At 39.2% G+C, this 72,089-nt stretch overlaps 2 long non-coding RNA genes and 1 pseudogene across 2 annotated transcripts; 2 read left to right on the plus strand and 1 right to left on the minus strand.

The window, feature by feature from the left end:
- The first annotated feature begins 18,417 nt into the window (after positions 1-18,417).
- LOC105612545 (phosphatidylinositol N-acetylglucosaminyltransferase subunit P-like) lies at positions 18,418-18,842 on the plus strand (annotated as a pseudogene).
- Positions 18,843-27,178: 8,336 nt separating this feature from the next.
- On the minus strand, positions 27,179-31,162 carry LOC132659958 (uncharacterized). The gene is made up of 2 exons (XR_009601051.1): positions 30,752-31,162; positions 27,179-27,632 (listed from the first exon to the last, which is right to left on the minus strand). It is a non-coding gene; the product is annotated as an uncharacterized LOC132659958 (long non-coding RNA).
- On the plus strand, positions 27,192-32,863 carry LOC105612547 (uncharacterized). Its single transcript, XR_001044879.4, has 2 exons — positions 27,192-27,568; positions 31,538-32,863. It is a non-coding gene; the product is annotated as an uncharacterized LOC105612547 (long non-coding RNA).
- Positions 32,864-72,089: the final 39,226 nt, after the last annotated feature.

The raw sequence follows: 72,089 nt of genomic DNA on the forward strand, positions 1-72,089 counted from the left end.
GAAGGAAAGTTATGACCAACCTAGATAGCATATTCGAAGCAGAGATATTACTTTGCCAACAATGGTCCATCTAGTCAAGGCTATGGTTTTTCCAGTGGTCATGTATGATGTGAGAGTTGGACTGTGAAGAAAGCTGAGCGCCAAAGAATTGATGCTTTTGGACTGTGATGTTGGAGAAGACTCTTGAGAGTCTTGGACTGCAAGGCGATCCAATCAGTCCATCCTAAAGGAGATCAGTCCTGGGTGTTCACTGGAAGGACTGATGCTAAAGCTGAAGCTCCAATACTTTGGCCACCTGCTGCAAAGAGCTGACTCATTGGAAAAGACTCTGATGCTGGGAGGGATTGAGGGCGGGAGGAGAAGGGGACAACAGAGGATGAGATGGCTGAATAGCATCACCGACTCGATGGACATGAGTTTGATTGAACTCTGGGAGTTTGGTGATGGACATGGAGGCCTGGCATGCTGTGATACATGGAGTCGCAAAGAGTTGGACACGACTAAGTGACTGAACTGACTGATCCAAAAAGAAAGTCAAAATATGCAAATCACGTGACATTTACCATTGCTTATAATAAAATGAACTGATTAAATTAAGCATGATATCAAAGCAGTAAAATTTTGTTAAAAAGGTAAATCTGTATCTGACATGATTAAGAAAAATAACTCAATTTCTCACTGATTTTGACTGTCTATTAATTGGCTGTGAATCATCATTATTACACAGGAACAGGGCAAAGGAATGAGGTTGAGAAATGATATCCTGGGGCTGGGTCCACATAGCACATTCATCAGAATACTTGGAAGTTTTTGTTACATCAAAGCTGTAAGACCTGCAGGAGAACTTCCTGACCCACCTAGTGTAGCACACTGGGACGGTCTACAATTGATACAACTATGACAAGATTTTGTTCCCCTCAGTGTGGCCAGGCAAGGACCTGCTGCCACCAGCAGAGAGCAGCTTCTTCCATTCACTCCAGAGTGCTGCACAAATAGCCACTGTTCCATGTGTGCACAGAAGTTTGGGAAATTGTGAATTTGGGGAACTGCAGAAGTTACCTGGTACTTGTATCATTGCATGTCTCAAAGACTAAGTTCCAAAGAAAAGGAAAGAAAATATTGATTGCAACTAGAGCATCCTATGTAAAAGAATGAAGATTCCTGGGGCTATTTGAACCCTTTCTTCATCTTTTACCTTAAAGTCACTTTGAAATGCTTAGTGAAAGAAGGCAGACACAAAAGATCATATAATATATGATTCCATTTATGTGAAATGTCCAGAAAAGACAAATCTATACAAACAGAAAGTAGATTAGTGGTTGCCTAGGGCTGGGGGTAGGAACAGACTGACTGCAAATGGGCATCAGGAATCTTTGGGGGATGATGAAATGTTCTCAAATTGGACTGTGCTGATGGCTGAGGGCTGAACAGCTCTGCAAATTTACTAAAAATCATTGAATGGTACACTTAAAATGAGTGAATTTCACAATACTTAAACCATATATCAATGAAGCTCTTAAGGAATACTCTGAAGTAATATTAAACAATTTATAATTTTATCCATATTACTTAGATTTCTCAACAGAAATGCACATGTTATAAAAAAGAGGTTGCAACATTGATATCCTTTTTTTCATTAAAAAAAGAAGTTATATTTTAAAGGAGAAAAAAAGTTTTTAATCTTGAATATGCACAGAAAATGACTCAGAGGAAATACAAGGAATGTGGTTTTTAGTGGATGAGATTAAAGTTTCCTTGCAGGGAAATTTTTACTTCAAACTTTATGTATTTTTGTATCATTGTATATTTTTATAGGAAAATATTCCCTTTATTTAAAATATACAAATTATCCTTAATGTCTATGTCTTTCTTTGAGTCTTAAGCAGATTTGTCACCAAGGTTCTCAGAACATGAGTTATATATAATTAAATACATCAGTTCCAGAATAAAATGGTAAAGTATTTGCTGATTCTGGAAAAAATGTGATTAAAGATTTAATGTGTATTTTTTTGGCAAAACTGCCCTGTAATAATGTTTACAGAGTGTGCTATGTGTTATATTCATGATATGCAGACAATTTTAGGTCAGAGTTTGGCAAGTTTTTCTGAAAGAGTCAAATAATAAATATGCTAGTCATTGTGGGCCAATCTGTCTTTGTCTCAACTGCTCTGCTGTTACAGGTAAAAGCAGCCAATAGACAATTCATAAATGAATAGACTTGACTGTGTCTATTGATTCCTATATTAGGTGGCAGGTTTGATTACTTTTAACAGTTCTTTGAATATGTATTAGAAAATTAAAACTAGCTTCAAGTCCATGAATTAATAAGTATTATTGCTTAGAATGAGGCTAAATTCATGCAGGTTTTTTTAAAGGTTGGAAATTTAAAACAAATATTGAATAAATAACAGCACAGAAGATATCTGAGCATGACAAAAATTCATGAAAGATGTTTGCAAGTGACAAACATTTGGAAAAACACATTTGAGTACAAACATCAATTTCTTATTAACAATAAATGGTAGAATGAATAAAATCTTTCCAGATGAAGTAACTCTTGTCAGAACACAACCCAATAATTGAAGCAAAGCTCCCTGAAAGAAATATCAAATGTAGACCAAAAATCCTCAAAAGCAGTGATCCTTACCCATTAAAAAAAAAAAAATGCATAGGTAAAAGTAGCTCCCTGTAATACATCCAAATTCAGAGACTTCAAAATGGTGAAAGAAATGAGAGTATACAGAACAGTGTCGTTCCCAGGTTTTTCCCAAGCGCCCCAGTGCACATGACCTGTGCTCAGTGATGAACTCAGCAAATCAAACAAACAGACCAAGAATACAGTGCTCTTTGGGAACTAGTGCCCTCCTCGCATACCAATTGTGATGACACAGGAAACTGCAGTGTCAGAACAAAGTATTGTTGCTGCCAGCGACTGTCCCCATTCAATTCGACAGGCTGCAATCCAGGTCAGAAAAAGAACAGAGTTTTAAACCCCTTGACTCTTCCTCCACTTTCCTAAACATAGCCATAATTTTCCAAACTGATAACCATCATTAGGGCTTTTTTCCACTTAGGAAAATCAGAAGTGTGAAAAGGCGGGGGAGGCTGTATGGTGGAGGAAGAAAGGAGAGAAGGGTTTCTAACATCTGCATGCTACATTCTCTACACATCCTAGTTTACCGAGTACTTACACCAAATCCACATGATAGATATAATTATTTTCATTTTGGAGAAAAGGAAATGGAAACATTAGTCTAGACGTTATCTCCTTTTTCTCCTCAAAATGACACTTTCATATCAGTAACACTGAACAGTAAATACTGATCTGTAAATATGTCTTATTACTGTAGCTCATGTTTCCCCGTGAGCTTTGCTCAGGCCGCTGGAATGTTCTTTGTATATCTAAATTCAACTGAATTGCACATGGCTTTAAGACTCAGCTTAAGCAAGACTTTCCCTAAGAAACCCTCCTGAACACCCTCCTCCACTCCCAGTTCACACCGGCCTTGGGTTTAATCCCACACGGCACTAGCATTCTACATAGCTCCATGGTATACTCACGAAATCACTGATTTACCTGCAAACCTCTCCCAGTAGCTAAAATCTCCGAAGTTACACAGATTATTTCTATATGACTTCTCAAGTTTTTCTCAGAGCTTTAATACTGTGTCTGGTACAAAGCAAGAACTCCAGAATTTGCTGAATAAATAAATGAAGGAAGGAACTGCATTGCCCAATGTCCTACAGTATGTTCATTGTAGACCCAGAATTTGAAACTAATTTCTCTTTCCATTATACCACAATGTGAGTACAAAAAAAAAAAAAAATCAATTAATTATTTAGTACTTTAGCCTGAGGATATTAAAGAAGAATTCATCAATGACTCAATTGCTCTTAATTACCTTGGGAAACCTTCAGGAAGTACTGTAAACTTCTAAGGGGAAAAAAGCTTATAAGGGGAAAAAAAATTTAATACCTGAAATCCAGTAAAAATTAAAATTTTGTTATGTACAAAAGCTGAGATTTTCCCAGAATTAAAGTGCCCAAAGTGGGAAATGGCAGTGTGATACTCAAATATCCATCAATCAGATGACTCTATCTTTGTTGTGAGGTCCCTCTAAACTCACACCAGGACAAAGAATTTCTGTCATCCTATTTAAAAAAAAAACCCTCAATAAGGTCCCGAGGTGGAAGCTGTTTCATATCAAACTGCCTCTCCGAGATGTCCCGAGAGTAGTTCACGATACCTGAGCACCCAGGAATCTACATATACCCACTATCTGACTAGGAAACAAGCCGAGCTCACACTGAATACCAAGTTGTTATTCTTACTTCTCTTCAATATTTTTCAGACAGTTCTGTAGTATGGAATGTGGTTGGGGACTGGAGGCCTTTACCAAAGTGAATCTGCATTCTTTAGGGGCACGAGAACCCAGATTCTGCTGATACTACCACCATGCTGAGCCCTGAGTCTCAAACAAGTTTAGGGACTGACACTGGGCAACAAGAAGCTATAGCCAGGTTATAAACAAAGCAGTGACCAGACTGATGTTTGAAGTATTCTAGTTGTATCATCATCATTACTGTTACTGTTATTATAACCTCCACATGACTGCATTCTCACACATACTCCATAAGCTTCAGGAGAAAGTGCAGCTGCAGCTAGTATACATGAAGCCACTTTCAACAGACACGGAGAGATGCATTAGAAGATAGAAGCAACATCAATCATGTACGCCATGAAGGGAAAATGATAGACAAGTGTTTCTCTAGACTAATGTATTCCACTGAACTGACAAAATTAAAAAGTATTTGTTGCAGGTTTCCAGTGTGCAAAGCATTGTACCAGGTGCTGCTGTATTATCTGTGGGGTGAGATGAAGAGCTCTGATGGCTTCTCAGGCAAGAACTCTGGGGAAACTTTTTTTAGTAACAGCACCATTGTCTAAGTCAGGTCCTATGCTTTTCCACTTCAATTTTTTAAAGACACAGTTAGCTGACTCATAAATAATTAAATATAAAGAATCATCTGCTATTTTGTGGGCAATGTATTTTTTCCAGTGACCAAAATATTAATGTCTACTCTCTATGGCATTGGTTTTTGAGTTTCACAGTATTTGAGAAATTCAATTATTGATCAGAAGGTTGTGTGTACATCACACATCCAGAAATAAAATAGAACTTGCTAATTTTAAAGAACATTTTATGAAACACTGAACCATGTCTGCTCCCAAATTACCTAAGGATCAAAATATACCCATTCCTTTAAAACTCAAGATCATTCTTCTTTGAATAAAGATGTTAACTCCTTACAATCAAGAGCCTTTGTTAAAAGTAACCATAAATACCACTATACCATGTAATGAAAGCTACAGTGCAATTAAATAAATAAAAGTTTTAATTTATATTCCCATTACACTTCCTTAAGGATATACCCTTTTCAACTTTATTGGACTTAGGTATTACTCAACTCTGTAACAGCAACACATTTAGAAACCAACTCTTCAGATGGATACTAGCCACATATGCAGTTAATTCATTTAATAAGCATTTACTGTGCATATGTGCTGGATATTATTCTAGATACTAGGAATTCAAGCAAAGATGTTGTGGAGGAGACAAGCAGGTAACAGTTAAATACAGTCAATGTGCTCTATTGAAGTTCCTCAGGAGGGTACCTGATCAGATGCGAGCAATCAGGAAGCCTTCCTAGTCTTGAAAAAACAGCAGAAACTAAACGGTTTCAAAAATCATGCTAAACTAATCCACAGTGAGCTAACTATAAAGAAAAAAATTCCATTCAACAGTCTTTTTTTGACTTTGACCCCCATAGGCAGTCCCTATGGAAGATACCATTAACAGCAAATACCCTATTCATCTACAGGCCTATAATCTAATTAAGCTAGTAAACATACATTTTAGATGATGCTTTATCAGCAGAAAACTTGTGATCAAGCCCTCAATTGCCACTTGCTAACTGCATGATTTGGGACATTAGTGTCTCATCATCTGTATAATGTACATTAATAGCATATATGTCACATATTACAGCAAAGATGAAATAATGCTACGAAAGCACTTAGGCCAACCCGGAGAACTCAGAAAAAATGAGCTATCACAAAAGCCTCATTAGTGTGATTAATCTTACAGTTAAGTGTGCAAATATTCAAAAGAGCAAGCAACCATTTTCAAAATTGGTTATTTTTTTAAAAGATTTAGCAGAGACAGTGAGGTTTGAGCTCACACTTAAAGGCAAAATGAAAAAGGTTTTACATGGTAGAATGAATAGCAAAAGTCAAAATAACAGTGATTTGTCCAGAGGATAATGAGAAGACTCAATTTTGACTCTGAGTAAAGTTTGTTTAAGGAAATAGAAGTAGGACTTGGAAGGTAAGCTGGTGCCGGGTTACAAAACTCCTTCAAACAAGCTTGAGCTTTGTCCTATACATGATGGGGACTGAAAGTTTTTGTTCAGTAAAGTCTGATGACCAAAAGCAGGAATTTATAAGAAAAACTGGAAAGGGGGAGACAAGTTAGACAAACTAATTAGGATGTGACTACAGTACTGTTGCATGGCAATGAGTCAATTAAAACACACACTGGAGCAGTGACAAGCAGAAAGATGGAGACAAGAAGCATTCTGAAGAATAAATAAACAAAGCATAGTCACTGAATGCAAATACTGGCCATGGTCTTAATCTAAAAAGATGTTGTCAGGCCACATTTTTCTAAGAGTACTTAAGTCTCTGAGTTCAACCTGTGAAATTCCAGAGACATGTTGATTCTTCCAGATAGTTTAACAGCTGATAAGGGTATTTTGCTCACCAAAAGCATTAAATCAGTGTTGGTGATCATAACACTGTGATCTGTACTTGTACATTTATGCTCATGCCAGCATTATTCACACTAGCCAAAAGGTGGAAGCTACCCAGATGTTTCCCAAGGATGAATGGATAAACAAATGTGATATATACATAAATTATGATACTATTCAATCCTAAAAAGAAATAGAATTCTGATTCATGCTACAATATGGATGAAACTTAAAGATATCATGGTAAGTGAAGTAAGCTAAGCACAAATAAACAAATAACACTATGATTCCACTCACAAGAGGTCCTTGCGTGTGTGTGTGGTAAGCCGCTTTAGTCGTGTTTGACTTTTTGCAATGCTATTGACCACCAGCATCCTCTGTCCACGGGATTGTTCAGGCAAGAATATTGGGTTGCCGTGCCCTCCTCCATGGGATCTTCCCGATCCAGGGATCAAACCCACATCTCCTGTGGCTCCTGCACTGAAGGCAGATTCTTTACTGCTGAGCCAAGAGGTCCCTAGAGTTATCAAATTCATAGAGACAGAAAGTATAAGAGTAGTTGCTAGGGGCTTAGGGAAAGGAAAACAAGGGGTTATTGTTCAATGGGTACAGAGTTTCAATTTTACCTGATGAAAAAGACCTAGAGATAGATATTAGTGATAGTTGCACAACAATGTGAATACACTTAACACCACTTATCCATATATTTAAGAATGTTTAAAATGAGTATTACTCAGTCATGAAAAACAATGAAACAACGCCATCTGCAGCAATGTGGATGGACCTAGAAATAATCATACTAAGTGAAGTAAACTAAAATGAGAAAGACACATATCATATGATATCCATTATATGTGGAATCTAAAACATGCTATAAATGAATTTATTTACAAAATAGAAGTAGACACACAGAACACAAATTTATGGTTACCAAAGGGGAGGAGGGCAGGGATAAATAAGGAATTTGGATTAAAATATACCCACTGCTACATATAAAATAGATAATCAACCATGACCTACCTTATAGCTCAGGAAACTATACTCAGTATCTTGTAATAACCTATAATGAAAAAGAATATCTCTCTCACTCTTTGTCTCTCTCTCTCTATATATATATATACACACACACACACACACACACATACATATATAGAAAGTGATTCGTGATTCATATCTACATGAAAGTGAAAGTAAAAGTGTTAGTCACCCAGTCGTATCCAACTCTTTGTGAGCCCATAGACTGTAGCTTGCCAGACTCCTCTGTCCATGGATTTCTCCAGGCAAGAATACTGGAGTTGGTTTGCCATTCCCTTCTCCAGGGAATCTTCCTGGCCCAGGAATCAAACTAAAGCCTCCTGGATTGCAGGCAGATTCTTTACTATCTGAGTCACCAGGGAAGCCTACATAAATAATAAACATATATGGCAGAAAGTGAAGCAGAACTAAAGAGCCTCTTGATGAAAGTGAAAGAGGAGAGTGAAAAAGTTGGCTTAAAGCTCAACATTCAGAAAACTAAGATCATGGCATCCAGGCCCGTCACTTCATGGTAAATAGAAGGGAAAACAGTGGAAACAGTGTCAGACTTTATTTTTCTGGGCTCCAAAATCACTGTAGATGGTGATTGCAGCCATGAAATTAAAAGACGCTTACTCCTTGGAAGGAAAGTTATGACCAACATAGATAGCATATTCAGAAGCAGAGACATTACTTTGCCAACAAAGGTCTGTCTAGCCAAGGCTGTGGTTTTTCCAGCGGTCATGTATGGATGTGAGAGTTGGATTATACAGAAAGCTGAGTGCTGAGGAATTGATGCTTTTGAACTGTGGTGTTGGAGAAGACTCTTGAGAGTCCCTTAGACTGCAAGGAGACCCAACCAGTCCATTCTGAAGGAGATCAGCCTGGGTGTTCATTGGAAGGACTGATGTTGAAGCTGAAACTCCAATACTTTGGCCACCTGCTGTGAAGAGCTGACTCATTGGAAAAGACCCTGATGCTGGGAAAGATTGAGGGCAGGAGGAGAAGGGGACAACAGAGGATGAGATGGTTGGATGGCATCACTGACTCAATGGACATGGGCTTGGGTGGACTCCAAGAGTTGGTGATGGACAGGGAGGCCTGGTGTGCTGTGTTTCATGGGGTAGCAAAGAGTTGGACATGACTGAGCGACTGAACTGAACTGAATATATATATATATATATAAACTGAATCACTTTGTAATACACCTGAAACTGATGCAACATTGCAAATCAATTATATTTTGATTTAAAAAATTTTAAAAGAATGATTAAAATGGGAAATTTTGCATTATCTGCATTTTACTACAATAAAAAATAATACTGTAGATCTAATGCCCTGAGAAACAGCATGCTCGCTCAAAACAAAAGAAGTAAAGCCTGCCAACCCACTTAGCCTAACTACTCAGCCAAAAGAGATACCCATCCTTCTCCAGGTCAGACACCATTAGTTGGCTTGTCCAGCTGAAGAAATGAAGGGGACAAAGTGTCAACCATCATCTGTATCAAAATGCTAATGGTAGTACAATGGCACATGCCTCTCTGCTTCTCAACTGCCCTGGTCTGACACTAAAGGAAAAAAGAAGAAGTCACTTCATCAGTCAAAGCAATCCTTCACCTTGGTACTTCCACTTAGTGACAAATTCCCTGGAGAAAGGAAAAGTAACTTGCCTAACTCTGTGCCCTTAACTCCAGAGCTATAACAGATGCTCCATAGACAAATTCACGAATTCTGAGGGACTATAATTACTTAATATACTTCTATCAGTTAAAATTTTCCCAAGTGAATACCATGCCCAGCACTATACTAAATGGAATGCAAACACAGAAGTATAAGATATGGTCCCTGCCTTTTAAGATCATGTAATCTACTTGTGGGAACAAGAATCATACAATGATATAACAATGAACAATACAAGACAGTATATAATTAGGTGCTAAATTGTGTAGTCCAATTATAAGTACCATAGGAGGTCATAATGGAGAAGGCAATGGCACCCCACTCCAGTAGTCTTGCCTGGAAAATCCCATGGACGGAGGAGCCTGGTGGGCTGCAGTCCACGGGGTCGCTAAGAGTTGGACAAGACTGAATGATTTCACTTTCACTTTTCACTTTCATGCATTGGAGAAGGAGATGGCAACTCACTCCAGTACTCTTGCCTTGAGAATCCCCAGGATGGGGGAGGTTGGTGGGCTGCCGTCTATGGGGTCGCACAGAGTTGGACACGACTGAAGCAACTTAGCAGCAGCAGCAGCAGCAGCAGCAGGAGGTCATAAACATGTCTAACATCCTGTTGAAATGAACAGTGGGTCAGGAAATCTTTACTCACTGCCCACTTGTAGGAGTAAGTAGAGACATCTATAAAATAAACTGAAGGCTTACAAAAATATCATATTTAATTTTGTATGTAATACACCTCCTCTACCAAATAATTCCTTTCTTGACTTTTTTCTTCCACATTTTCCTGTTTCTCAGCCTTGTTTACCAGTAATTATAAAGTACTCAAAGGAAAATAAATATGCCAAAAACCATTTGAAAGAACGTGTAAATTACTGTGAAACACAGGTACTCAATAAAAAATCAGTAGATTAGTAAATTCAGCCTTTGTAAAAATAAACTTTGCATTCAAAGCTTAATTTGTTCAGACAAAGCCAAGAAGAAATAAGTATACAGACTTCCCTCCAATTCATATGAGGGTTAATGAGATCCAAGGACAATTGTATTTATTTAGCATCAGAATTCAAACCATCTGCCTAAAGAAATAAGAATTTCACAACACTTTACACGTCACAGACCAAAACAGACTTTGTTTCTATAAAGACTCAAACTGTGAATGTATGTATCTTTTTTTCTGGCCAACTTCAAACATTAAAAGTTGCATGGCTATGTAGTTTAAGCAGTGAGCTGAAGAAGCGAGGCTTTAAATTCTGTTTCCTAGGCTGCCAGTGACTATAATCTCTCTCCATCACTTTCTTCATCCCTTCTCCCTAAGTAGCAATCAGACATATTCTGCTCCATCAGAATTGCATAAATACAAAGCTACCTGGTATTTCTCAGTCAACTACCAACCCTACATAAATCTGGCAAGACTTGAGGGTACTTTGGGTAATATACTGCTGTATAACAAACTCACTCAACATTTTGTGGCTCAGGAATTAACAAGAGCTCAACTAAGCAGTTCATCTCATCCACCTGGTGCAAACTAATAACTGAGGCCAAAGGATCAATATTCAAGACGGTTTCCTCACTTAAATGTATTGCACCTCTCTGGTACTTCATTCTGTCTCTTTTTCCTGTTCAATCTCACTACCCACTCCTTCTCTCCTCCCCCTTGCCCTTCTCCCTCTCTGTCTTTCTCTCCACTTGGTATGTCATCCTCCAGGAAGGGCAAGGACTAGGGTAAGGCAACAAGAGGTGCCTTGGGCACAAAATTTAAGGAAGCACAAATTCCCAAGTGCTGCCACCGTACTTACTGAACCTTGAGAATGAGTGCCTTCTTAAGAGTGACTCTCCCAGTGTGTAAAATTTAAGGAGGTGCTCACTCTCAGTCTTGTGCAAGTACATCTGAGAGACAGCATCTCCTTAAATTTTGCACCCGAGAAAACCCACTTGCCTCAACTCACAGTCCTCGTCTAGGGCCTCTCCATATGGATCAGAAGTACCAAACTGAGACACACCAAGCATGGTGATCTCAGGGAAGACCACCTATGTCATAACTATGGGAGTTAAAGCTGCTGGGCCAAGGAAAGTCTTTGCATATAACTGGGTGGTATCACTTTAACCCTATTCTATTGGTCAAAGCAGTCAGTAACTCTGCCCATGTTCATGGGTAAAGAAACAGACACCAACTACTGATAAGGTTTAAGGCAGTCTCATTACAGAAGAGCAAGCGGTATGAGAACAATTTTGGAGCTACTTTGGAAAATACACTCTTCTCCATCTTCCTTGATAAATTTCCCTTCATGTTATTCCTGGAACATTGCAACTAATTAATATCCTAGCTGCTAAACTTCATTTTCAATTCAGTATACTGAAGCATACTGCTTGCTACCAGACCTTCCTTTATTAACTATACTCTTGCTTAAAATTTACAGCAATTTCACTGGCTTATAAATAAAACCTAGTCTTCTATCTATCATTTAAAGTGTTCCCTGGTTTAGTGCTGTCTCACCTGTTGTGGGTTAAACTGTGTTCTCAAAAAGATACATTGAAATACTAACCCCTAGTACTAGTAAATATGACTTTATCTGGGGGGAAAAATGTCTTAACATGTAATCGAGTTAAAATGAGATTATGCTGGATTAGTTCAATTCAGTCACTCAGTTGTGTCTGACTCTTTATGACCCCATGGACTGCAGCATGCCAGGCCTCCCTGTCCATCACCAACTCCCAGAGTCTACTCAAACTCATGTCCACTGAGTCAGTGATGCCTTTCAACCATTTCATTGCCTGTTGTCCCCTTCTCATCCCTTTCTCCTCCTGCATTCAATCTTTCCCAGCATCAGGGTCTCTTCCAATGAGTCAGTTCTTCACATCAGGTGGCCAAAGTATTGGAGTATCAGCTTCAGGATCAGTCCTTCCAATGAATATTCAGGGCTAATTTCCTTTAGGATGGACTGGTTGGATCTCCTAGCTGTCCAAGGAACTCTCAAGAGTCTTCTCCAGCACCACAGTTCAAAAGCATCAATTCTTTGGCACTCAGCTTTCCTTATAGTCCAACTCTCACATCCATACACAATTACAGGAAAAACCATAGCTTTGACTAGACGGAGCTTTGTTGGCAAAGTAATGTCTCTGCTTTTTAATATGCTGTCTAGGTTGGTCATAGCTTTTCTTCCAAAGAGCAAGCGTCTTTTAATTTCATGGCTGCAGTCACCATCTGCAATGATTTTGGAGCCCCAAAAAATAGAGTCTATCACTGTTTCCATTGTTTCCTCATCTATTTGCCATGAAGTGATGAGACCAGATGCCATGATCTTAGCTTTCTGAATGTTGAGTTTTAAGCCAATTTTTTCACTCTCCTCTTTCACTTTCATCAAGAGGCTCTTTACTTCTTCTTAGATCGGGTCCTAATCCAATGACTAGTGCCTTTATTAGAAAAGGAGAGAGAGATCGGGACAGACACAAGGAGACACAGGAAAGAAAGCCACACGAAAACACAGACAGACAGGAACAATGCACCTACAAGCCAAGGAATGCCTGCTGCCAAGTCGCTTCAGTCATGTCCGACTCTGTGCGACCCCACAGACGGCAGCCCGCCAGGCTCCCCCGTCCCTGGGGTTCTCCAGGCAAGAACACTGGACTGAGTTGCCACTTCCTTCTCCAATGCATGAAAGTGAAAAGTGAAAGTGAAGTTGCTCAGGCTTAGCGACCCCATGGAATGCCTAGGAGCCATCAAAGCTGGGAGAAAGCAAGGAAGGATTCTTCCATGGAGCCTCCAGAGGGAGCATGGCCTTACCAACATCTTGATTTTGGACTTCTGGTCTCCTGGCTAGGAGGGAACAAATCTCTGTTGTTTTAAGCCACAAAGTTTGTGGTAATTTGTTATGGCAGTCCTAGGAAACTAACACACTGCCCCTCCAATTCTAATCCACACTGCTTCCAAACACTCCCCCCTTATTTAAGTAGAGCTTTCTTCCCTCTCCTCACCTTCCAAATAATTATTGCATCTCTTTGTCCTTTCCTTTCACTAACAGGACTTCCCTGTAGCTCAAACGATAAAGAATCTGCCTGCAATGCGGAAGACCTGGGTTTTTGATCCCAGGGTTGGGAAGACCCTCTGGAGAAGGGAATGGCAACCCACTCCAGTATTCTTGCCTGGAGAATCCCATGGACAGAGAAGCCTGGCAGGCTACAGCTCGTGGGGTCACAAAGAGTTGGACGTGACTGAGCAACTAACATTTTGCTTCCACTAAAATGACTAAAGCAGTGTACGCACCTATCAATTGTCACTGAGTTGTAACTGGCATCTCCTGGCATTGTGCTAGGCAAGGCTACTTGTCCCAAACACTGAGTCAGAGTACACCTGGTATAAAGAGAATTTCACTTAAATAAAAATGTTGAGAAGATACCAAATTTTTTTAGTAAAGTGCTTAGAGTTATAAGTAGTACAGTTCTTTCTCTGTCATGTTCTTTGTTCACCAAAAAATAAATAAAATAAAAAGTTTCAGTGAGAGAGTAATTTATAGAAACAGACCACACCAAAACTATAGAAATCCTTCCTCGACTGGTCAGAAATCTCTTAGCTCTCAGAAAATGTATGAACAACAGTGGCTTTAATCAACTGGACCAAAAATGCCTTCCAAATAATAATTCAATAGCCCAGAATTCAGGTTGCCTCATTATAATTCCCATTTGGAATGTCACATAAAGTATATGAGAAGTGCTTCAAGAAATTAAGAAGGTCATTTATCCTTTTCCCCAAAATACCTTACATGGCAACTTGTGCAAAATAAATACAGTACTTTCAAATAGTTACACATTGATCACTCAGGGAGATTTCAGGGACAGAATCTGGAATGCAGGAAGTAATCATACTGCTTTATCCTTCAATGGTCGGACTACATCTGGAGCCCTGAATAACCAGTGGCTACCACAACTTTGGGCTTCCCAGGTGGTGCTAGTGGTAAAGAACCTACCTGCCAATGCAAGAGACATAAGAAACACAGGTTTGACCCCTGGGTTGGAAGGATCCCCTGTAGAAGGAAACGGCAACCCACTCCAGTATTCTTGCCTGGAGAACTCCATGGACAGAGGAGCCTGGCAGGCTACAGGCCACAGGGCCCCAAAGACTTGGACATGACTGAAGCAACTTGGCACACACGCACACACCTTTAGAGGTAAGTAGATGACCTGGTAGCACTCATGGGAGTGAGAAAGATGATGAAGAAGAGGCTTGAGAAACAGCAGGATACAGTGATGTTTAATTTGAAGAACAGAAGCTCCTTGAGAAAAAAAAAAAAAGTTAATTATCTTAATAAGAAAGATATTTATATTACAGAATCTGACATTTTTTGTGACCCAAAGAGTAAAGCTAACACCAATAAATGAAAGTTACAGGAAAGTAAATTTTGAATGGTCATAAGAGAGATTCCTAAAAATCAAGCTAGTGATTGGGAATTGTCCCTGGAAATGCTCATGCAAAGAACTGTAACTACTTGACAATAATAACTCACTTATCTTTAGAGTGCTAGTGCACAGAATATATACTTTCATGTAACAACTGACTAATATATACTTGATAAAGGGAAATTCAAACAGTCCCTTCTTAAACCCAGGATTCCAGGATTTTAGGATTCCAAAAGAAACATAACTGTGAGACACTATTTTCCTTTCAATAGGTCAAATTATCATAATTTTATTTATGCTGGATGTGTACAACTCAAGAAAATACAAAAGGACACCAAGCATGTCAGTAAGGACATCCTAGGTAATACCACATAGTAGTAAGTATAAAATGTGAAACACTTAACAAGCTCAAAGATTCAAATATACACCTTTACACATACATTTAATCCCTCTAAAATTTCTCTTAATCAAAGCAAAAGTGAGCTGCAACTTATCAAAGCTTTATCACATACATTAAACTCAGTGCTTTTGTATTCATTCAAAAACATTTATTGAATGCTGACAATATGCCAGACAAGTCTAGTACTATAAACCAATTTAGTTAAGTAGATATTAATATCTTCACTTGAAGGCCAAAGGAGTTACGTAACTTGTCCAAGTTCAGGCCACCACTACCCTATACAGAGGATTTGTACAAAAAAAAAAAAAAAAAGTACCTCTTCCTCAAGGCATTTTACTTCCATTTTTCAGAAAACGTACCATAATATACTAATTCTATTAGAACAAGAAAACATATTACCTTCTGCCATGAAATTGTCTTAATAAATATTCAAATTGATAAGTCTATGCCCTGGTGGCTCAGCAGTAAAGAATCTGCCTGCAATGCAGGAGATGTAGGTTCGATCCCTGGGTCAGGAAGAGCCCCTGGAGAAGGAAACGGCAACAACTACAGTATATTCTTGCCTGGGAAAATCCACAGACAAATGAGCCTGGCAGGCTACAGGCCATAGGGTCTCAAAGAATCAAACACAACTTAAGCAACTTAGCAGCATGAAATAAAGTTTGCACCTTTCACGGGTTTCTTTGTGCAGTGAACAATTTACTTAATGGTCAATCCCATACTATATCTAATAAACGCAGCACCAGGGATTTTACTCCAGGGTACTACTATTAACTCCCACCCTAAATGGGAATCATCAGGAATCTCATGTGAATTACATAATCCTCTGGCTGCATATGATCGCTATCTCCTTTCAGCATTGTTTCATACTCAAAGCACTTATAAATATGTATTTATGGACTTAACCCCACTGAATACATAGAAAGCAACAAATGCTGGATGAATGAGCAGGGTTTCTCAGAATGTCCATCACAGCATCTCCCAAACAAGAACTGCTTCTCCAAAGCCTGGTTTTACCCACCAGGCAAATTGGAAAATATTAATAGAAAATATTTGTTCTCATAAATATCAAGCAAATATTCAGCTGGAACCTGAAGATCTTAATTATCACAAAAATGACTTTAATCAGATTCCACTAAGAGGGAATCTTAGTTCTTCAGATCAAAGTCAAGTCAAAGCACTTCAGATCAATATTCTGTCAAATTCTGGAAGATTTTTGGGAAACAAGGGATTTAACAAAAAGATTTTGCTTTTCCCTAGAGGAAGATCTCTCAGAGTGTAAAACAGTCTTAATATCCAGTAAAAATAAACATGCCTTTAGAAAGAACAATGTATGTTTATGTGGTGCTTTAATTCATCCAAATCTCCCTTGTTGGGTCTCTATCAGGTTTCAAGTTTTGTGTCAGATGCTGAGAACATGCTGATGATCAAATCCAGACCATGCACTACTCTCATTCCAGCAGGCAAAATTAATGTAAAAAAGAAAAGTGTGGTAAGTGCTACAACAGAGATCTAGACAAAAGGTAATAGACCCACTTGCTCTTGCCTTGATTTGTTCTCCATACATGACTTCTTGGAATTTAGGTAAATAAACCTCACAAAAGTTTAAGTATGCTCTAAAATGAACATGAAGGCCAATCACTGTCATCATATCTGGCACACAGTAAATATATAATAGATGTAGAATGAATAAATAAATGAATTTTCCAGATTACAAATTAGAGTTAGGCCACAAGCAAACATTCCCATCAATTATAAAATAAGTGTCCATGAATACAAAATATTTTTAAATAACCAAAGCCTAAGGCAATTTGAATTGAGAGAAGAGACCATTTAAATATACACCTCATACTACCAGCCTAAAACATAAGGTAAATTATTTCCTATGTCTCTTGGTCTATTTAACGATATATTTTCAACATCTCAGGTCAGTACATTCATTTTTATTTTCAAAGTTATGTCGACTATTTTTTTTTCCTAAATCCCAACCATATCTGTCAATCTGGCTTTAGTAAGAGTAATCAACTATGAGGAGGTCTAATAATTTCCATTGTTTTCAGTCATCCAGACAGAGAGGATCTGGGATTAAAGGCAAAAGAGAGAGAGACAGAGACGGGCAGATTCCTTGCGGTATAGAAGGGATCTATATTCAAGAATTCCAACTTTTCTGGTGGATAATTTGAGGTTTGTATCTTCAACGGTTTTAACCACTCCATCCGATACTAACCAAACGTCCCCAAAGACATTTCACTGAAATAGAAACAAAAAACACTATCTACCTTACTCACTTTTTCTTCTAATTCTGTGCTTTCGGACTACATTTAATTCGTCTCACATTCTGTTAAAAATAACTTGAGGATGGGAACACAGTCTGTGCTATCTCCTTCATCAGCACCTAGCCCGGCACCGTATGCAATGAAGCACTTACAAAAAATGCCTTGGGATGATATTACTAGACACGGAGCCACCGCAAGTATGAAACTCTGAGGTCAGCATTTTCTAACATGCTTTCAGGCAATGCCTGATGTGAAGAAGAATCACAAAATACTAAAATTAAACGAGGCCTTTAAGCTGTTTAAAATACAGTTCTTACCACCACCACCAGCACCACGAGAAAATAGTGCCAAACTTCCCACGCATAGTTTATGCTCCTCCGCTCGCACGCTCCCTCTGATGACTGTGGGCCTGCGCCCTAGCGGGTGATGCCTTTGCACCTGGTCTGCTGCTGCAGCTAAGTCGCTTCAGTTGTGTCCGACTCCTTGCGACCCCATAGACGGCAGCCCACCAGGCTCCCCCGTCTCTGGGATTCTCCAGGCAAGAATACTGGAGTGGGTTGCCATTTCCTTCTCCAATGCGTGAAAGTGGAGTCGCTCAGTCGCGTCTGACTCTTCGCGACCCCATGGACAGCAGCCTTCCAGGCTCTTCCATTTCCAGGCAAGAGTACTGGGTTGCCATTGCCTTCTCCATTGCCCCAGGCCTTACCCTCAATTTCTCTTCCCCCGCCACCTGCGGCTTCCTGATCCGCGCTTGCGCAGGGGTCTCGGGTGGCCAAGCTGTCAAGAGAAGGGCCCAAGTGGGCGCTTGAAGGGCCCAAGATTGTCCATAGCCACAGAGCGGGGGAAATGGTGGAAAATTCACCGCTGCCATTTCCAGAAAGAGCGTTCTATGGTTTTCTCCGTTAAGCTCCCAATTTTGGTGCACACTCTGTCTCAGATGGCCTTTTATTCCTGAATCTTGGCTAAGCGCCTTAGGCTTAATCTATTGGCCTTGAAATTATTCGGCAGTTCCATTACTTGTCTACCTCCTTGTTACTACAGTAATCCATTATATAGTCTTATTTGGAATAAACATGACGAGTCAGCTCCATTCATGTAATCACAGATAACGGTGCTAAAAATCAACAGCAGAAGAAATGCCAAGAGGCCATCCAGTGTTAGAAGATATACCTATTAGTGAAGTAAACTAAATATTCCTTCTTGTAACCAAAGAACTTTACACCAAAAACTCAATTGTAGGTAGACTAACACCAAGCATTTATTATTTTTGACATAGTAATAATAGCAATCATAATTTTGACTATCTCTCTTATTAACCGCTAATATTGAAATGTAAAATGGCTTCCCATGTGTCTCAGTGGTAAAGAATCCATCTACTAGTGCAGGTGACCCAGGAGACTTGGGTTCCATCCCTGAGTTGGGAAGATCCCCTGGAGGAGGAACTGGCAAACTGCTCCACTCTTCTTGCCTGGGAAATCCCATGGATGGAGGAGCCTGGTGGGCTACAGTCCATGGGGTTGCAAAGAGCTGGAAATGACCAAGTAACTGAAGGCATACACAGAGAGAGAGAGAGAGAGAAATGTAAAAAGAAAACAATGTTATTGAATTTTTCTTAGATTGAGCATGTGTGTGCCAAGTCACATCTGACTCTTTGTGATGCTATGGACATTAGCCCGCCAGGCTCCTCTGTCCATGGGGTCCTCAGGCAAGAATACTGGAGTGGATTGCCATTTCCTTCTCCAGGGGATCTTCCTGACCCAGGGATCGAACCCACGTTTCCCTGCCCTCCTCCAGGGAATTATCCCGACCCAGGGGTGGAACCTGCAATTCTTATGTCTCCTGCATTGACATGTGGGTTCTTTACCACAAGCGCCACACTTAGATTAAGTTAGAAGCCCCTCTCTTAGACTAAGTTCCATTAATAGTGTGAAAGTGAAAGTATTAGTCATTCCGTTCTGTCCAACTCTTTGCGACTCCATAGACTGTAGCCCACCAAACTTCTCTGTCCGTGGGAATTTCCAGGCAAGAATACTGGAGTGGATTGCCATTTCCTTCTCCAGGGGATCTTCCTGACCTGGGGATCGAACCCATGTTTCTTGCACTGCAGGCAGAGTCTTTGCCATCTTTGCCACCAGCAAAGCCCTTATTAGTACTGCAAATGTTCTCAAGTAGCAGACATGAATAGAATAAATTAATGTTGCATTACTATATATAGATATCTTTATATCAGTAGTTATAGAAACTATATATGCAAAACTAAATATACACTGCGTGTGTATTAGTCGCTCAGTCATGTCCGACTCTTGGCAACCCCATGGACTGTAGCCCGCCAGGCTCCTCTGACTATGGAATTCTCCAGGCAAGAATACTGGATTGGGTTGCCCCCTTCTCCAGGGTATCTTCCTGACGCAGGAATTGAACCTGGGTCCTCCACATTGCAGGCAGATTCTTTACCGTTTGAGCTACCCGGGAAGCCTCATATACTCTATAGTATAACATAGTATATTTGCAGAGAAGATCCATTTCTCAGTAACCCAAAGAAATTCGGAAACCATTTATGCTTACAGTTTTCTTAGATACTGGCATTCAATACAATTTGAGTAGAACAATTTGATAACAGCAGATAATTTGGGTTATACCATCAAGGTGGCAAAAAGCATGTTTCAATATACTATGAATTTTGTACAATGAAACACTGATAAATTAATTCTTGACCAAAAAGAAAATGTTTCAGCCTCCTTTTGAAACACATGCATCATCATTCATTGCTCTCTGTCTTTGTGTTTCTACCAGGTAGGCTGCATATAGCCAGATCTGATAAGAACTGCACAGACAGAAATATTGAAAATTCATATGCAACTTATGAAAATCATTAAAAAGAGATTCAAGTACTGACATGGTGGAATTTTGGTGTTTTAGTTTTTCTCATTTAAAAAGTTTCTAAATATACTTTAGCATTTGAATAGAAACAAATATTACTAATACTTCCTTCCAGGTCTATATAAATTCCTCCTAATTTCACTCTTCTCCTCTGTAGAAATCAAATGTGTATCTAGTTTACATAGGCACAGCATAGTACAAAGGCTCCTAGTAAGTAAGTGCTCATATTTCATTTAGCGGGTATTTACTACAAATGTGTGCAAACTTGTATAAAGCACTTGTATAAAGTGCTAGAGTACTAGGGATCATGTAAAGATACATAAAAAGGATAGCCAGCTTTCCTGATTTGTAATTTTAAAAAATAAAATGAATACAAATAAAATAAAATAGTAAAGAGAAGAAATGAAATAAAATGATAAAATAAAAAAGGGTGGGGAAATTATTTTTCTACCTCTTGGGCTCCTTCTTATATGATCATCATATTGTTGTTCTACATTTTGCTAAGTTACTATAAAAAGCTTAAAGGCAGATTCTATCATATTTTTCACCCTATCTTTAACATCTGCCATAATGAAGAAGAGGCTTTCCTGGTGGCTCAGGCAGTAAAGAATTTGCCTGCAATGCAGGAGACCTGGGTTCAATCCCCAGGTTGGAAGGTCCCCTGGAGGAGGGCATAGCAACCCACTCCAGTATTCTTGCCTGAAGAATCCCATGGACGGAGGAGCCTGGCAGGCTACAGCCCATGGGGTCACAGAGTCGGACACGACTGAGCAACTAAGCACAGCACATAATGAAGAATATAAATTTAAGTGAGTAAATAAACATTAAAATGTCACATAAGAGAGAGAAACAAAATGCTACAAGCACTAAAATCAACACTGAATGCAACTGCCTCAAGTATTAAGGAAACAGCTTATTATTATTTGAAATAAATGATTTAAATGTTTTCTCAAAATCCACCATTTGTGATTTGAGGTGGGGACTTCAGAAGTTAGAAACAGCATTCTTAGCAATATCTAGAGCCAAATCTAAATCTTTGAAGAGTAGTTCAGGCTGGATTTCTAGGTTTATCCTAACAGGATGTAATTTTGTATATAAATATACATGTGATTTTGTAAATATTAAAAGATTCTTCTCTAGTCATGTTCCTCATGGAGAAAGAGTCTGAGCAAAAATCAAACGCTGAAACAAGGCCCCTACTTTTTAAATTGCTTTTACTGAATCTGAGGGGATCCGGGCAGCACCTTATTACCTAATCCCATGGAAGAGCTGGAATACAGATAATTCTAGCAGCCCACAGTGGCTATAGTTCTGAAACAAATAACATGAACTCCCATGCTCAAACACACACGTCTGCATATGCACCGACTTCCATCCAGGAGATAGACCTGACCCTTTTAGAAATGGCAGAGTAAATCAGGAAATCAGCTCCAAGGATTCTGTCCTTCTGCTCTGCTTCAGGGACCCAAATTCACATCCTAATGGTTTTAAGTTTCCATGACCAAACCCAACAACAAGGGGCAGAAGACCTGAAGGCCCACAAATAGCCCATCCACGCTCTTCTGTGGAGACAAAACAGTTTTCTCCAACATCCTTGGAAAAATGTGAAGGATCTGTTCGCCACTGAACTGCTTCACCCCTGTTGTATGTAAATTATTCATTACCCTCTCCTTTGGCACATTTGGCACTCCATTTTCTCTGCTCACTTCATCAGCTATCTCAATTGACTTGTGCTCTGCTCTCTTCAGAAACTTAAAAGACAAACTGCATTCATTAGCCAAATAACCGAATCATACATTTCTTTTAGATATATTGGGGAGTAGGGAAAGTGCTTTGGGATTTCTTTAATAGCTTTTTAGAAAGCAACTCCTTAAATTATTCTATGTTAAATCTTTGAAATGCTTTGTCTAACTTTCTCTGATAGCATGATATTGCGCTAAAACATTGGAGTGTTAGGAAAACCTATTTCTGTTGTCAGTACTTCACTGTGAACAGCAGGGGGCAATAGCATATCAAAAATTTCGGAAACTGTCTCAGGCTCTCAGAAACGCTGTTGAATTGCGGCACTGGGTCTGTGTTTCCCAGCCCGATGATCTCAGCTCTAAGATGAAGTCTTTTGCTTTGTGTCCTATTTTACAATGCACTGTTCAGTTTTCTGTGAGTTGTGACTTATTCAGACAGCATTTCACTGTCAGCTTAGCTTAAAAAAAAAAGGTGAGAAAAAAAAGGGGGGGGGAAGGAGAAAATTAAAGTGCAGCCAAACGAAATACAAAAAGACAAATAATCCTGCCTGTATTTAAAGTTTGTCCCTTCTCTGTTCCCATCCACTGCAATCTTGAACATAGTTTTTCTGGATTACAGACTTAATTTACCCTTAAACCTTCCCACATTGATGCACGCATTTCATTTTACCTTCTCTGTCATACAATTTTCTGTTGAAACAACAGATATCTGTATAAAAAGGAAAAACTGTTTGAAGCTGAATACTTTTTAAAAGAATTTAGAAAAAAACTTCTATGTTGTGTGCTAGCCTTTGGTCAAGCATCTCTGTATAGAATTTTTGTATTTTTCTGCCTTTTAAACATTTATTAGTCAAGATACATTTCATTGTTATGTTTCAATAAAGTTATTCCCCTGTGAATTCACACCTTCAGCTAAACGGCAAAAAAGCTGAAGTTGCGAAGCTACAGCTGATGAATTTGGGGGTAGAATATAACGTAGAAACTAGACCATCAAAGATTTGAGAATATAGTCAAGGATCGTTTCCACTGCATTGGAAGGTGTTTCATAATCCAACCTTCAAAATCAGCAGAGATTAAACTATTTCACGCATAATTTGAGTTACACCTTAAAATATAAAACCGCTAAGACTGGCTTCTTCTCCCACCTAGGCTGAAATTCCCAGAGTTATTAATTTATTACCATGGGATGGCGAAGTAATATAATTTCAACATGTGGCAACAAAATTCCTCTTCAAGGGATATTTCTTCCCTCCTTGAGACTGAGGGCCCTATCTGATACTCTTGACTTTATCCCTTCTGGCCTGTCTCCTAGTATTCGGCTGCAAACAGCATTCCAGTCACACCAGCCTCCTTGCTGGTCTTTGAAAACACACCAAGTAATCATGTGTCTCTAGGCCTTGCTGTTCTCTCAGTCAGGATAAATCTTACTCCACTTATCTAAATGACTCATTCCTTCACCTACTTCAAGAGTATGTCCAGGGACCTCCCTGGTGGTCCAACAGCTAACACTCTGTGCTCCCAATATAGAGGCCCCAGGTTCAATCCCTGACCAGGGAACTAGATCTCATAAGCCTCAACTAAGAGTCTGCATGCCGCAACTGAGACCAGAGTAGCCTAATAAATAACTTTTTTTAAAAAAGAGTATGTCCAAAAGTCAGTTTCTCCATGACGCTTTCCCTGACCACTTACTTAAAATAGAAAATTTCCCGCAGCATTTCCTACACTCCTTGTCCTCCTTTATCTTCCTCATTAGTACTTATCACCAAATATGCCACATATTACATTAAAATATAATAAAAGTGAGTTATCTGAGACCAAACATATCAACTAATAGGGACTTAACCCCCCATATTACAAGGACGAACAAAGCGGTTGATCCTAAAACAAAATCCAACTTTTTGCTGCACGTAAAAGACAAACACATACCAAAAACAAAATAATTCAGAAATGTTAATAATGAAAGGAGGCAAAAAGGTATGTCAAGAAACTACAAAGAAAGAACTAATATTTTGAAATCCAATTAAACAGAATTTAGAACAAAGCCTATTACCAAGTCAAAGAGCATTTTACAAGTTTAAAGGCTACCATCACAGTGAAAATAAAATATTTATGAAAGATATGCAGCAAATAACACAGTAGCTTCTTTTACTTAGCAGAAACTACAAGAGTCAAAGAGACTAGAAATACATTAGTAGCACTTTAGTATACTTCTCTTAGTCCAAGACCAAAAATGGTACCAAAAACACTTGTAATAGTTGAGTCTGTAGTTATATTCAGAGACATCTATACCTCAATAAATTATAGTAAGAAAAATACAAATAATATTCTCCATCAATGACATGATAAAAGTATGAATCCATAACAAGCAAAGCACAAGAAAATCTTCCCACATTGAAATTTTAAGTTTTCTATTAAACTTAGCTTGGCTCAAGGAAAAACAACAACTGATAATGAAATTTTCTAGAAAAAAAATAATGAAAATATGATATCAGGGTTTGTAGGATACTGCTAAAAGGTGTTCAGAAAAAGATTCATGAATTTAAAAATTTATATCAATAAAAATGAGAGAAGATGAGTTAGATATTATACTCAAAAAGTTATAAATATTTAAGGCTTGCTTTTTTTTCCCCCCACTTTGGACTTAATTTTCTTTTTAATTAAGCAACCTAGACTTGAAAACAACCTGAAGCAAACCTAGCTGTATCAAACTGCATTTAGCACTTCTATAATTCATGATCACATTGGTACTGTTATTTTGAAACTACTATATATATATTAAGGGAAAAAGTAAATATGCAATCATTTAACATTCGGAATCATGCTTTTCAGCAGAAAAGAGATGCAACATAAAATCAAATAAGTAGAAAATTACATAATCTTTCATTAAAATTGGAATATCCACACAAATTTATGATTTATTTTTCTTTGATAAACCACGTAATTCCTACATCTTGTATTCTACTTGTCTGAGAAGTAACAATAAGCCGTTTAGTCATGAAGATCCTATATGCACAGAGTGTGATCACCAAATACCATTTTCAGTGAAAACAATGAAGACTCTTTTGAGAAATGTCTCATTCTAGGTGTGGAACAGTAAATGAGACTGTTCCAACATGAGACTGGGACTCGGGGTCTTCATATATTTAAGCAATAGAGGAAAATAGAGGAGATGACTCTATTTACATTACCAATAAACTGAAAAATTATCCTAGGAGTAAATGTCATAAGAACTGTGCAAAATCTATATGAGAAAAACTTTGACGCTTTTCTGAAAGATAGACAACTGTGACTTGAATAACAGGAAAAATAAACCTTGCTCCTCAATTGAATAATAAAAAATTATAAATGCCATTTTTCAAAGTATGTTTCATGTAGCTAGTTTCGGTAGTGTACATGGAAGAAATAAATAAGCAACATTATTTCCCCAAAAACCAGGAAATCAAAAATAAGAAAACAGCAATAATCTATTCTGTCAATAACTGGCTCTCCCAGATATTGAAATATACAGTTTCTATAACTTAAAGAATATATTATTAGCATATATTATTAATAATAATATATTATTATTAATATATTATTAATAGAAAATATAGATGTAGAGCCAAGAATGATGTGAAAATGTATGTATGTGATAAAAGTGGTACCTCAAATCACTGGGAGATAAGTGAACTTTTAAAAATTTAATGCTTTTAAAAATTAAATGCTGTTAGAACAGCTAAGTAGGTCTTTGAACTAGGAAAAAAGTGGATATAACATTACCCAAGTGGAATTCCAGCCAATAAAAGCCAAAATAGTTAACATGAATCTTACAATGAAGACCAATTTTATTATCCAAATAGAAAGACATTCTGGAAAACCACTGGTCTGAATTTTCCAAAAAAGCCAATGCCAGAAAAAAACAATAAACAAAAAAGGCTGAGGAAGCAGTCTAAATTGAAGGAAGCTAGAGACTTGATAACTAAAATCAATAGGTGATCCTTGTTAAATCATGAATTTATATTTTACAAACAAGTATAGAGGAAGCAAGGATTGGGGGTGGGGGGACAATCAAGGAAATTCTAATATGGATTATATACTAAGTTACAGAAATGTACCAATGTTTAGTGCATTCCGACTCCCTATGTTGGAAAAATCTAGTGATATACATCCTAATGACATACCACTGTGATCCTATTGGACAGTAGTCGTCAATCGGGGCGATTATGCCCTCCCCTCCCCTTTCAGACATTCACACAATGTCTGAAAACGTTTTTGGTGGTCACAAGTTGGGGAGGGGAGGGGAGGATTGCTACTGGTATCTAGCAGCCTCTAAAACCAGGAGTGCTACTAAACATTGCACATTGCACTCCCCTCACAACAAAGAAACATCATGCTAAAAATCAATAGCGCCACAGCTGACAAACCCGATGTAGGAGAATTCCTTACTCTTAAGGGATAGTAATGAGATATTGGGTTCCCTGGTGGCTCAGCCGGTAAGAATCTGGTTGCAATGCAGGAAACCCAGGTTTGATCCTTGGGTCCAGAAGATCCTCTGGAGAAGGGAAGGGCTACCCACTCCAGTATTCTTGCCGGGAGAATTCCATGGACAGAGGAGCCTGGCGGGCTACAGTGTACGAGCTTGCAAACAATTTGTCACGTCTGAGCGACTACGCAACTAAGACACACACACACACACACACACACACACACACACGAGATATTATGCTGAATTAAATGAAACTGTCTTCTGTTCAGTTCAAATATCCGTGATATTGAAGGGTGAAGGGATATGGTGTTCACAACTGTCAAACGGTTTAGCAAAAAAGACACCGTACACATCCTTCCGCCCCGCTTCCTCCCCCATGGGCTACCGAAGCACGGTCGCACTCCTCCAGGGCGTGCTGACCCGCCGAGCCTGCGCGATGGGAGGATCCTGCGAGCAACCACTGCGCAGGCGCTGGGTGGCAGCCGCACCCACGCGGCGCTTGTCCAAAAGTTACAGATGTGCACAGGGAGCTCGCAGTCCGCGCGGCTGCCTACGGCAGAGGAGGGGAGAGAGAACTCCGCAGGGCGCGCCGTTGGCTTCTGCGTGAGTGACAACGCTGCTTTCCCAGTTCGACCCCGTCTCCCCTGCGCTCGGCGGAGGGCTGCAGTGAGCATCGTTTATCCTTTGGGGCGTTTATCCTTCTCCAGGAAGAGCCAGTTGTGTTTGGTCCCTCGTACCTGGCCATCCCCAGGCTGGATTCTTCGGAGGTGGGCTTTTACACTCTCCTTAGTGGATTCTGACTTCTTGTGTCTGACGAGCCTGGGCAGTACTACCTCTCCTGACCAGGGACCGAAAGTGCCCTGGTAGGCTCATTCCACACCCGGCTTCTCGTCAGGAAGAGCTTACCCAGGTAACATTTTTAAATACCTTAAAGTTTTCAGCCTAGAGTTTCCTAAGGAGTCGGCCGACTTTTTCTGTAAAAAAGCCAGAGAGCAGACGTTTTAGGATTTGCAGGCCAGGAACAGTCGTTTTTGTCGCTTCTCTTTTCTTTTAACAATCTCATAAAAATGTAAATAAATAAAACGCTCTTAGCTTCGGACTTCACAGAAACGTGAGGATTACAGTGTTTAGACTACAGTCTTTCGATTTACCGAGCACGGAGGCTAGAGCTTTAGCCCCCAGTTCAACCACAGTTTTGCAGTAGACTCGGGTTCCTGGAGGACTACGACCCACCCCGCGAGTGTACTGGGCCCCGCCTACCGAGGCTGAGCTTACCATCTTTGGGGTCCCTACACCTGCACTTCTGCTTTTCCCTGATGAGTGTGGCCAATAGTGAGTTCCTGGCAGTCAGCAAAGCTGCTAGGAAATCCCCAGACCCACAGCCACACCCTCCTTCACTCTAAAAGGGCAGTCTCTTCCTATCTGGGAGCAAAAATCAAAATCCTTACACTGAGACTAGATGAGTATAAACAATACAAGATCTCACAATGCAGTATCAACTGTATTTGTAATTTGTATAGCATTTTTTCTATTGATAAATGTAGTGTATTTATGCCCACTATGGTAATTTGGGAAATGCTGAAAAATGGATAGAAGAAAATAAAAATTCAGCATACTCCCAAGCCGCAAAAATGAACTATCAAAATGTTTACGTATTTGTTTAGTTGGTCTTTTAAGTGTATATGAATAAGATAACTTACTGAACTGGATTTCTAAAAAATGTTTCTTAATCAACTTTTGTTGAAGTATAAAATCCAGGAAAGTGGTCAAATTGTAAATGAACAGTTCAATAAACTTTGGAAGGCTAACACAAACATATCCTTACATCTACCACCCAGATCAAGAGATAGGGCATACCTAGCTCCTCCAGCCCCATATTCAGTCAAGGGCAGCTTCTTCCGAAATATAACCATCGTCTTATCCTCAAATTCATAGATTAGTTTAATTTCTTCAAATTCACGTGAACTGAATTAATCAGTAAATTTTCTTTAATTTCATGTGAATTAGTAAATATCCTGTAATATTTTATTTCTTTCCCTCCGTATTACATTTGAGATTCATTTAGTGTTGATTGTAATGTCTGTGTATTTTGTTTTATGCTGTACAGCATTTAATTGTGTGAATATACTGCAATTTATCATTTATAATGTTTTTTAAATTTAAGCTACATTGAGATATAGTTCCCATACCCTACAATTTTCATCCATTTAAAATGTACAGTTTAATATTTCTATAGTATATTTACAGATAAGTGCAACCACTGGCAGGCACAGTCAATTTCAGAACATTTTCATCACCTCAAAACAGCTCCATACTCTTTAGCTATCACTCCCCTACCCTGCATCCTCTCCAGCCCGAAGGAACTACTTTTTGCCTCTATAGATTTGCCTATTCTAGACAGTTAATAAAACTGGTCCCTTATACTGATACTAAATATTGTGATTGGTTCCTTATACTGATAGTGAATATTCATGTTATTTCCAGGTTTGGAGCTAGAAATACAAATAATACTTCTGTGAACATCATTATACTTAATCAGCATATTATATGTATCTAAAGCTATATATGTATCGAATAGATACATATTTCTATGGGATATATATCTAAAAGTAGAATAGCTCCAACATAGGTTATATACATGGTTAGCTATATAGTTGATGGTGCCAAACAGTTTTCAAATTTACACTCCACCAGCAGCAGATGAGACTTTTCATTGCTCCAAACCCTCACCAACATTTGGTGGTTGTGTGGTTTCAATTTACACTCCTCGGATGACTAATGGGAAAAGGGTGTCTTTTCATGTAATTATTAGTTGTTTGAAGATCCTCTTAAGTAAAATGCCTTTAAGGTCTTCATTTCTTTTTAGAGGGGTTGTCTTTTTCTGTTTGATTTATATATTCTAGATGTGAGTCCATTTTCATTTATGAGTACTGCAATCAAACAAATACTTTTTCCTATCTGACTTACATTTTAACCTTCTCATTGTTAAATTTTAATGACTGTAAATTTTAAACTTTTACTGAAGTCTTAATTTCTAAGTTTTCTTCTATGGTTAGTGCCTTTGCTATCCTAAGAAACCATCACCTAAAAGAACCTTCTCCTATTTTACAATCTAAACACATGTTTTTCTTTGCATCTTTAAATCCACTAACCACGAATCGATTTTAGAGTATGGCGTGCAGTAAGTGTTAATTTTTTTTTTTCTCATATAGCTGTCCAGCTGATCCAGATGCTTTTCTTGAGACTTCTTTTCTCATTGCCCTGCAGTGTTACCTTTCTCATAAATCAATAGAAACATACATCAGTACAGATATTGGAATTAATAGGCAAGGTCTTTAACCATGACAAATATATTAAGGAATCTTAACAAAAATAAGATGTAGTATATGAAGAAGTAGAGAATTTCAAGAGAGAAATCTTATTTTGTGAGATGGAAGTCCTACAACTGAAAAATACAATATCTGAAATTATTTGATAAGTTATCAGTAGGTCAGACACAATGATGAAAGCATCATTAAACTTGAAGTCAGGTTGCTAGAAATCATCCAAATATAACTGCACTGAGACAAAACTATTGTCAATAAACAAAGCAGCAGTGACTGATAAGAATAGTATTAAGTGGCCCAAAATATATGAAATTTAACTCCTAAAAAAGCAAAGGGAGAGAACCTGGGACAGAAATATATTTGAAAAAATATTGGCCAAAGCTTTCCAAAATTGATCAACTCTATATTACCCAGGACATTTGCTTGTTTCCAAGGAAGAGAGTAGATCCCAGCACCCTAGCTTGCCATGAATGGAATTTGGAAGTGAGCGTAATAAACTTCTACATCTACATGAATGAGCAGAACATTTTAAAGGCACACAAAATTGGGGGATATACCTTGTTTGGTGGAACTGTCCCAAACATTACTATACTTTTAACATAGATTTTGCTTACCCACCAAAGCCCAGAGTAATAGTAATACCAAAATGTCCTCCTAGGTTTTCAGATTATCCCCTCAGTGCATAGTATGGCCCTACATCCACTGAGAGCCCCTCTCTCCTGTGATCTGCCACTTCCTTCTTTTCCACCTCATCTTCTAACGTTCACCTCTCTCAAACCACTCTGGCATCTTTCCATCTGAGGGCTTTGGGGACGGCTTTTCTTGCTTCCTGAATGGTCCTCTCCCAAACATCCATATGACTGACACTTTTCTCCTCCTCAGGTCTTTGTCCAAACATCACTCTCTCAGTAAGACCTAGAAATTAAACAAAACAAAACAGAAAACTTGCATGTTCATTCCTATATCCCCAGTTTATTTTTATCTGTAGCCTTTATTTGAAATGCTATATATTTTAATTATTTAATTTCCTTACTGTCTCACCTTCCCCACTCATAAAATACAAGTTTCAGTGAGGAGGCAGAAGAATTTACCAATTTTGTTCTCTTAGTGTCTTCAGTACCTTAAATGAGTAAAAAATTTTAACGATAACATTTTTCTCAGAGATGGCATGTGGGCAATCTTCGTGTATTCCTAATAACCCCTAAATCTTTCAAGATATTCTTTCAGTGTTTCATAAATAAGAAAGTCCTGACAGTACTCCAGTAATTTTTACATTTTTAAAGTATGTTTGAGTGTCTTAGAAAAAAGGATTACAGCGCTAAAAGATCCAGCTTTTTACCAAAGAGAATAAGAAATGTGATATGGTTGTTTCCAAAGCAACAAAAAGCTTTACCTCATTAAGTAGACTGAGGGCTTCTCCTTATTAGATTGAAAAATCCAATCGAATAGCTGAGGGCTGCCTCACAAAGAAAAAATACTTAGAGCTATCATCAAAAAGAAATTTGCCTATTCAATTCTAAGCTAATTTGTACCAACTTTTTTTTTTTCTTCAGGCATTCAGGCATCAGGATCAATGATGAACTTTCAAAAAGGAAAAAGATGGAAAATCATCGAAATTATCATAATCTGTGCTCCCAACTAAATGAGTGTTTCCTTGTAGCATGAGCAGTCAAAGGAAATTATATTCCTGTGTTAGTCTACCAACAGCCTATCTGCACACTGTCTTCATCTAGACTATTCTTGAAAGCAGAGCCTGAGACAAAGGTAGAGACATATTCTGTTTGGAAATGTGGTCCCAGGGAACAAGGATGAGACAAGGGAGGAAACAGGTGGAAAAGGAAAGAATGTCCAAGCAAAAAAGGTAGTGTTAGTGAGTGGTCCACTAGTGTTCTTGGATACTTAGTGCAGAACCTTCCCAGTATCCTAATTAAACTGTGTCTCAGAATTGTCTGCCTGAGGGATGAAAAGAAGAAGCATTTATCTGTCAGCTGATATCACCTGTGTGCTGAGGGCTGCTCCCATGGGGCAGCAACACCCCCACGAGGAGAGACTCACTGGGCTACAGCATCACACGGGCTGCAGCAGAGATGCTTCAGGACAAGAAGCTAGATTCTTGATACAAGCCTGAGATGAGGCACTGTGAAACCTGCCCAGAGCTGTTCACCGAAGCCACAGCTGGAATTGGAGGTGGAAGAGATGGGAGGCAGTGCACAGGAGGCATCTCTGAAGCCTGGAGAGTGTGCTGTTAGCCTTGTCTAAATCCTCTCTCCTTTCCATCATCACAATTTCATTGTCCAGAACAGAGGTTGGCACAGGGCTAAATAGGAAGGCTAAATGTATTTCCTAGAAGCTGTATGTTAATAACAGTTTTAACCTTGAGTAATGTGCATAAGAAACAGAAAATGACATTAGAACTTGAAAAAACTTAAGTTACTCTATTGGATAGCAGTATTAGATATCCTCTAAATTCGTGTAATCTGAGAAGTAATCATAAATTGGAGAAATAAAATCAACCATTTCTTATATTTCTATCAGCTTTATAAATCAGTGTCATTAGTTTTTCCTAAGATAGTGTCTTTTATTGTTACATAGCACTAGTGATATGGAAATTACAACCAATGAAGGGAACACTGGTAGGAACACAGGAATGAAAAATGTTGGAATAATTTCCATCACTTAAAGGGTTGGTATTAATATAGGTTGGAATCAAGGCAGGGGATGGGGGATAACTGCACATTTTGACTTGGGGTTCTTCTTTGAAGTTCCATTTTACCAGAAATAATTTTCTCTCTGCCTACATCCATGTGATAGCATAATCATCCTCTCTTATCTGATCTGCAATTACCATCAATAAGAATAAACTTTTGAGTTACTTAGTATGGCTTGAGTTCCTACTGTTTGCTGTTGATTAGCACAGTGCATGCATGTTAGACATGAAACATTACATCCAAACATTTCAGAATGCATGTTCTTTTAAGGTATGAAAGTGTTAGTCGCTCAATCTTGTCTGACTCTTTGCAGCCCCATGGACTGGAGCCTGCCAGGCTACTCTGTCTATGGGATTCTCCAGGCAAGAATACTGGAGTGGGATGCCATTTCCTCCTCCAAGGGAATCTTCCCAACCCAGGGATTGAGCTCGGGTCTCCCACATTGCAGTCAGACGCTTTACCATCTGAGCCACCAGGGAAGGTATACCCAGGACACTTACCAAAACTAACCATATGACTGATCACAAATCATCTGAACAAATCTCAAAAGACTGACATCTTATAAGAGTATGAAATCAAAAATCAATTATATAAAGGTAAAATGTCCCAAATGGTAGTAACGTAAGGAACATACCACTAATTATCACTAAGTCAAACTATAAATCAGAGTGGTATTTAGAAAATATTTTGAAATGAATTCTAATGAAAATACAACATATCAAAACTTGGTGGGATGCTGTGAAAGCATACGCTTATGGGAAATTTATATCTCTAAATGTCTAAGTATCTTAGAAACTTTACATAATGGTTAGCTGTCAAAGTTTCAAGAAGCTAGAAAAATTGTGTGAAGCAGCTTTTTAGACATTGGACAACCGGAAGCAAAAAACTGGTCACTGAGCAGGTGAAACAAGGTGACCCTACTACTGTCCTGCCTTTCTAGGGCTAAGCACTCTGGATCACATTGCAGGAGGAGGAGCTTGAGCCGAGCAGAGGAGTCTTGCAGAGTTGAGGAGACAAAGACTGGTACTGAATGGGACAGGTGTCTTGAGTTTTCAAGGCAGAGTATCAGCAAGAAAGAAGCTATGCAGAGAAAACATTCCCAGAAATTTGCTTACACATCCCACTGTGCCCACTGCTAAATACTAAACAATTCCCCAAACTAGCATGAGAGCAGTAAACATTTAACTTCCATCAGTCATAGTGGAGAGTCCACACAGAGAACTCCAAACTTTTACTCGGATCTCAGGAAGTCACACATTACATGGTATCTCTAAACTAGCCCGATGATAAAATCTACACTCAGTTTCAATTTCAGTTTGGTCGCTCAGTCGTGTCTGACTCTGTGACCCCATGAATCGCAGCATGCCAGGCCTCCCTGTCCATCACCATTCCCGGAGTTCACTCAAATTCACGTCCATCCAGTCAGTGATGCCATCCAGCCATCTCATCCTCTGTCGTCCCCTTTTCCTCCTGCCCTCAATCCCTCCCAGCATCAGAGTCTTTTCCAATGAGTCAACTCGTCGCATGAGGTGGCCAAAGTACTGGAGTTTCAGCTTCAGCATCATTCCTTCCAAAGAACACCCAGGGCTGATCTCCTTCAGAATGGACTGGTTGGATCTCCTTGCAGTCCAAGGGACTCTCAAGAGTCTTCTCCAACACCACAGTTCAAAAGCATCAATTCTTCAGCGCTCAGCTTTCTTCACAGTCCAACTCTCACATTCATACATGACCACTGGAAAAACTATAGCCTTGACTAGATGGACCTTTGTTGGCAAAGTAATGTCTCTGCTTTTGAATATACTATCTAGGTTGGTCATAACTTTCCTTCCAAGGAGCAAGCATCTTTTAATTTCATGGCTGCAATCACCATCTGCAGTGGTTTTGGAGCCCAAAAATAAAGTCTGACACTGTTTCCACTGTTTCCATATCTATTTCCCATGAACTGATGGGACCATATCCCATGATCGTTTTCTGAATGTTGATCTTTAAGCCAACTTTTTCTCTCTCCTCTTTCACTTTCATCAAGAGGCTTTTTAGTTCCTCTTCACTTTCTGCCATAAGGGTGGTGTCATCTGCATATCTGAGGTGATTGATATTTCTCCTGGCAATCTTGATTCCAGCCTTGGAATTCCAATCTTGTGCTTCTTCCAGCCCAGCGTTTCTTATGATGTATTCTGCATAGAAGTTAAACAAGCAGGGTGACAATATACAGGCTTGACGTACTCCTATTCCTATTTGGAACCAGTCTGTTGTTCCATGTCCAGTTCTAACTGTTGCTTCCTGACCTGCATACAGATTTCTCAAGAGGCAGGTCAGGTGGTCTGGTATTCCCATCTCTTTCAGAATTTTCCACAGTTTGATTGTGATCCACACAGTCAAAGGCTTTGGCATAGTCAATAAAGCAGAAATAGATGTTTTTCTGGAACTCTCTTGCTTTTTTTATGATCCAGCGGATGTTAGCAATTTGATCTCTGGTTTCTCTGCCTTTTCTAAAACCAGCTTGAACATCAGGAAGTTCATGGTTCACATATTGCTGAAGTCTGGCTTGGAGAATTTTGAGCATTACTTTACTTGCTCAAAAAACAAGCCTCAGTAACATGAAGCTGATCCTCAGGCAACTACCTGTGAGAACCTCCAAGAAGCACATACAAATATGGGATTCAATTTATAAGAGATGTATTTGGGGAAATGCCTGTAAGGGTTGAAAAGAGAGGAAGCCAGAGGAGCAGAATCTTCAAACTACCTAACATGTCTACCCCTTTGAAAGAAAGAAAGGCTGAGAAGCAAGAGTCCCAGACTGAAGTACAGTTCCAGGAGGAATCTCATCAGATGTCAGCAGAGAGGGCAGTGTCAGTGGAGAAGTGCCACTAAGCAGAAGGACAGCTTGAAAAATGAGTTAAGAACAGTAAAGAACAGGGAACCCCTTTTTCCACACACCTGACTGTGTGACTTGCAAGCTCATCCTTAGTATAACAACACCAAAATTTTCAAGCAGGACCTATAGGCAAAAGAGGGTGGAGAAAAACATCTGTACTTAGTTCTTTTAACATAGCCTGCAAGGCACTGTAAGACTAGTGAGAAATTTATGATATTATGTTCTGTGACACATTAGTTCCATAGGATATGAATTGATGGTAGGAGAAAAACAAAGCTGGAAGGTTTCTTCGGTGCCAGATTCTCAAAGCCATTCACATGTGGAAGTTAAGCACAACTCTTCAAAGGAGATGATCTGGCTCCCATGGCAGCTTGTGATCCACCACTCAGATCCCCCTTCAAGGAAGCACTAGCTCCTCATTTGCTGGGAGTACTGTCAGCAGGCAGCCTATAGCTGTCTGCTGTCTTTGGGAACTGCCTCAGCTTCAGGGAACTGCTCAACTGAGGTCGCACCCCTTGGTGGTCTTGCCCATGCCCAATGACCTACCAGTGCAAGATGACGAAGTTGTCCTTTTGCCTACCTCAGGACAACTCTGAAGGTCATTCTGATCCCAGAGCTCTCAGGTTGTTGGCCAAGGCTGTTGTTGGATTTGGATTACAACACAGTTTTTCCTTCTATCCATTCCTGCTGCTTTCCCTCTTTTCCACAAATACTGGTTTCTACAAGCACTCTGCTTATTAAACATCCTGCAGGTTACGCTTCATCTCAGAGTCTGCATCTTTGAGAACCCAGGCTGAGATGCCCCACTTCCCAATTCTGTTTGCCCACCACAGCCTTTCTTCACAGAGTATCTAATGAGCACAGGGATAGGAAACATTCTGATGCTGGTAAGTATGAGTGTGAGAACTAAGTGCTTGTGTGGGACGTGAGGGAGGGGTGCCTGAGCCTGAACACCAGCCCACGAGTCCTTTGTAATTTGAAACCAGGTCAATATTGAGATGATGTTGTTTAGTCACTAAGTCATGTGCAATTCTTTGCGACCACATTAACTTCAGCCTGCCAGACTCCTCTCTCCATGGGATTTCTCAGGCAAGAGTACTGGAGTGTGTTGCCATTTCCTCCTCCAGGGGATCTTCTTGACCCAAGGAATGAACTAGTGTCTCCTGCATAGGCAGGCAGATTCTTTACCACCAAGCCACCAGGGAAGACCCTTGTCTGATTCTGAAAGTGCTACAGAATCCATTAGCTATTGAGGCAGATGGAGAAGATCTAAATATTATATGACCTATGCAAATAAATTTTCATTTATCCCGTAAAAATGCTAAAGGTGATCAGTGAGGCTGAATGAAATGCCGTCATTTTTGTCTGACAAATATTTTGTCTTCACTGCTGCCTTGGGATATTCAGTGGGAGAAGAAAAAGGAATAATGAAAGCCTTTGAAAATCATTTTCCCAGAAATGAAAACTAGGCAGTAGATCTTCAGAACTGGAAAGTCTATCCTAAAAGAGTCCAGTGAATCATAAAACACTTAATTAAATATTTGCGTTTGGCAAGCCACTGACTAATACTATCTCAAGATGTATTACTAAAAAAAAAAAAATCTGAAATAAATATTTGTTACAAATCTTTGAAATAATCATTTTTGTATTTTAATACTGCTCTGAAACAAGGAGCTGGCTTGAAAGACTTGCACTTAAATGATCAGAGACAGTGAGCTATCAGACTGCATAACCAGCATAGAGCAATTTCCGAATAAGATGAGATGTACACAGCCTCTACAAACATGGCTTGAGGAGGAGTTTGCCTTAGCTCACTTGAATAAGCTACTGTCTATAGCTCACAAAGGTCCCGTTCTTAATGAGGTGGTGCATAGCAGCAGCACACTGTGAGTCCAAATAGCAGATGGCAACACTGTTGAGTAGGCTGGCAGTCTGATGTCTAGCAACCAACTGGCAGCAGTCATTATTAAACTGATTCATGTGCCCAGGGAAAATCTTTATAAGGCTCTCAGCAAATGTGAGCAGTGAGAAGCAAATGATCTGTCTGCTATTCCTATCTTCTATGGATACCTATATTTTAAAAAAATATTATTCCCCAAGGCAATCTCCAGAAAGAAGTGGCATGATGTGTGAACTGGAGGCCCTATTCCTTTCCTATATACTCATGTACCTTGAAACATGATGGCTATGATTTCTGTCTTCAGTGAATCACTTTAACTCAAAGGAAATAGCTTCATAGTATTCACCCTATGGACTTAATGGCAAATATTCAATGATTTGTAAGCACTTATAGATTTTCTAAATAAGCTTCCTTGTAAATGGTATTGCAAACGTAATAACAACATATTCTGCCTCACATAATGAAGCAATGGCCTTTGTTCATGATCCATTTACCTGCAGCAGATAACACATCCCTGGGTGAAGAGCTTGTTATTATCACAATTGGTTAGGAATTCTGACTAAGAAAGCCACTGACTTTATTTTATTTATTTAGTTTGGTCGCCCTAGCTTCACTCTCTTTGCACCAAGGGCAAAGCAGCTCCAGGCCTGAGGACTGTTAGAGGCCAAAGTGCACAGTCCCTGGGGGTGGGGTGGAGAAATCCACTAGCTTTAGAAAACTGTTATCACCTAAGGATTTTACACACACACACATTAAAAAAAAAAAAAACAAACTTGAAACTATTTGTTTTAAACATTCTGTCTTTACAAATCAAAATGTTAAGTAAATGCCATTATTTCTTTTCAAATGTTAAAAGATCTGCTATTTGTTATCATAAAGCCAATTTCTTACCTCTATATATTAATAAATAAGACTTAAAGGTGAATAGGTATGATGATATTAATAGCGCTCAGTCATGTCCGACTCTTCGCGATCCCATGGACTGCAGCCTACCAGAGTCCTCTGTCCATGGGATTCTCCAGGCAAGAGTACTGGAGTGGGTTGCCATTTCCTTCTCCAGGGGATCTTCCCATATATTAATAAGACTTAAATGTGAATAGGTTTGATGATATTAATAGAAGCACTACAAAAGCTCAGTTTGAATGTCAGCCACCTTACCAAAAGATAAATATGGTATTCTCTTTTAGAACAGGAGAGTTCTAGTGAACATGACCTAGGTGGAAACGCGTTGTGTAAATCTGTATGTACCAAGTAGTCGTCTTCTAATTTTCCAAGCAAGAATACTGGAGTGGATTGCCATTTCCTTCTCCATTCTAATCTCCCACCTTTCATTAAAGCTGCTCTTATCAAAGACATCAATGGTATCCATCTTGCCAAAATCAATTTCATTCTCACACTCGAACTTACTCTAACTTCCAGAGGCATTTAATGCAATCGATCACAACCACCATCTTGAAACACTTTCTTGGCTTAGTTTCTAGAATAGCAGTGCGCCTGCCTGATTTTCCTCCTCTGTTGCTTGAATTCATTGTCAGTTTTCCTCATGAAAATCCTCATGAAAATCCGGACCTTGTGATATCTGAATAGCCTTAGATATTCTCTGCATGTATTCTGACATTTGAATGAACGCAGACATTCTGTTACGTACACTTTAATGAGGGCAGGTACTGTGTCTGATTTACAGCACAAAGTGAACACTCACATACTTGTTGAGGGAATAAATGAACACAGGAATAACATACTGTTTGAACAGATGAGTGTTAAGTACAATGATCGGAGAAGGCAATGGCAATCCACTCCAGTACTCTTGCCTGGAAAATCCCATGGACGGAGGAGCCTGGTGGGCTACAGTCCATGGGGTCTCGAAGAGTCAGACACAACCAAGCAACTTCACTTTCACTTTTCATGTTTCAGTTTCATGCATTGGAGAAGGAAATGGCAACCCACTCCAGTGTTCTTGCCTGGAGAACCCCAGGGACAGGGGAGCCTGGTGGGCTGCTGTCTATGGGGTCGCACAGAGTCGGGCACGACTGAAGTGGCTTAGCAGCAAGTACAATGATGATGACCTGGAATTAAATGTTTCCTGATGTTATTGAGTTGGGCATAAATATCATAATCTTTATTTTTTATCTTTTTAGAATACAAAATTGAGGTTTAGGTAGGTCAAATAACTTGCTCAATAACATGCAGCTTCAAATTATTAGAGCTGAGACTTGTACTCCTTTGTCCTAGTCCAAAGGCTGTGCTCTTAACTCAGTGTTCCATGTACTGATAAGTATAAGAGAAAACAAGGAAGGGGACCCCTAGTTCAGCTTGCTTATCTCCTCTGCTACAACAGTGTAGTCTTGAGGTTGGTAGTTCTGATGACAGCAGAACTAAAAATGCTATTTTTTCTCATATTCAAGATAAAAAAAAGACCTATCCCCTTATCTGTAAAACAGAGATGAAAATACTATCAATCAACCTTCCATAGATTATTACTTTTAGGGTGAAATAAGATAATGGATATGCAAAATATAAATCACCATACAAAAATATGGATGGTTTCCATTCAATAAGTATTGCTCCTGGGAGATACTAAATGAAGTGCTGAAGTAGGGAGGCAGAAAATCTTACTTACAGGAACAGACGAAAGGAGCAGGAAGAAGACAATTGGGAAAGAGCTATATTTTAAATAATATTGTATTAACTTTGTAAACTGACAGAAAGAAAAATTTATACTAAAAAAGCTAGAACATTCTTCACCTACTTAACACTTATCAGTTAGGGAAAAAAAAAAAAGTTAATGTTCTCTAGTTCCCATGTAAAAGATAATGAACATCCACTACAAAATTACAGAATTAAAGGTTCATTGACTTAGCCATACTATAATTTTCTTTTAACAACCAAAAAGAGAAAATCATAAGGATAAAAGCCTGATGCTGTGAAATAAAACTAGCATTTCTGTAGTTTATTCATTTTGTGCTTGTGTGGTTTCTACCTTCCATTGACTCCAGGGGCATTACAATTAGCATCTCCCAGGGATGACTGGAGATGGAGGAGGCAGGGGAAATTAGGTTAATGAGGCAGTACAGAGGAAGGCAATCCTGTGAACTTCTGGTCCTCAGAATATATAGGTCTTTGAACTGTAATCAGGTAGCCATAGTTAGGAACACTCCCAAAATTTCCTTTCACTACTGGATTCCAGGTTGTAATATTAAGTTATTATAGAAAATGGTGACCAAGATAATTTAAATTCTGGTACTTTAGTTTCCTATGAGGGCTTCCCTCATAGCTCAGTTGGTAAAAGATCCACCTGCAATGGAGGAGATCCTGGTTCGATTCCTGGGTCAGGAAGATCTGCTGGAGAAGGCATAGGCTTCCCACTCCAGTATTCTTGGGCTTCCCTTGTGGTTCAGCTGGTAAAGAATCCGCCTGCAATGTGGAGACCTGGGTTGAGAAGATCCCCTGGAGAAGGGAAAGGCTACCCACTCCAGTATTCTGGCCTGGAGAATTCCATGGACTATACAGTTCATGGGGTCACAAAGAATCAGACTCGACTGAGCGACTTTCACTTTCACTTTTGTTTACTAATGGTACCTCCGTCCTTTGTTAGCAATGTAGTCATCAGTTCTCTATTAAGGAGACTAAGGATGTGTGTGTGTGTGTGTGTGTGTGTGTGTGTGTCTCTCAGTCATGTCTGACTCTGTGACCCTATGGACTATAGCCAAACAGGCTCCTCTGTCCATGGAATTCTTCAGGCAAGAATACTGGAGTAGGTTGCCATGCCCTGCTCCAGAGGATCCTCCCCAAATAGCTAGATCTCCTGGTCACTTTTGTGTCTCCACTGTGGACATCACACAGGACATTTAACTTAGTTAACCAAAAGTATTTCTTAACCCACAAAGTGCAGAGGTATGACCAAATGGTAGAGCTTTGGAGTCAGTCAGGTTAATATTTAAATCTTAGTTCACATACTTGGCAAATATAATGCTCAGCCTCAAAATGTTCATTATTTAAATGGATAAAATCCCTCACAAGTTAGTTTTGAAGTCTCATGACGATAAACTTTAAGTGATTAGATTGCTTGGCACAGAGTCAGTTTTCAATAAAGCATGGCTGTTACAATTACCAAAGTTGTGAATTATTGGAATGGTGATACCAAAATTGTTGTGATTTTATTTTCACTAATTGCTTTTTTTTTTTAAGAGAGATCCATACGTGTGTTTACATGGAATTTATTCTAGAGATTTAGTCATTTGTGCAATAATCACCTCAGTTCTCTTCTAATTATTAATGGATTCAAAGAACAGTAACCAAAGTACTTGCCTACTATGTGCCAAGTACCATGACTCCAGGGTCTAGGGAAGATACAAAAATAAATGTAATATAGACTCCATTATAGAGAATATATAAAAAATTATTTCAAAAAGAAAATAAGCAACATAAATGAAGCATAAACAAAATACTGTGGAATTCAGAAGTACATGGTTCTTCTGTGTAAAGGATTCTAGGAAACTATCATGGAGGAAGTATTTAATCTAAGCCTTACAGTAAACATACAAGTTAGATACACAGAGATTGAGGAGGAGGAAGACAAATGAATGGATGATTCATGAATGAGTCATTCATTTCAAAATCTTCCCATTGCTCAGATTCCTGGAGATCAGCCTTTGAGGTGCCTACACTCTAGCGATGGCCAGCAAAGCCACACGAAAGTGAGATGACAGGAGAAAGACACATGGAGAGGTCTGGGATGGCCTAAGGGAAGAGTGACTGCTAATAAATCCGCAATGAAATCTTGGGAAGTTTCAGACGCCGAGGTTGAATATTTTAACTTTATTCAAGCCTTTCAAAAAGAAATTTCAAAAACATTAACCCCATGTTGAAGTTAAAAACAAAAGCTAGTTCAGTTCAGTTCAGTCACTCAGTCGTTTCCGACTCTTTGAGACCCCATGAATCGCAGCACACCAGGCCTCCCTGTCCATCACCAACTCCCGGAGTTCACTCAGACTCACGTCCATCGAGTCAGTGATGTCATCCAGCCATCTCATCTTCTGTCGTCCCCTTCTGCTCCTGCCCCCAGTCCCTCCCAGCATGCGAAGAGCTGACTCATTGGAAAAACAAAAGCTAGAGGTCTGGTCAAAAGTACAAGCTGACTGAAAGAACATTGTTAAAAGATAAACTGAGGCATACTGAAAATTATAAGAGTTTATTTAAGCAAAAATCATTGTGCGTTATGCAACCCCAAATTGGAAGTGGTCAGGAATGACCCACCAACAGAAGCCAGGAAAAAGATATATAGAGAAAGTGTGGAAGCAAAGAAAGGAAATCATTGATTCGTTAAAGTTTAACGCCTAGTTGGCTATTTGTGACTGGTTGTCCTCTGTTTTGATTTCCTAACCTTGATGCATTGACAGGTTTAGAGGCTGGATTCCTTACAGGCTGCCAGGGCAATTGAGCCATAGTGTAATGGCCTCCTTGCTTAATTAATTTAGTAACATGCACAGTGTTAAGACTTGTTGACTGGCATCTAAAATTCTTTCTAGAAGGTTCTGAAGTGCATTAGAAGCAAGCAAGTTTGAAAGCAGGAACACAGCAGAGAGAAGCCTCTTTCAGTAGGTCAGGAGTGAGGTAATGAGCACCAAAACTGAGGCAGAAAGACAAATGGGAGGCATCGCGATGGTGCTGCATGGCTCTGTAACTCTGTCCTACCTCCTACCAAGATGGGGGATCTGGTCAAATTTTAAAAATCAAATGGCCTCTCTCTCTCTCAATTTTTTTACTTACAGATATATAAACATTTCAATTTTTAAATCATACAGGAAATAAATAACAAAGTGATTGAAAATTCAGTTAATCTGGCAGATTCGAATGCAAGCCAAAAATGTATGAAAGAGATACCTCCCAAGCTATGCTTTCTTTTCTGTTTTTTTTATTGGGTTATAGTCACTTTACAATGCTATGTTAGTTTCTGCTGTACAATGAAGCCAGTCAGTCAATCAGCTATGTGTACACATGTATGCCCCCTGTCTTAGACCTCCCTCTCACTCCCACCCCTCATCTCATTCTTCTAGGACACGACTGAACACTGAGCTGAGCTTCTGTTTTACAGCACGTTCCCACTAGCTATCTATATTACACATGGTAGGTACATACGTCAGTCCTAATCTCCCAGTTCGTCCCATCCTGCTCTCCCCCACTGGATCTTCACGTCTGTTCTCTATGTCTGCATTTCCATTCCTGCCCTGAAAATAGATTTGTGCTGTGCTTAGTTGTTCAGTCGTGTCCGACTCTTTGCGATCCCATGGACTGTAGCCCATCAGGCTCTCTGTCCATGGGGATTCTCCAGGCAAGAATTCTGGAGTGGGTTTCCATTTTCTTGTCCAGGCGATCTTCCCAACCCAGGGATTGAACCCAGGTCTCCTACACTGCAGGCGGATTCCTTACCACCTGAGCCACCAGGGAAGCCCCAAAATAGATTTATCTGTACTATTTCTCTAGATTCCAGATATTTCTGTTAATAAACAATATTTGTTTTTCTCTTTCTGACTTACTTCACTCTATATGACAGACTCCATGTCCATCCACGTCTCTACAAAATGCATTCTTTTCCATTCCAACGCTGTCCTGTCTGCCTCAATGTCTTCTTCAAGAATGTTCAGTTAATTCCTCCCTTAAAGTTTAAATGAGTTGACAAGTGCTGAACCCCCTTCATGACTGCAACCAGCAAAGCATATCTAGCTAACTTTCAATCTGGCCCATTTTTGTGTGATGACACTTTCCTGAAGTGACTAATATTATCTCTATGTGTGACAGAGCCCTATGTGTGACTTTTCATTATAAAAATATCCACTGAGTACATAACATTATTCACGAAAACATGAGAGCTTGCAGAAGTAAACAGCTGAAAGGGCAGCAAGACAAGATAAATGTTTCCTAATAAAAAACATGAGAGTGCATTTCATTATCTGTGAGGAGCAGAGAGGTTAGCCTAAGAGATATATAAGGTTAAAAAACATACCATGAGAGATATACTCACACACAACTATAGATAAATATATTAATAGAAATATAAAATTTATCATAGTCCTATTCCCCCAATGACAGCTTATTCCCACCCATTCTCTCTCTATTATTATCCAATTATAAAATCAGGGACGTGGGAAGTTCACTTAATCTTTCCTTTTCCCTAATTATTAAAAATGTTCTGGGTATACTTTACTAACTAAATTTCTCCTGCTGATCTAATTTCAGCTAATGGCTATTTTCCCCTTCTTGTATAGGATAAAGTGCAAACTCTTTATGATGGAATAAAGGCCCATTGATTTAGCTACATTATAGCCTTATCTCCAATCCTACTTCCTTACGCACCCTTGCACAAGCTGTTCCGCCTGTTTGGAAAGGCTCCTTCCACTGTGGGTGAACTCCAACAAAAAGGCTCAAAGATCATCTCTGGGGTGAAATCTTTGCTGCTCCCTGTGGCCAAGCATAAAGCACTTATTATTAATCTACATCCTTGATGCCCTAAATATTTTCTATAGCTTACCTGTCCCCATCACTTGTCTAAATGAAATTCTTGAAATCAGAGAGGTCTCATTAATCACCGTGAAAAATCAAAACCATGTACCACATACACACACACAAACATACACAGTCTAAAGAGTCAACATTAACAGAATTTAATACTGAATTGTCTTCATTAGCATAACTATTAAGACAATTTCAAGAGACACCTACCCCCTAGGAAAATAACATTGCAAGTTACTATACTGTTCCTTCCAAGAATTTCTCTCAAATCCATCAACTCAATTGAAAATATCAACCAACAGTTAATGCACTAAGACTCTTTAAATACTATATTTCAGTTCAGTTCAGTTCAGTCGCTCAGTCGTGTCCGACTCTTTGCAACCCCATGAATTGCAGCAAGCCAGGCCTCTCTGTCCATCACCATCTCCTGGAGTTCACCCAGACTCACGTCCATCGAGTCTCATCCTCTGTCGTCCACTTCTCCTCCTGCCCCCAATCCCTCTCAGCATCAGAGTCTTTTCCAATGAGTCAACTCTTCACATGAGGTGGCCAAAATACTGGAGCTTCAGCTTTAGCATCATTCCTTCCAAAGAAATCCCAGGGTTGATCTCCTTCAGAATGGACTGGGTGGACCTCCTTGCAGTCCAAGGGACCCTCAAGAGTCTTCTCCAACACCACAGTTCAAACACATCAATTCTTTGGTGCTCAGCCTTCTTCACAGTCCAACTCTCACATCCATACATGACCACAGGAAAAACCATAGCCTTGACTAGACGGACCTTAGTCGGCAAAGTAATGTCTCTGCTTTTGAATATACTATCTAGGTTGGTCATAACTTTTCTTCCAAGGAGTAAGCGTCTTTTAATTTCATGGCTGCAGTCACCATCTGCAGTGATTTTGGAGCCCAAAATAATAAAGTCTGACACTGTTTCTACTGTTTCCCATCTATTTCCCATGAAGTGATGGGACCAGATGCCATGATCTTCGTTTTCTGAATGTTGAGCTTTAAGCCAACTTTTTCACTCTCCTCTTTCACTTTCATCAAGAGGCTTTTGAGTTCCTCTTCACTTTCTGCCATAAGGGTGGTGTCATCTGCATATCTGAGGTGATTGATATTTCTCCTGGCAATCTTGATTCCAGCTTGTGTTTCTTCCAGTCCAGCGTTTCTCATGATGTACTCTGCATAGAAGTTAAATAAGCAGGGTGACAATATACAGCCTTGATGTACTCCTTTTCCCATTTGGAACCAGTCTGTTGTTCCATGTCCACTTCTAACTGTTGCTTCCTGACCTGCATACAGATTTCTCAAGAGGCAGGTCAGGTGGTCTGGTATTCCCATCTCTTTCAGAATTTTCCATATTTGATTGTGATCCACACAGTCAAAGGCTTTGGCATAGTCAATAAAGCAGAAATAGATGTTTTTCTGGAACTCTCTTGCTTTTTCCATGATCCAGCAGATGCTGGCAATTTGATCTCTGGTTCCTCTGCCTTTTCTAAAACCAGCTTAAACATCAGAGAGTTCACGGTTCACGTATTGCTGAAGTCTGGCTTGGAGAATTTTGAGCATTACTTTACTAGCATGTGAGATGAGTGCAATTGTGCGGTAGTTTGAGCATTCTTTTGCATTGCCTTTCTTTGGAATTGGAATGAAAACTGACCTTTTCCAGTCCTGTGGCCACTACTGAGTTTTCCAAATTTGCTGGCATATTGAGTGCAGCACTTTATATATTACAATAATAGTAACATAATAGTGAATGGAGGAGAGTTATTACTGAGTAAAATGTACAAAGGAATTCCAGTCCTTCTACTCATTCCTTCTCTACAATGTCCAGTGATCCCACTTCTCATCACTTTTCTAAGCTAATGAAAGGGAGGAAATATTTGCATTTTCTGAGCTCTGTTCAGAAATATTTTCCAGATAAATTTTTGAGTAAACAAAGGCATGGCCAACAGATTCCCTCAGTCAAGTATACATGTATGCTAAGCTGTTTCAGTCAAGTATGACTCTGTGCAACCATATGGACTGCAGTGTTCCAGACTTCCCTGTCCCTGGGGTTCTCCTGGAGTGGGTTGCCATGCCCTCCTCCAGGGCATCTTCCCAACCCAGGGATCGAACCCTAGTCTCTCACTGTCTCCTGCATTGTCATGTGGGTTCTTCACCACTCATGCCACCTGGGAAGCCCTGCAGTACAACAGAAATGTCTACATCCATGAACTCATAATTACACTAAAAATGATAATTGGTCAACATTGGAGGATGCGAAGGAATTATCTATTTTATATACTGATAAAAAAAAAAAAAACCAACCATTCATTTACATGAGCTGTCCTGCTGCTGCTGCTAAGTCGCTTCAGTCGTGTCTGACTCTGTGCAACCCCATAGACGGCAGCCCACCAGGCTCCCCCGTCCCTGGGATTCTCCAGGCAAGAGCACTGGAGTGGGTTGCCATTTCCTTCTCCAATGCATGAAAGTGAAAAGTGAAAGTGAAGCCGCTCAGTTGTGTCCAACTCTAGCGACCCCATGGACTGCAGCCTACCGGGCTCTTCTGTCCATGGGATTTGCCAGGCAAAAGTACTGGAGTGGGGTGCCATTTGTCCACTGGTATACTAAATACTACCCGAGGAGAAATTTCTGTTTATAAAAATATTCTAAAGGACTTCCAGTCTCAGTCATGCATGATAAAGTAGCTGGTATTGAACAAAGCCTTCTGCCAAGAACAACTATAAAAGCTGATGACATACATAAATCAACTGTTTGAAGGAGCTGGCACAAAACCAGAATAGGCAGGACTCTCTCAGTCTCTGAGAGAAGGAAAGCACATATAGTGAGGTCTATATTCATGCTATGGCTCTTCTCTGAGGGCATTTTTCTAATTGTAATGTATGGAATATAATTCAAAGCGACAGTCTTATTGGATTGAGGGGAAAGAGGTCTGAGTTCAGAACTGCCAGTGTGTCTTGGAATTGAGCATCACACCCCAATTGCGAAAGGAATTGAGAGAAGGATCCAAAAATTTGCATTCAAATTCCCTTCTACTCATGTTAATGACTCACAGTGCCAGCAATACTAGCACAAATGAGGGCAGGTGAGTAGATGGAATTAAACTGTTAACGTGTTCTCATATTGGTCAGTAACCGGTAAAGTTACTAATCTAAGGTAGATCACAATAAGATATGGATGCATATTGTAGTTACATGGAAAATATCAAAAAGAATAATTTTTATAGTACATAATTTTAAAAAAATCCTATAGAGGGAAAATAGAATAACAAACAATATCTGATTAGTTTAAAGTAATTCAAGAAAGGATAAATAAAGGATCAAAGAACAGATGAGATAAATACAAAATAAATAATAGGTTAGTAGATAAAAACCAAACTAATTTAGTCAGTTTGGGCTGCTATAAGAAAACACTATCGGCTCCCAGGTGGCACAGTGATAAAGGATCCATCTGCCAAGCAGGAGATACAGGTTTAATCCCTGGGTCAGGAAGATCCCCTGGAGGAGGAAATAGCAACCCACTTCAGTATTCTTGCCTAGGAAATCCCATGGACAGAAGAGCCTGGCAGGCTACAGTCCATGGGGTCTCAAAGAGTCGGACACGACTGAGCGTGCGTGCGCACGCACGCACACATGCACACACACACACACACACACACACACACAAATGCCATAGACTGAATGGCTTATAAATAACAGAAACTTATTCTTCACAGTTCTAAAGCCTGGATGTCAAAGATTAGGCAGCTAGCATGGTTGAGTGCTGGTGAAAGCCTTCTTCCAGGCTGAAGATTTCTTGTATCCTCACACAGCAGAGAGAAGCAAGGAGAAGCAAGTCCCCTTTTCCCGTCTAAAGGCACTAATCCCACCCTTGAGGGCTCCACCATCAGGACCTCATCTAATCCTAATTACTTCCCAAAGGCTCCACCTCTGGTCACATTAAGACGTACAGTTTCAACAGATGATTTTTGGGAGGGAAGCATTCACTCCATAACACCAGCTCTATCAGTAGTTATACAAGATATAACTAGAAAAAAGACTTTGATTAAAGGACAGTCTGTCGGACTGAACTTCAAACAAACAAATAAGATCCAGCTATATGATGTTTGTGCTTCCCAGGTGGCTCAGGGGTAAAGAATCTGCACGCCAATGCAGGAGGCACAGGAGACTGGGTTCAGTCCCTGGGGTGAGGCGATCCCCTGGAGAAGGAAATGGCAATGCACTCCAGTATTCTTGCCTGGAAAACCCCACGGACATAGGAGCCTGGCGGGTTACAGTTGACGGGGTCGCAAAAATTCAGACACGACTGAGCATGCTTGCACAATATGATGCTGATAAAAGACAGACTCTAAATATACGAACAGAAAAACTTCAAAAATAGAAAGAGTGGAAATATATACAGTATGCAGAAGCTAAACAAAAGAAAGCTGGTACAGCTTTAATAATACAAAGTAGACTTTAAGTGTTACCAGAAATAAAATGATATTTCAAAATGATAAAGAGTCCATTAAATAGGAAGATAATACAATTTTTTTGTTTGTTTTTCAAATGCACTTAGACATTTGCCAAAATAGACCAAAGCAAATGTTAACAAATTTTAAAGAATTGAAATCATAGAGTATATTTTCTCACTGGAGTGGAATTAAACTAAACAGTGATATAAAGATAACCAGCAAAACTCCTAAATGCTTGAAAATTCAGCAATGCACTTCTAAATAATGTATGAACAAGAGGAAAAATTGTGATGGAAATAACACAAGTTCTTACAAAGTCACTTTCATAAGTTGATCTGTTTTTTAATTACTCATTTCATGAAACAGTTTTTGGAAAACATTAAAGGAAGCTTACAGGCTTCCTCCCCTTCTCCAATCTAAAATAGACATTTTCCCAACTACAGTTCCAGCCATTACTGGACTTAAATTTGTAAAGAACTGTGAAGGGTCTACGATTTTACTGCACTTGCTACCTAACATATTAGGCCAGCACAGTTTTAAGGCTGCTAGCCCAAGATGTGGGTCAGAGCCAAGGACTTTATTACTCACAGCACAGGGACAGCAGGAGCTTCACGTTTACATGGGTTTCCTGCCTCATAAACCCAAGCAGGGGTGATACGGAGTATCTCTATCTAGTGTGCATGCAGCTCACTAGAGTGACCCAGCCTGTGCTGTGCTCCAAACTGAAGGGTTCCTGATATGCAAGACGTTATGCTATAATCAGGAAAATCTCAGGCAAACTAAGACAAGTTTGTCACCTGGTGCACAACTAGTTTGTATCACAGCCCAGATGCCTTGGTGTTTAGGAAACACCAAACTTTTAAAGGAAACTGCCAGCAAATTTGCCCAAACTTTGCTCCAGAAAGAGACATTATCTTTATTATCCTGGATGGCAAACAAATCTGCCCTTTGCCTCAGAGAGAAACTCTATCTTTATCTTTTCAAGCTGTTTGCCATACAAACATACTTAAGAAGATATTCCAGAATAGAAGCTGCCGACATATCTGCTCAGAAGATGTGCAGAACAGCAAGAGATCTGAAGGGAATTGTCTCCTGCTACTATCCCCATAAAATTACAGTGCAATTATACTGTAATCATCTCTTTACTAATCTATATCTTGGCTTCAGAAATGAAAAGTCCATTCTCTTCCTACTTTGGTCAAGTTTCCTTTGTTAAGAACCCAATACAAAATGTTTGCTCACTATTTTTTCTTTTGATTGGAAGTTTGTAATAAAGGCACCTAAGTATATTGAAAATGACCTATGTCTTCAGTTGTTATTTTATCTCAGCAAAAATTTAATAATAAAGAAAAAAGAGATACTTGTTTCTACTGCTTCCACTATCTAAGGATATTTACTTATTAAATCTACTTTTGGGCATCTACCAAAAGAGATTCTAAGGGCCAAGAAAAAGACAACAGAATTTAGGAGTGGGGACAAGTAAATCAGATAAAAACAAAGAAAAAAAACAAAACAAAACTGTGTCCCTTTTGGTGAATGAAGTTATATTAATACTAGGAGATTTAACTAACCTGGATTTTATTGAGATGTGTACAGGTAATTTCCGTGAACTTCATCAGCCCATAGGTTTCATCAGTCCATAGGTTCCAGCAGCTCATATTAACTGTAACAGTCTACATTTCTGATTGCTTCCCCAGGAGAATTTCTGGGAGTGGCTAGGGGATTTTTCGCAAGCCCTCACCAAGCCCTTTCTCACCATGTCCACCATTCACCACTGGCACCCACTGTATACCACCATGTCTGTGGGACTCTGGGGCTTCCCACCAGCAATGAGACTTGAGTCCCACAAGATACAGGCTTCATCAATTCCATTACTGCCTTAGTTTTCTCTCACTGCATAGAAAAATCACCATATACATAGGGACTTAAAACAACACAAATCCTCTCACACTTCTGTGTCAGAAGTCTGAGCAGGCTCAACTGGATTATTTTCTTAGAGTCTCACAAGGCTGAAATCAAGATGTTCCCTGGGCTGGGCTTTTTTATCTGGAAACCCTAGGAAAGAATCTGCGTCCAAACTCATTCAGGCCATTGGCTCAACATCTACTGAGATCCACATGTCTTTGCCGACTGTCAGAAACAGGCTACCTCTATGTTCCTTAAGGCCACCTGCATTCCTTGACACAAGGCTCCTTTCATGTTCATTTCAGCAGTAGCGCATCACATCTAGCCCTATGCTTTGAATCTCTGACCTCCTTCTGTGCCCCTACCTATAGATGAGAGATTATCTGATAGGATCGGGCCCAGCTGAGTAATCTTCATACTTTAAGGTCAACTGACTTGGGACTTCAGTTACAACTGCAAAATCCCTTCAAAGATGTACCTAGATAACTGTTGAATGGGTAACTGTTGAACGTAAGTCAGAAGCCCTGAGGTGGGATGGGGACAAAACAACTTTAGACTCTTGTCCACCACACTTACAGCATGAAGAGAGCGTTTCCCCATCTGCATGTTTTATGGAGCTGCAGGAAGGCACTGTTTGTGCACCTATACTTGAGAGTTTTTAGAAAATCAGATTTTTCAGGTTTTAAGGACATTGCTTACCACAGGATTTTAATCTCCATCCAATAGTATCTTGCCTACTAGCCAAGTGAAAATGAAAATTCCTATGTTGTATTCAGAATCACTCATTCACCCAGACAATTAAAGTTTATTACAAGGTGAAACTCTCCTCTTTTAGGACACATACTTTCTCAGAAATCTCCTTAGTTCATCAGAAAAACAAGTCTTGGGGAGATGGCCTTACCAGTACACCAGGCATGTCCAGGCAAGTCTGAATTCCAGAGCCTGCAGCCTGTTCTTCTGCTACATTTCCATACTACTGACAAGCGATCTCTGAGCTCTGCGTCAGTAGGAACACTAAGTATGCTGAGCTGCTGCGCTCTGAGGAACAGAGAAAAAAAAGTTTTTTGATAAGCAACTAAATGTATGACTTGTCATTTCAGACAAACAGAGATTTATGCTGCACTAGCTGACATGCTTCCTCAAAGAACAAGCCTCAGAGTTCTTCTGCTTGGAAAGGGTAAGGGCAAAGCAACAGTTAACCTGACACAGTTCCAGGAAGGATAGGCAGAAAATCCTGAGTGTTGTTTCTGCAAGATGATGTGCTGTTCTGGAATCAAGCATTCTAAGTATGGATCAATATCGATAACCTCAGATATGCAGATGACACCCTTGTGGCAGAAAGTGAAGAGGAACTAAAGAGCCTCCTGATGAAAGTGAAAGAGGAGAGTGAAAAAGTTGTTTTAAAATTCAACATTCAAAAAATGAAGATCATGGCATCCGGTCTCATCACGTCACAGCAAATAGATGGGGAAACAATGGAAACAGTGACAGACTTTATTTTCTTTGGATCCAAAATCACTGCAGATGGTGACTGCAGCCTTGGAAGAAAAGCTATGACAAACTTAGACAGCATATTAAAAAGCAGAGACATTACTTTACCAACAAAGGTCTGTATAGTCAAAGATATGGTTTTCCCAGTAGTCATGTATGCATGTGAGAGTTGGACCAAAAAGAAAGCTGAGCACTGAAGAATTGATGCTTTTAAACTGTGGTGTTGGAGAAGATTCTTTAGAGTCCCTTGGACTGCAAGGAGATCCAACCAGTCAATCCTAAAGGAAATCAGTCCTGAATATGCACTGGAAGGACTGATGGTGAAGCTGAAGCTTCATTACTTTGGCCAACTGATGCAAAGAACTCATTAGAAAAGACCCTGTTGTTGGGAAAGATTGAAGGCAGGAGGAGAAGGGGATGACAGAGGATGAGATGGTTGGATGGCATCAATAACTTGAAGGGACATGAGTGAGAGAGCTAATTCTTAGGTAGGTTGATAAGGAGTCTGGGACTCTCAAGGAGGAGAAAGGGGTCCAGTGCCTTTGAGGAGGAGAAAGGGATCCAGTGTTCTCAAGGAGGAGAAAAGGACAAACATTTTTTTCAGCAACAAAACAACTCATCTTAAGCTCTGTACTAAAAATTAAAGTTGGCTTAAAGCTCAACATTCAGAAAACTAAGATTATGGCATCTGGTCCCATCACTTCATGGCAAATAGATGGGGAAACAATGGAAACAGTGACAGACTTTATTTGGGGGGCTCCAAAATCACTGTAGATGGTGACTGCAGCCATGAAATTAAAAGACGCTTACTCCTTGGAAGAAAAGTTATGACCAACCTAGACAGCATATTCAAAAGCAGAGACATTACTTTGCCAACAAAGATCCATCTAGTCAAGGCTATGGTTTTTCCTTGGCTATGGTAGTCGTGTATGGCTGTGACAGTTGGACTATAAAGAAAGCTGAGCACCAAAGAATTGATGCTTTTGAACTATGGTGTTGGAGAAGACTCTTGAGAGTCCCTTGGACTTCAAGGAGAGCCAACCAGTCCATCCTAAAGGAAATCAGGCCTGGGTGTTCACTGGAAGGACTGATGCTGAAGATGAAACTCCAATATTTTGTCCACCTGATGTGAACAACTGACTCATTTGAAAAGACCCTGATGCTGGGGAAGATTGAAGGTGGGAGGAGAAGGGGATGACAGAGGATGAGATGGTTGGATGGCATCATCTACTCGATGGACATGAGTGCGTGAGTGAAAGTCGTTCAGTCGTGTCTGACTCTTTGTGACCCCATGGACTGTATAGTACGTGGAATTCTCCAGGCTAGAATACTGGAGTGGGTAGCCTTTCCCTTCTCCAGGGGATCTTCCCAACCTAGGGATCGAACCTAGGTCTCTCGCATTACAGTCAGATTCTTTACCAGCTGAGCGACAAGGGAAGCCTTTGAGCAAACTCCGGGGGTTGGTGATGCACAGGGATGCCTGGTGTGCTGCAGTTCATGGGGTTGCAAAAGAGTCGGACACATCTGAGCTACTGAACTGAACTGATTGAAGTACAAAACAGAGAATAGAATCAAAGCAAGACTGGAGCTGGCATTACAGGAAGAAATGATCGTGTCCTTTACTTTCACTTTTTTTTTTTTCTATCTAGCTTGCTGTCAACACACAGAAGCCCAGTTGTGAACTCTGACTGAATTGTGAAGGAAGCAGACAGAAAGGTAAAGGGAGAAATTAAAAGCCACTAACCAATCTTTTTTTCTACTTTGCTTGGCAGGTGCCAGGTAAAATCATTGTTGATAGGAAGTAATTCCAAAAAGCAAGACAGAGCAAAAGTGCCCAAGCTGTATATAACATCTGTCATTTTTTTCAAAGTCTAAGATTCATATAATTCTGTTAATTATCTGTTTAACAGCAACAAATCTTGTGAAAAGATTTTCTGAAAAAAATATGGGAAAAGAGCAGAGTGGATTGGTCAGTTTATTATGTGTTTTTAGGGAATTGTTCTATTAAACCAACCAGTAGAAAGACAGTTGTCAAACTGAACTAACAAAGGCAATGGGGAATTTAATTCCAGAATTGTATTTTCCCTTTATGAATCTCAAACTTATTTCTGCAGGAGAAGATGCATAGAAAGAGAGACACTGTCTGGGTTTATATTATATTCACCCCTGAAACTAATAAAAAAAACTCTGAGCAAGAACCAGGTTGTATATTTATGTCCAATCCAGAAAAAAAAAAAAATCTCCTGAGATTTTGTTTTTAACTCTATGGCTTCAAATAATACAAAATAAAATAGATGGATAGTTAAGAAAAAGGAAAGGCTATTTTCCTTGTATAATTAGGGTAATATATGGACTTTCACAAGAAAGTTTAAATCAAATATACAGTATTGATAGACAAGTATACATAAATCCTTTCAATATTTATATGTAGTCATAGCTTCCAAAAATGTATGTAAGAAATATAATTCGGGTAGGTCTAGAAATAATAACCCAAATCACTTAAATCTTAACTTCTATTAAACAAAAAGATACAAATGGTACTATAGAGTATAATTTCTGGAAACTACAAAGAGATTTTTGGAATGTGATCCTAATGCTGGGACTTGAAGTCAAGTAGACTCAAGTTTGATGCTTAAAACTGCTTCAGTATTCTTGCCTTGAGAATCCCATAAACAGTATGAAAAGGCAAAAGATAGGATACTGAAAGATGAACTCCCTAGGTCGGTAGGTGCCCAACACGCTACTGGAGATCAGTGGAGAAATAACTCCAGAAAGAATTAAGGGATGGAGCCAAAGCAAAAACAACACCGAGTTGTGGATGTGACTGTTGACAGAAACAAGGTCCAATGCTGTAAAGAGCAATACTGCATAGGAACCTGGAATGTCAGGTCCATGAATCAAGGCAAATTGGAAGTGGTCAAACAGGAGATGACAAGAGTGAATATAGACATTCTAGGAATCAGCAAACTAAGATGGACTGGAATGGGTGAATTTAACTCAGATGACCATTATATCTAATACTGCGGACAGCAATCCCTCAGAAGAAATGGAGTAGCCATTATGGTCAGCAAAAGAGTCCGAAATGCAGTACTTGGATGCAATCTCAAAAATGAAAGAATGATCTCTGTTCGTCTCCAAGGCAAAACATTCAATATCATGATAATCCAAGTCTATGCTCTAGCCAGTAACGCTGAAGAAGCTGAAGTTGAATGGTTCTGTGAAGACCTACAAGACCTTTTAGAACACCCCCTAAAGATGTCTTTTCATTATAGGTGACTGGAATGCAAAAGTAGGAAGTCAAGAAACACCTGGAGTAACAGGCAAATTTGGCCTTGGAATGTGGAATGAAGCAGGGCAAAGACTAATTAAGTTTTGCTAAGAGAACAGAGGAACCAGAGATCAACTTGCCAACACCCACTGGATCATGGAAAAAGCAGAGAGTTCCAGAAAAATATATATTTCTTCTTTATTGACTATGCCAAAGCCTTTGACTGTGTGGATCACAATAAACTGTGGAAAATTCTGAATGAGATGGGAATACCAACCACATGACCTGCCTCTTGAGAAATCTATATGCAGGTCAGGAAGCAACAGTTTGAACTGGACATAGAACAACAGACTGGTTCCAAATAGGAAAAGGAGTACATCAAGGCTGTATATTGTCACCCTGCTTATTTAACTTCTATGCAGAGTACATCATGAGAAATGCTGGACTGGAAGAAACACAAGCTGGAATCAAGATTGCCGGGAGAAATATCAATAACCTCAGATATGCAGATGACACCACCCTTATGGCAGAAAGTGAAGAGGAGCTAAAAGCCTCTTGATGAAAGTGAAACAGGAGAGTGAAAAAGGTGGCTTAAAGCTCAACATTCAGAAAATGAAGATCAAGGTATCTGGTCCCATCACTTCATGGCAAATAGATGGGGGAACAATGGAAACAGTGAGAGACTTTATTTTTTTTGGGGGGGGGCTCCAAAATCACTGCAGATGGTGACTGCAGCCATGAAATTAAAAGATGCTGGAGAGGGTGTGGAGAAAAGGGAACCCTCTTACACTGTTGGTGGGAATGCAAACTAGTACAGCCACTATGGAGAACAGTGTGGAGATTCCTTAAAAATTGCAAATAGAACTGCCTTATGACCCAGAAGTCCCACTGCTGGGCATACACACAGAGGAAACCAGAATAGAAAGAGACACATGTATCCCAATGTTCATCGCAGCACTGTTTATAATAGCCAGGACATGGAAACAACCTAGATGTCCATCAGCAGATGAATGGATAAGAAAGCTGTGGTACATATACACAATAGAGTATTACTCAGCTATTAAAAAGAATACATTTGAATCAGTTCTGATGAGATGGATGAAACTGGAGCAGATTATACAGAGTGAAGTAAGCCAGAAAGAAAAACACCAATACAGTATACTAACACATATATATGGAATTTAGAAAGATGGCAATGATGACCCTGTATGCGAGACAGCAAAAAAGACACGGATGTGTATAGCAGACTTTTGGACTCAGAGGGAGAGGGAGAGGGTGGGATGATTTGGGAGAATGTCACTGAAACATGTATACTATCATGTAAGAAACGAATTGCCAGTCTATGTCCGATGCAGGATACAGCATGCTTGGGGCTGGTGCACGGGGATGACCCAGAGAGATGTTACGGGGAGGGTGGTGGGAGGGGGTTCATGTTTGGGAATGCATGTACACCTGTGGTGGATTCATGTCAATGTATGCCAAAACCGATACAGTATTATAAAGTAAAATAAAGTAAAAATTAAAATTAAAAAAAAAAGAATTAAACTGACAATCGTGAAAGCAGAAAAAAAAATAAAATAAAAGATGCTTGCTCCTTGGAAGGAAAGTTATACCAACCTAGACAGCATATTCAAAAGCAGAGACATTACTTTGCCAACAAAGGTCTGTCTACTCAAGGCTATGGTTTTCCAGTAGCCATGTATGAATGTGAGAGTTGGACTAATAAGAAAGCTGAGCACAGAAGAATTGATGCTTTTGAACTGTGGTGTTGGAGAAGACTCTTGAGAGTCCCTTGGATTGCAAGGAGATGCAACCAGTCCATTCTAAAGGAGATCAGTCCTGAATATTCACTGGAAGGACTGATGGTGAAGCTGAAACTCCAAAACTGTGGCCACCTGATGCAAAGAACTGACTCATTTGAAAAGACCCTGATGCTGGGAAAGATTGAGGGCAGGAGGGGAAGGGGACGACAAAGGATGGGATGGTTGGATGGCATCACTGACTCAATGGATATGAGTTTCGGTAAATTCCGGGAGTTGGTGATGGACAGCGAGGGTGGCGTGCTATGATTCATGGGGTTGCAAATAGTCTGACACGACTGAGCAACTGAACTGAACTGAACTGAACTCTGCTTCTACAGTATTTCACTAAATCGCCGTAAGCAATTTTCTTACTCTGAGCCTCTGTTTCTTTACCTGTAGTGTAAAATAACACCCCTCTTGCTTTTGTACTACATATATCTTTCATGCCCTCTCTTCATTCATTTCTTACATAATGTGGTAGAGACTGAGTATATGTTTCTCAAACCCATTTGTTATTTTTTGAGCCAGCAGTTAAACTCCTTTTTCCAGCAGCTACGCATCTCAGTGGCTCATGAGACCTGCTTCTCCAATTAAACCTAAGTTAAAGTAATATGCTTCATCCAGTCCAAGGTAGTTTCTTTTTACCTCACAATTTATGTACTTTAATTTTTTTTTCTTATAATATCATGGCATAGGTATTTTCTAAAGAATGTATTTTTTCAACTTAATAGTTAATTCTTCTTAAATTTAAAATTGCCTCCTGTGTTCTTAAAGTGGCATGTTTTGACTTATGAAACTGAGATTGTTAAATTTTTCACTGTAAAAAAAAAAGCAAGAAAAAGGAACAAACCCTCAGATAAATGGGACACTGAGACAACAGTTTTAAACCAGGACTTTTTAGGGCAAACCAGAACAATATATATAACCTAACTAGAGAACCAGAAAGAAAAAGAGATCAAGAGATGAATGGATATTGATTTCCTACACAGATGTCCACCCTCCTCAGAAATGGAAGATATCATATTTCTAGTAATGAAACATTAGAAGCAAAAAACAGTAGGCATCAATTATGAGAAAACAAATGATAACTTCACATCAACCACTGCTGACATTGGATACGCATTGTCTTCCAGCTGCAGTGCTATCTTTATTTTACTTAAGAAATTAATAAATTTACTATTTCCAAAGTTTTGCAGTCAACCATCCCCTGAGAAAAACAAAGCTAAATAAGATTTCGAATAGAATAAAGGAAAAAAAAAACATACATCCAAGAAATACACTTATACCCACTCTATAAGATAATAAGTGATGTATTTTAGAAGAGACAGTGTCCTAACACAAATGTATTTCTCTGAAATCAAAGCTTCCCCAAGGGCTAGTACAAGACCACGTTGGGGAACCAGTAGCAAGTTAAAGAAAGAAGAAACTGAGTGAAAATTACTATTTAATGCTTCAAGGGAAAAAAAAAAAATCAAATGGAAGCAGTTTGTTTGTTTTTTTCCCTCCAGTTCAGGCTGAAGAGGTCTTTCCTCATGTCACATTCTCAGTTTCTCCCTGAGGTTAAGAGAACAAATTCATAGATACCCTCAAGAAGACCTGCAGCCTAAAATGGCTGCCCAGCTTTGCAGAACCAGGTCAGAAGGGAAAGGATAAATTCTAATTATCCATTGAAATTACCTTTGAATCCAAAATTTCTGTTTTCTCAATACACTCTCAGAGGATGGAATATTTTTCTCAAGGACCACAAGAGGGAGTATTCTTACTTCTTTGTCACAGTCCCTCTCTGACATCAAATAGATACTATCCTCATACTTGTCTAAAAGTGATGACATATTATTAAACACTAGGAAAGCTTCTTTTTAACTCATCTAAACTCCAAGTGATTATCTGCTTGTCTTTCATGGGTCTGTATTTATTATATCCAGGATATCTTCTTGGACATTCATTCATGACAAAGGAGAAAGACAGCATCTCATACTGGTTCTTTCTCCTGTTTATTATATTGGGAACATGAAGAAGGATTTCTCTCTCAAGTTGTCTTTAGCAAGTGCAAGATAGCAATGGGCAATTCTCCCTAATTAGGAGGAAAGCAATCCGTGATTTAAAAATAACTATAAGGCAATGGCACCCCACTCCAGTACTCTTGCAACAGAGGAGCCTGGTGGGCTGCAGTCCATGGAGTCGCTGAGGGTCTGACACGACTGAGCGACTTCACTTTCACTTCTCACTTTCATGCATTGGAGAAGGAAATGGCAACCCACTCCAGTGTTCTTGCCTGGAGAATCCCAGGGACGGGGGAGCCTGGTGGGCTGCCGTCCATTGGGTTGCACAAAGTTGGACACGACTAAAGCAACTTAGCAGCAGCAGCAGCATACTATTTCTTAAAGCTAAGCTCCTGTCTAGTCCCTAGGATGCTAGAAGTGAACCACAATCATGATTCTGTCACTTATGCCTGCCAATAAGATAAAAAGGTGATAACTAATACTTTCTTCAATGACTAACGTGTGGTGAGAATCAAGAAACTAATAGTCTTATTTAAGATACTGGCACTACTTTACAAAATATTTTGACTGTATTAGCCAAAGTAATTAAAGTGAAAATGAAAAGTGAAGTCGCTCAGTCATGTCCGACTCTTTGCTCCCCTATGGAGTATAGTCCACCAGGCTCCTCTGTCCATGGGATTTTCCAGACAAGAATACTGGAGTGGGTTCCCATTTCCTTCTCCAGGGGATCTTCCCAACCCATGGATTGAACCCAGCTCTCCCGCATTGCAGGTAGATGCTTTAACCTCTGAGCTGCCAGGGAAGCCCAAAGTAATTAACCCCAACTGCTAAAAAAAAACGAAACAAAACAAAACAAATTCAGAGTATCTGTGGATTCACACACACACACACACACACACACACACACACACACACACACAGATTATTTCTCACCCAAGTCACTCTCTCAAGTCTGATGAGAGTTGAGTGAATAGCCTGGGCCGCTCTCCTAGAAGTTATAATTCAGGATTCAAGTTCCTCCCATCATGTGACTGCATCATCTTCCCCGCTAAATCCTCTCTTGGGTGATGAGCAAATTTTAGGGGACAGAGCTGGAAACAGTATACTTTACTTTTGTCCCCTACCCGTTGTCTCAGACTCAGGCATGATCAACCTAATTGTAAGGGAGGCTGGAGAGTGAAGATTCCTGTGCACCTGGAAAGAGGATATGTACAAAATAACAACTTCTAGGCCAAGAGTTTTTCACATGGGGTTCATGCCCTGCCAAAAGATCTCTTGGCTTCATGGAAAATGAATTCCATCCTACCCTCTACCTGAAATATTGCATATTCTTCAAATATGTATGTAGGCGTGTTAGACATTTGTGAGGCCCCAAACCACATCCCACTCAGTTCGTCTGATTTCATTGCAGCTGAGGTAAACCCCATGCATATTATCAGTGTCTCTCCTCAAATATGACATCTTTTTGCTTTTCTGCCTCAGGGTTTCTCTGGGGTCTTGGAAGTCACTCAGTAGAGACTCGGGAGACACAAAAGCACGTAGTGTGTGCTAAGTCACTTGAGTCATGTCCAATTCTTGCCGACCCTATGGACTGCAGCCCTCCAGGCTGTTCTGTCCATGGGATTCTCCAGGTATGAATACTAGAATGGGTTGCCATGCCCTCCTCCAGAGGATCTTCCTGAGCCAGGGATTGAACCCATGTATCCTGCCTTCATAGGCAGGTTATTTACCACTAGCACCTCCTGGGAAGCCCCAGACACAAAAGTGCAGAAGTGTTATTAATGGCAGAGACAACCTTTAAACCATGTTGAACATGAGTTTTCATGTAAACAGACTGACTCACCGCCAGTTCTTTAGCAAGATATTGGAGGCACATTCTACAAGATTCTTCAGAGTTCACAGGTGAGATTGAGCCCCAATTGTTTTTTTTATCAGCAGCAACCTTCAAAACAACATACCATGTGTTGACCTTTCTCGCTTTCCTGTTCTCTCCATTCTCTCACTTGTTTCCTGGGATTATGTTCCAAATAAAGCACCTTCACTGCATCATTGAATCAGACTCTGCTTTCAGGAAAACCCAGTTTAAGAGTTAGAATGGAAAATGGCTCCAGGAAACAGTCCCTTATGATAGGATTTTGAAACTGAATTATCCAACAGTCGACAGCAGCCATTGCATGGGGCAAGTGTGGGAAGGAGGTTAACTCCTCACACACTGTGGCATCACCATGACTAAGGCTCTCAGCTACTGTATAGAGTAGAGGAATGAGGTTCAAGCAAAAGGCAAAACTTTAGCATATGCAATTGCTCTAGTACTTGAATGGTATGGGGGCTGATGTAATTAAAAGAATGGAAAGCATTGGTAGATGGACTTTCCAGGGCTGTTTTCTATTAGCAGTCTCTTCCAGGTGCTAGACTTTCATTAACACTCTCCTTGAGGTTCCAAAGCAATTCCTACATGTTTTAGGCTTGCTGTGATAGCAGTACCCCTCAACAGCATTTCCAGGCACCAAATACTATACGCTATTCTATTTATCTATTGGGAGGTAACAAATGACCCCAAATATAGAAACTTATAACAACAACATGTATTTTGCTTAAAACCAATCATCTGAGCAGGGCTCAGCTGAGACAATTCATCTATGTTTCTCTCGGTTTTGGCTGAGACTGAAGGCTGGCAACTGGAATCATCTGAAGTCTGGCTCACTGCTGTGTGGTGGCTGATGCTGGTCTTGGCTGTGGGTATCAGTTGAAACACCTACAGGTCCTCTCTACATATGCCTTCACAGTATGGTGGCTGGTTTCCAAGGGTGAGTTTTTCAAGAAAGGAAGCTGTATTGCCTTTCCTAGCTAGACCTTGGTAGCGACACAGCATCACTTCCCAATGCATTCTCTTTTAGAGACAAGTCACTAATACAGCACTGAATACTATTCAAGGAGAGGGTAATTAAAGTGAATCTTCTGATAAAGAGTGCTAAAAAGTTTGAGGACATGTTTAAAAACCAAAGCATGCACACATGTACTTTACATGAAACTAATAATTTCTCCTGTGTCCCATGGATTGGACTGGCAACTTATATTAATGCAACTATGAATAATAACTGCTCATTTTGTTAAAAATATAAAATCTGGACAAATACAAGACTCAACAGCATGCAAGGGATTTTCTATGAAACTTTCAACAGCATATTGCTTTTCAAACTTCACATGTCTAACAAAAGCTTACCAGACAAGCTCAGTAGTAGAATGGAGATGACAGAAAAGAGGACTATGCAACAGTAACCAAAAGTCTAATATTTGTATAACTGGAGTTCTAGAAGGAAAAAAAAAGGATGGTGCAGAGAACATCTGAAGAAGTAATAACTGAAATGTCCTACTTTTGGTGAAAGTCAAGAATTTATAGATGTTAAAAGTTCAGTGAACTTCAAACGTGATAAATACAAAGAAGTTCATGCTGGAACTTCCCTGGTGGTATAGTGGATAAGAATCTGCCTGCCAACGTAGGGGACACAGGTTCGATCCCTGTAGAATTCTCCCTTCTGTAGAAGGTTCTCCTTTCTGTAGAATCCAGAAGATTCTACATGCGGAGGAGCAATGAAGTCCATGCACCTGAACTACTGAGCCTGTGCTCTCGAGCCCAGGAGTTGCAACCGAGCCATGCATTCCAACTGCTGCAGCCCGTGCACCTGGAGCCTCTGCTCCACAACAAGAGAAGTCGCTGCAATGAGAAGCCCATGGAGACAGCAAAGAGTATCCCCTGCTAGCTGCAGCTAGAGAAAGCCACTGCACAACAGTGAAGACCCAGCACGACCAAAAAGAATTAACTAATTAAAAACAAAAGAATTCATGCCAAGACATTTTATAATCAAACTTCTAAAATTTGAAAACAAATTAAAACCATTAAAAAGTAGGACAAAAGAACAATATTTTAACTATAGGGGAACAACAATTAAAACGTTGTTTCTTATCTGAAATACCAGAGGCCAGAAGGAATTGGCTCAATATTTTCAAGAACATAAATTTCTTTCAGGAATAAAGATAAAGTAAATGTTTTCTCCAATGATGAAAACTTTTTGCTAGAAAACCTGCTCTAAAACAATTGCTAAAGGAAAATTTTCAAACTAAAGACAAATAATACCAAAGGAAAACTTGTATCAAAAAGAATGAAGGGAAAACTACTGATATGGTAGATAATTAGGTAAATAGAACTTCTCTTGAGCTCTTTAAAATACATTTGATATATGAAAACAAAAATTATTACATTGTCTGATAATTTTTCAATGCACATTGAATACATGAGACAGCTACAACATAAATGGAAGAGAATAAAAGGAGCTACACAGTGGTAAGTTTTCCACATTCTAACTGAAGTAGTAAATATTGATTTTATATAAGCTGAGAAAAATTAAGCATAACTCCTGAGCACCACATAAACTATGAAAAAGAGAGTCAAACACACAATAAATAAAGTGAAATAATAAAAAATCATATAGTCCAAAGAAAGGAAGTAAAGAAGAAACAGAAAAGCAAATAATAAAGGGGAGAAAATAGAAACTAAATAATGAAATTATAGACTTAAATCCAAATATGTCAGTAAGTATATTAAATGTAAATAGTTTAAATATACATATTAAAATGCAGATTGTCAGAAACAATTTAAAAATAAAAATTAGGTAGCTTAAAGGAAAAATGATGGAAAAAAGATTTATCGTACAAACACTAATCAAAAGAAAGTTAAACTGATAAAAAAAGGATTTTACATGATAATAAAAGGGTCAATCCACCAAGAAATCATAAATGAACAGCAAAGCTTCAAAATACGTAAATCAAAAATTGACCAAATGAAAAGAAAAATCTATAATTATATCTAATAACCTCAACATCTCTTGGTATTTGATAGAACAAACCAACAAGTATCAGAAAAGGTACAGAAGAATTGAACAACACCATCAACTAATGGATTTAATTCACATTTATAGAACACCCACTAACGGCCAAGTACACATTATTTTCAAGTGCATGAAACAATCACCAATGTAGACTATGTCTTGGATTACAAAATAAAACTTGACAATTTTTAAAAAATTATAATTATAAAAATACATCCTCCATAATAGATTTAAACTAAAATAATAATATAAAGATAACAGAAACATTCCTAAATACTTAGATATTAAGTTGTTGTTGTTTAGTTGCTAAGTTGTATCTGACTCTTTCTCAACCCCATGGACTGTAGAGGAACCCCAGGTTCCTCTGTCCATGGAATTTCCCAGACAAGAATATTGGAGAGGGTGGCTATTTCTTTCTCCAGCGGATCTTCCCAATCCAGGGATTAAACCCATATCTCCTGCATTGCCAGCAGAATCCTTACCACTCTGCTACCAGGGAAACTCCCTTAGATATTAAACAACATATTAATAAAAAAGCAACAGGTTAAGAAAAAAAAATCTCATGAAAAGTTAAAAAATACACTGGAAAAAAATAAAGTCCAACATATTAAAATTTGAGGCATGACTCTAAAGCCATCCACTGAGATAAATTTATAGTATTAAATACTTAGGTTAGAAAAAAATTCAGGTCTCAAGTCAGTAATCCAAGTGAAAGTGAAAGTCCTTCAGTCCTGTCTGACTCTTTGCGACCCCATGGACTGTAGCCTGCCAGGCTCCTCTGTTCATGGATCTCTGTTCATGGAATTCTCCAAACAAAAATATTGGAGTGTGTAGCTGTTCCCTTCTTCAGGGGATCTTCCCAACCCAGGGATCAAATCTAGGTCTCTTGCATTGCAGGAAGATCTTTTACCCTTTGAGTCACCAGCGAAGCCCAAGAATACTGGAGTGGGTAGTCTATCCCTTCTCCAGGTGATCTTTCTGACCCAGGAATCCAATCAGGGTCTCCTGCATAGCAGGCAGATTCTTTACCAGCTGAGCTACCAGGGAAGCTTCATCAGTAATCCAAACTTTTACATTAAGAAACAAGGGGGAAAAAAAAAAACTGAACTCAAAAGCAAGAGTAAGGGGAAAACGACACGACGAAGGTAAGAGCAGAAATTGAACATAGAAAAAAAACCAGAGAAGAAAAAATTGGACTTCATTAACCTCGTATGTGCGTGGGTGTGTGTGTTAGTCGCTCAGTCATGCCCGACTCTTTGCAACCCCATGGACTGTAGCCCGCCAGGCTCCTCAGTCCATGGGATTCTCCGGGCAAGAATACTTGAGTGGGTTGCCAGTCCCTTCTCATTATTAACCTTAGGAAGGCTAACAAAGTTGACAAATTTTATCAAAAACTGAAAAAGAAAAAGAGAGAAGTCGTTAATATCAAGACTAAAACGGTCCTACAGGTGTTGAAAGAAAAATAAAGGAATACTATGAACAATTAATTTTATATTATCCAATAACGATATTAACCATCTAAAGAAGAGAAATCAATAGATATCACAAAAAGTTTTTTGCTCAAGTTTGAAATCACTTCATGACAAAAAGAAAAAAATACTCAACAAACTAGGAACAGACTAACTTTCTTATTAAAGAGCAATATCATCTATTAAGGAAAACAAAAACAAATTCACTAACACTCCTGTTTATGAAAAGTTGAAAGCTTTCCCCCCTTAAATGAGGATCAAAGCAAAAATATCCTCTTTCACCACTTCTATTCAACATCAAGATTGGAAAAGGAGAAATTAAATTACTCCTATTAGCAAGAGAGAAAATTGTCTTTGTAGACAATCCAAAGTGGTTTACAAAGAACAACAACAACAATAACAAAAACCATAAAAACTAAAAAATAAGTTTTGCAAGGTCTCAGGATATATAGTCAACACACAAAAATCAATCATTTCTAGTTGCTAATGATGAACAATTAGTTCAGTCCAGTTCAGTCGCTCAGTCGTGTCCGACTTTTTGTGATCCCATGAATCACAGCACACCAGGCCTCCCTGTCTATCACCAACCCCCGGAGTTCACTCAAACTCACGTCCATCGAGTCGGTGATGCCATCCAGCCATCTCATCCTCTGTCGTCGCCTTCTCCTCCTGCCCCCAATCCCTCCCAGCATCAGAGTCTTTTCCAGTGAATCAACTCTTCTCATGAGGTGGCCAAAGTACTGGAGTTTCAGCTTCAGCATCGTTCTTTAAAAGAACACCCAGGGCTGATCGCCTTCAGAATGGACTGGTTGGATCTCCTTGCAGTCCAAGGGACCCTCAAGAGTCTTCTCCAACACCACAGTTCAAAAGCACCAATTCTTCAGTGCTCAGCTTTCTTCACAGACCAACTCTCACATCCATACATGACCACTGGGAAAACCATAGCCTTGATGAAAAATAGGAAACTAAAAATGTTTTTTTTAACATAATAGCTCCCAAATAATGAAATGCTTAGGTATAAGTCTAACAAAATATGTGCAAGACTTGTATGCAGAAAATTACGTAATTCTGAAGAAAGAAGTCAATGCTGTTGGAAATAAATGGAGAGACATACTGTTAGTGGATTAAAGATTTAATGTAATAAAGCTGTCAATTCTCCTAATTCCAATAAAAATCCAATAGGATTTTGTAAGTATATATAAGCTGATTCTAAAATTCATACAGAAAAGCCAAAAAAAAAAAAAAAAAGAGAGAGAGGGAGAGAGAGAAAGAATAGCCAAAACAATTTTGAGAGAGCAGAATAAGGTCAGAAGTAATTTTAAAATTACTATAAAGTATAATAATAGTGTACTATTGTCAAAGATACACACAAAGACAAATGTAATAAAAGAGAAAATCCAGAGAGAGACCCACACAACTAGGAACTGATTTTTTACAAAAAAAAAAAAATCCTTACACTTTATAAAATTAACTCAATCAATCCTAGATCTAAATGTGAAATATAAAATTATAAACTTTTGAATAAAATATAGGAGAAATTTTCATGATACGTGGTTAAGCAAAGAGTTCTTAGACATGACTCCAAAACTACAATTCATAAAAGAAAAACAATTATAAATTAGACTTCATCAAACTTTAAAATCTTCATTTTGTAAAAGACTGCTAAGAGAATGAAAAGACCAGTCACAAACTGAAAGAAAATACATACATCATATATCTGATAAAAGATTTCTATCCAGAATATAAAAACAATATTCAAAGAACTCTCAAAAACTCAGCAATAAGAAAACAACTCAATTTAAAAATGGACAATGTATTCATACAGACATTGCACCAAAGAAAATACATGGTTTTCAAATAAGCACAAGAGAATATGTTCAACGTTATTATCAATAACAAGCCAAAATAAAACACAGGGAATTCCCTGGGGGTCCAGTGGTTAGGACTCTGGGCTTTCACTGCCAAGGCCCCAGGTTCAGTCTCTGTTGGGGAACTAAGGTTTCAAAAGCCACATCATCATCTTGCTCCTGCTCAGTCGTGTCCAGCTCTTTGCGATCCCATGGACTGTAACCCACCAGGCTCCTCTGTCCATGGAATTCTCCAGGCGAGAGCACTGGAGTGGGTTGCTATTTCCTCCTCCAGGGGAACTTCCCCACCCAGGGATGGAACTCTAGTCTCCTGCGGCTCCTGCACTGGCAGGTAAGTTCTCACATAAACAAAAACAAACAAACAAACAAAAAAACACTGAGCTACCACCTCACATTATCAGAAAGGCTAAAATATATATATATGAAATGGGCTTCCCCGGTGGCTCAGCAGTAAAGAATCCACCTGCAATTCAGGAGATATAAAGAGACTAGAGTTTGATCCCTTGGTCCGGAAGATAACCTGGAGGAGGGCAAATAATGCCCTCCAGTACTCTTCCCTAGAGAATCCCCTGGACAGAGAAGCCTGGTGGGCTACAGTCCACAGGGTCGCAAAGAGTGGGATAGGACTGAAGCAACTGAGCATGCACGCATATAACAATACAAAGTATCAGTGAGGATGCACAGCAACCAAAACTCCTGGCTTCCTGAAATGCAAAATGACACAGTCACTCTGCAAAACAATTTGACAGTTTCTCATAAAGTTAAATACATTTTGTCATATGACCCCAAAACCCCACTCCTAAACATTTACCCAGGAGAAATGAAAACATGTCACACAACATGGGTTCACACAGTAGCTCTATTCAAAATTGTAAAAGAAACTGGAACGAAGCCAAATGTCCTTAAGCGAGTGAATGGATAAACAAACTGTGATATATCCATACAATGGAATACTATTCAGCAATAAAAGGAACAAACTACTGACACAGGGAAAAACTTGGATGAATCCCAAATGCTTCCCGCTGGATGAAGAAGACAGTCTCAAAAAGTTACATTGTATGACTCCATTTAATCACAGTCTAGAAAAGGAAAAACACGGTGACGAAAATCGGATCAGTGACTGTCACAGGTTAGGGCTTGGGGAAAGAGCAGGACTTCAAAGGAGCAGCATGAGGGACTTTCGGGGTGACAGGCCTGCTCTACATCCCAAGCGTAAAGATGGTTACACGAGGGTATACACACATGGAACTGTTCATCCCCCAAATGAATTCCATTGGATGCTAATTTTAAAATAAAAGAGTAAATAAATTTTAATAGCCTGAATTTTTAATAACTATGAGGAAAACAGTTGCCATTTTCAGAACTCTATGTGCCATAAACTTGCTAACTACAGACTTTATATTCATTAAGTTATTAATCCCTACCATAACCCCGTTAAGTTTCCTTATTTCACAGATACGGAAATTGAAACATAGATTGAATAAGTTGCCCATGATCACACAAATAATAAATGGCTGAATCAGGATTTACACCCATTGCTCTCTCTATAGGCCTGTAACAGTCATCACTTCCGGCACTGAGACAGAAAACCAGTTTTGGGAGACTGATAGCAGGGTGTTTGCTTCTGCTGTTTAAGATGGGTACAAACTAATATTTATTACTGACATCAAAAGTGAAAGGAAAAGGATTGTAGAACCCTGCCAATTCTCATGGTATTTAAAAACTGTAAAATTTTCCTTTGTCTACAATGTAAATAGCCTAGAAACTCAAATAACTGAAGAGTTGTTTTTGTTTTTTTAACCACAATTGACTTTTACGTGAAAAATATAAATGACAAGTAAACAAGCTGATAACAGGAATTTTTGAAGCAATTTTCAAAATATATACCAGAGGGTCAGCATATTTTCAGCCCAATTTCTCAGATTATCTACTTTGAAGGTAGAATGCAAATCAACAAGTATTTGACCACCTACTATTTCTGTTCATTTTAACTGTGTTACTTAAAAATCCTGAAGAGCATTTCAAAACAAGTTTAAAATCAAAGCAAGTTAGAATCTGTCCAGATGGCTTTATGTTTATTTCATCATTTCCCCCCTAAAAGTTAAAAACATAAAACTTTATAGTAACTAGCCAGATATTCGATTAACTATTAAATCCCATTTCCTCATCATTTCAATAAATAGAAATTCATAGTATTTATTTTTAAAAGACAAATTAAAATCAAAAGCAAAAACTAAATCTTCATCTTTGTTAAACACACTTCCTGGTTACTGATTTTGAGCTGTATGACCAAGATGTATCGGAGGCTTATAATTCCTATTATTCTATATAATCCTATGGTTAGAGTCCATGTTATTTTAAAATTAAAATGCTCTGAGGATGAATGCATTCTTGGCTTCTTTGCACTCATCATAAAATGTTTTTGCTTTGGGTTGCTCCGAAATCCTGTCCAATTTAATTCAACTCAATTCAACTAAAGTTTTTAGTACTATACCAAATATTGTTAGATTTTGAGAATAAAAATTAAGTCAAGCGTGAGCCTTACCTTCAAGTTACTCGACATCAAATAGGAAAGACAAGCATTTAAACCAATGACTGCAAAAACAGACCTATCTCTAGAGTCTAGAGAAACACAAAGGAAGTAAGAAGCAACTTTGCTTGGGTGGGTAAACAAAGGCAGCACAAAATATAAAACTATCGAATAGATCTTCGCTAAGTTGTACCTATATTACTTTTCTTCTCTCCACCGGGATTCACTATGCAAGCACCCACAATGAAAACCTATGAGGGTTTTATGAAAATATGTACTATTTTCATAAAATAATATGAAAGAGAACAACAAACTTTTCCTGTGAAGGACCAGTAATTGCTGTGAAATTACTTGACACTGAGTGAAAGCAGCTGCATACAATATCTAAATGAATGAGTGTGGCTATGTTCCAACAAATATTTACAAAAATAGGTGAAAGCTGGATTGAGTCTGCATGCCATAGCTTGCCACCTTCTGCATTAAGCAAACCAATATACTGTATGCCTGAACTTCAAATATAAATTACTTAGTTCTTCACTGATGAAACAATTATGCCTATGAAAAAGTTGACTTCTTACTGTAAAAGTTAATAAAGACTCAAATTCTTTCACTGCAGATACTTGAAATGCAAGAGATTTTTCTTTATAGAAACAAAATCTGAACTTCTAAAAACTGTTCCTTGTTGAACAAATTGTTCTTTCTTTTGAAGTTATGGGGTATATTAAGAAGTCCTGAAATTTAGGAGAAAGAGTTTCATGTTCTTTTTAAGCTCAGACTTCTGTTTTGAAGGGTCTGTGAATTTGAACATATGGAAATGAGTGTGAGCTGTGTGTGGAAGTGCATCTGTGTTCTTGTGTGGCTAATCATGTCTTTATCCCTTAGCAACTAACTCCTTTATAACACAGCCATGTAGAGAGCTTGTCAGCAAGTCTTTATTGAGACAAGTCCACTTCATCGGTAAACCCTTTGATTTTCAAAGAGACAGAAGCTACCTGTTTGACACATAATCTCAAATTTCTTTCATCATCGTGTCTGAAGAATAAGAACTGGAACTGAGACTGTCCTAACTAGGTGACAACAGACAGGAATGAGGTCAGAGAAGTGGGAACACCATGGCCAGATTACCCTAGTTCATGGCTAATCTTGGGATGCTCTTGTAGAAAAAAAGTCAATCTGGCATCATCTAGAGTCAGGGTCCCCAACCTCCGGGATCTAATACCTGATGATCTGAGGTGGCTGCTGCTGCTGCTAAGTCACTTCAGTCGTGTCTGACTCTGTGCGACCCCATAGACGGCAGCCCACCAGGCTCCCCCGTCCCTGGGATTCTCCAGGCAAGAACACTGGAGTGGGTTGCCATTTCCTTCTCCAATGCATGAAAGTGAAAAGTGAAAGGGAAGTCGCTCAGTCGTGTCCGATTCTTCGGGACCCCATGGACTG

The sequence above is a fragment of the Ovis aries genome, chromosome 1 (assembly GCF_016772045.2).
Source record: "Ovis aries strain OAR_USU_Benz2616 breed Rambouillet chromosome 1, ARS-UI_Ramb_v3.0, whole genome shotgun sequence".
NCBI classification, from domain to species: domain Eukaryota; kingdom Metazoa; phylum Chordata; class Mammalia; order Artiodactyla; family Bovidae; genus Ovis; species Ovis aries.